Source organism: Heterodontus francisci, chromosome 10, assembly GCF_036365525.1.
Source record: "Heterodontus francisci isolate sHetFra1 chromosome 10, sHetFra1.hap1, whole genome shotgun sequence".
Taxonomy (NCBI): Eukaryota; Metazoa; Chordata; class Chondrichthyes; order Heterodontiformes; family Heterodontidae; genus Heterodontus; species Heterodontus francisci.
This window is the reverse complement of record NC_090380.1, coordinates 120853167-120925255: the sequence shown is the minus strand read 5'-3', so window position 1 is coordinate 120925255 and position 72089 is coordinate 120853167.

Here is a 72089-nt window from a genome sequence, read left to right as displayed (position 1 = left end):
GAGTCCACACATCAACCAACCACTGCGGCTGAATTCATTTTACACTTGTGGGATGTGGGCATTGCTGGCAAGGCTGGTATTGCCCATCCCTAGTTGTCCTGAGAAGCTACTGATGGGCCTTGTCCTTGAACCGGTGAAGTTTGTGTGGTGAAGGTACTCCCACATGGTGTTGAGTCGGGCCTTCCAGGATACTGATCCAGCAACAATGAAGAAATGGTGATAAATGTGGAAGTCAGGATGTCATAAGACTTGGAAATGATGGTGTTCCCAAGATATTGTTGCTGTGATAGAACTGGGAGGTGATGTGGAAGTAGTCTTAGTGAAGTGTTGGGGGGTTTGGATATTAAGTTCTGTGATGGGAGCACTGATGAAGCAAACAGTTTTATCCTGTTAAGCAAAGTAACTGATGGGGAAATGATATACACAAGCTAATCAGTGAAGCAAAGCACACTGACATACCAATATGGCAAGTCACAAAAAACCTTGTGCACAATGGAACTACACTGCAAGTAAGAGTTTCATGGGTTTTATAACATGATGTGACCTTGAACATTTCTTGCAATAACTGTGTAAAGCCAGGAACAGCCAATCTATCAATAATGAGGAGAGAATTTGTTTGGGTGCTTTGTACTGTGGCTGCACTATTTGCTCACTAAGTGCAACTAATAGATGTGATTCAAATTTAATGAGAGAGACCAATAAATGAGATTTATGCCGATGATTGGAATCAGTTCTTGGACCTGTAAGTAATCATCTCATAAATCCCCACATTCCAGCTGTGGGAGAAAAAAATTCAGCTGGCATGGCAAAATGTCATCGCTTGCTGCAGCGTGAGGGTGTCTTTCCTTCTCACCACCCTTCCTGGAACAGAGATATAACCCAACTTACACACCTGCCCTCCTCCCTACATCTCCTACACTAACTAATTCTCTCTCAGGACCTGTTCACCTCCTTCAGTCTCCCCCACCCTGCTGCAGTCAGGCTGTTAACACCAAAACTCTTTATTACCTATTCACTTGATTTGTCCTATTTTCAGCCTGGATTCTCATTGAAGAGAAAGTCAGTATGTTGAAGTGACCTGATTAGTGTCAATAACCTGGAGAGTTACGCAATGCAGTTATTTGACAACTTACACTGCGGTGAAGTCACAAGCAGCAGTTTGCACGTGCATACCAGCATTTAATGCAGTTGCACCATTAACGAATTAAAAGTCCCACCATTAATTTGTCTATCTCACTGAAAAAGGCATTAGTGGCAGAAATGGAACAATGTCCTACTGGTGTATTTGACAGCACTAATCAAAGCAGGAAAAGAACCCAAGTTGGGTTTTAAGAAAAATGTATAAAAATGGAAAGGATTTGGTGCAAACTGGATGGGCTGAATGGCTTCTTGTGCTGAACTATTCTATGACTTGAATTTACTCAGTAGCTGATCATATTTCAACAACACTTCACATATAATGAGCTACTCTGAAGTGCAACAACTGTTCTTACATCACCAAATGCTGCAGACATTTTAAACAGAGAAAGATCCCACAAACAGCAATGAGATAATTAATTTCTTTGGTGGAAGGAAAGAACGTTGGTCAGGACACCAGGAGAGGTCCTAGCTCATCTTCAAACAGTACCAGCACCGCACCCAAGTGAAAGCCTGTTTCATGCACTCAAGTTCAGCAGTAGGTCCTGAACCCCAACTTTCAGAGTAAGAGTGCTTTGAATTGAAGTAAGATAACACTGAGCCCAATAAGCTGAAGGCTGAGAGAGGTATGGAGCTCCATGATTTCAAGGTTCTTTGGAAGAATAAGACTCCACAGACAAAAGGTCCAATATATTTGAAGCTGAATTGTCGAGGGTTTCTGATTGTAAAGCCCCCCTAATTTGTAATGGGGAGGGAGGGTTTAGATCATGGTTGACAGCTCCTAGTCGCTTCACTGCTGTTGAAACATCTTTAAAAAAACCTCAGTAACTAATACATTTTAGGAACTTCTAGGAAACCCACTGAAAAACAATGCTGTCCAGTTCAAAGACAGGTGGCAGATCTAAAAGCATGAGATTTTTAGTAAGAATGTCAAGTATGGGAGTTTATAAAGTCTAACAGAAGCTACCATTTCCTTATTTAAATCCTGCATATCTGGCACTGTGAATAGATTCTGCCCACCTCACAGCCAGAACCAAGCACAGATGCAGATGTTCACAGTGCTGTGTTATGCTGTTCTCTCAAACAGAGCCCAGCTAGGTGACTGAATTTCGACACCAGTAATGGAGATGGGATGTGACTTCCTTGAGGCCACAAATCCTCAGGTCTCAGACAATAAAAAGGAAGGTAGCAATTTTTTTTTTAGGAGATTAGCAATACTGACAAGGCCATGTTTAGTGACCATCCCCAGTTGCCCTAAGATGTTGGTGGATCTTCTTGAACCGCTGCACTCCATGTGATGACGATGCTTCCCCAATAGTGTAAGGTAGGGAATTGCAGGATTTGGACCCAGCAACCATGAGGCAATGGTAATATATGTCCGACAAACTGATCTGGAACTTGTAAGTGACAACTTAACTGCTCTTGTGCGGCACAGTGGCGCAGTGGTTAGCACCGCAGCCTCACAGCTCCAGGGACCCAGGTTCAATTCCGGGTACTGCCTGTGTGGAGTTTGCAAGTTCTCCCTGTGTCTGCGAGGGTTTTCTCCGGGTGCTCCGGTTTCCTCCCACAAGCCAAAAGACTTGCAGGTTGATAGGTAAATTGGCCATTATAAATTGTCACTAGTATAGGTAGGTGGTAGGGAAATATAGGGACAGGTGGGGATGTTTGGTAGGAATATGGGATTAGTGTAGGATTAGTATAAATGGGTGGTTGATGTTCGGCACAGACTCGGTGGGCCGAAGGGCCTGTTTCAGTGCTGTATCTCTAATCTAATCTAATCTAAGCGGTGGAGATCGCAGGTTTGAGAGGTGCTGTTGAATTAGCCTTGGCAAGTTGCTGCCATGCATACTGTAGGTAGTACACACTGCAGCCACAGTGTGCTGGTGATGGAGGGAGTGAATGTGGTGTCCAGCGACAGTGCACCAATCAGAATTGCTTTGTCCTGGATGGTATTGAGCTTCTTGAGTGTTGTTCTGTTTGCGCCGATCCAGGTGAGTGGAGTCACATTTCTGACTTGAACCTTGTAGGTGGTGGAGAGGCTTTGAGGGGTCAAAAGGTGAGCCACTCATACCCAGTTTCTGCCCCACTCTTTACAAGGTTTGATTCTGTCCACTCCGAGACTGACAGTATGTGATAGTGATATCAGGAATCAACATCCTAGTAACAGTACCGAGTAAACAGGAAGGGCCACAAAGAGAATTTTAGGGCTGGACACCAAGAATGTCACACAGTGTGGCCCCAGTGAATACTTGGCCTCTTATTTTGCACAGCACACTTATGATTGACACCTTTTTAATTTTTATTATAGATACAGCACTGAAACAGGCCCTTCGGCCCACCGAGTCTGTGCCGACCATCAACCACCCATTAATACTAATCCTACATTAATTCCATATTCCTACCACATCCCCAACTTCCCTACCACCTACCTATACTAGGGGAAATTTATAATGGCCAATTTACCTATCGACCTGCAAGTCTTTGGCTGTGGGAGGAAACCGGAGCACCCGGAGAAAACCCACGCGGTCACAGGGAGAACTTGCAAACTCCGCACAGGCAGTACCCAGAATTGAACCCGGGTCGCTGGAGCTGTGAGACTGCGGTGCTAACCACTGCGCCACTGTGCTACCTCTACCAGGCTGCCCTCTGCAATTCCACACCTCGATCACAAACACCTGTGGATGTCCCACTGTGGCAATTCTTCTTGTGTCAAATGTTGGTTGTTGCTTTTGCTTATTTCTGTAAACCAGCACTGTATTTAAAAGCATTGCGTGTCATATATCAGGATTGCTACTAACTGTGGAAGGCCCTGAAGTAAAATTACCATTTGAGTACAATATGTAATGGGTGGCAGAGTAATGCCCAGCAGGATGAAGCAAGCAAATAATAGCACAACTCTCACCAATTTATTGACTTTGCAGCAAGAACTTTTTTTCTGTTCAACGTGTTTCCTGTTTTCTCCCTTTCCTCTCTCTTTTGTTGCCAAGCACTAAATCATGGAAGAGAGACCAGGCACATAACCTATTCCCTGACCATGACAACCATGCCATCACTGCAGTGAGTCTGCTGCCTGGGCTGACTCTCTCACTCACTACTGAATGTAAAAATAAACAATAACTCAACTCATTGCATTTCACAATCTCCAAACAGGTTGCCTTCACTGCTTGAAGTGTCAATTTTTGCCATTTAGGAAAGAAAATAAGTTGATTATTTGTAATGTTCACAGCAGGACAGTTGAGTGCAGCTGCACTTCATATGATATGAATGCTGATCCAGGGATGAGCTGAAACTGAAAGAAAATCACACACATAATCAAATATGTCAAACCAATGGGAGCTGCACATAACCTTTGAACCGTATTGAACAGAGAGTAAAGCCAGATAAAGCTAAATTGGAATGTCTTTCATGTAAACAAGAGCTTCCTGAGTCATGAGACAATGTGTTTAGTTTAATAAGTTAAGTTTAATAAATTTCAACTTTTCTTCTTTAAATCTAAGAAAGCCTGTTTGTGCTGAGTTCTTTGCCTTATAATTGGAAAGCGGTGAACAAGGATTCACCAAGGGGGAGCTAAAAACAGTGTGTTTAAAAATAAACCCTGTTACAGTAAGATCAGGTGAAGGCTGAAAGGAAACAATAGACCCCTTTCTCACTGGGTCATAACAGCAGCAAGAGGGTATCAATGGCAGTGGATACCCAGCAGGGTGAGGGTATCAATGGCACTGGATACCCAACAGGGTGAGGGTATTTATTGCAGAGGATACCCAGCAGGGTGAGGGCATCTATGGCAGTGAATACCCAGCAGGGTGAGGGCATCAATGGCAGTGGATACCCAGCAGGGTGAGGGTATCAATGGCACTGGATACCCAACAGGGTGAGGGTATTTATTGCAGAGGATACCCAGCAGGGTGAGGGCATCTATGGCAGTGAATACCCAGCAGGGTGAGGGCATCAATGGCAGTGGATACCCAGCAGGGTGAGGGTATCAATGGCACTGGATACCCAACAGGGTGAGGGTATTTATTGCAGAGGATACCCAGCAGGGTGAGGGCATCTATGGCAGTGCCTACCCAGCAGGGTGAGGGTATCAATGGCAGTGGATACCCAACAGGGTGAGGGTATTTATTGCAGAGGATACCCAACAGGGTGAGGGCATCTATGGCAGTGAATACCCAGCAGGGTGAGGGCATCAATGGCAGTGGATACCCAGCAGGGTGAGGGTATTTATAGCAGTGGATACCCAGCAGGGTGAGGGTATCAATGGCAGTGGATACCCAACAGGGTGAGGGCATCTATGGCAGTGGATACCCAGTAGGGTGAGGGTATTTATAGCAGTGGATACCCAGCAGGGTGAGGGTATCTGTGGCAGTGGATGCCCAGCAGGGTGAGGGTATCAATGGCACTGGATACCCAGCAGGGTGAGGGCATCTATGGCAGTGGATACCCGGCAGGGTGAGGGTATTTAGAGCAGTGGATACCCAGCAGGGTGAGGGTATCAATGGCAGTGGATACCCAGCAGGGTGAGGGTATCAATGGCAGTGGATACCCAGCAGGGTGTGGGTATCAATGGCAGTAGATACCCAACAGGGTGAGGGCATCTATGGCAGTGGATACCCAGTAGGGTGAGGGTATTTATAGCAGTGGATACCCAGCAGGGTGAGGGTATCTGTGGCAGTGGATACCCAGCAGGGTGAGGGTATCAATGGCACTGGATACCCAGCAGGGTGAGGGCATCTATGGCAGTGGATACCCAGCAGGGTGAGGGTACTTAGAGCAGTGGGTACCCAGCAGGGTGAGGGTATCAATGGCAGTGGATACCCAGCAGGGTGAGGGTATCAATGGCAGTGGATACCCAGCAGGGTGAGGGTATTTATAGCAGTGGATACCCAGCAGGGTGAAGGTATCAATGGCAGTGGATACCCAGCAGGGTGAGGGTATTTAAAGCAGTGGATACCCAGCAGGGTGAGGGTATCAATGGCAGTGGATACCCAGCAGGGTGAGGGTATCAAAGGCAGTGGATGCCCAGCAGGGTGAGGGTATCAATGGCAGTGGATACCCAGCAGGGTGAGGGTATTTATAGCAGTGGATACCCAGCAGGGTGAGGGTATCTGTGGCAGTGGATGTCCAGCAGGGTGAGGGTATCAATGGCACTGAATACCCAGTAGGGTGAGGGTATTTATAGCAGTGAATACCCAGCAGGGTGAGGGTATTTATAGCAGTAGATACCCAGCAGGATGAGGGTATCTATGGCAGTGGATACCCAGTAGGGTGAGGGCATTTATAGCAGTGGATACCCAACAGGGTGAGGGCATCGATGGCAGTGGATACCCAGTAGGGTGAGGGTATTTATAGCAGTGGAAACCCAGCAGGGTGAGGGTATCTATGGCAGTGGGTACCCAGCAGGTTGAGTGTATTTATAGCAGTGGCTACCCAGCAGGGTGAGGGTATCTGTGGCAGTGGATACCCAGCAGGGTGAGGGTATTTATAGCAGTGGATACCCAGCAGGGTGAGGGCATCTATGGCAGTGGATACCCAGCAGTGTGCGGGTATTTAGAGCAGTGGATACCCAGCAGGGTGAGGGCATCTATGGCAGTGGATACCCAGCAGGGTGAGTGCATCGATGGCAGTGGGCACAGCAGGGTGAGGATATTAATGGCAGTGGGCACAGCAGGGTGATGGTATCAATGGCAGTGGGCACAGCAGGGTGAGGATATCAATGGCAGTGGGCACAGCAGGGTGATGGTATCAATGGCAGTGGGCACAGCAGGGTGAGGATATCAATGGCAGTGGGCACAGCAGGGTGATGGTATCACTGGCAGTGGGCACAGCAGGGTGATGGTATCACTGGCAGTGGGCACAGCAGGGTGATGGTATCAATGGCAGTGGGCACAGCAGGGCGATGGTATCACTGGCAGTGGGCACAGCAGGGTGATGGTATCAATGGCAGTGGGCACTGCAGGGTGAGGATATCAATGGCAGTGGGCACAGCAGGGTGATGGTATCAATGGCAGTGGGCACTGCATGGTGAGGATATCAATGGCAGTGGGCACAGCAGGGTGATGGTATCAATGGCAGTGGGCACAGCAGGGTGATGGTATCAATGGCAGTGGGCACAGCAGGGTGATGGTATCAATGGCAGTGGGCACAGCAGGGTGAGGATATCAATGGCAGTGGGCACAGCAGGGTGATGGTATCAATGGCAGTGGGCACAGCAGGGTGAGGATATCAATGGCAGTGGGCACAGCAGGGTGATGGTATCAATGGCAGTGGGCACAGCAGGGTGAGGATATCAATGGCAGTGGGCACAGCAGGGTGATGGTATCAATGGCAGTGGGCACAGCAGGGTGAGGATATCAAAGGCAGTGGGCACAGCAGGGTGAGGATATCAATGGCAGTGGGCACAGCAGGGTGAGGATATCAATGGCAGTGGGCACAGCAGGGTGATGGTATCAATGGCAGTGGGCACAGCAGGGTGATGGTATCACTGGCAGTGGGAGTGTGTACGAGTTTGGTTTCTGAAGCAGTAAGTAGAACAAAGAACAAAGAACAAAGAAAATTACAGCACAGGAACAGGCCCTTCGGCCCTCCAAGCCTGCGCCGATCCAGATCCTCTATCTAAACCTGTCGCCTATTTTCTAAGGGTCTGTATCTCTTTGCTTCCTGCTCATTCATGTATCTGTCTAGATCCATCTTAAAAGACGCCATCGTGCCCGCGTCTACCACCTCCGCTGGCAACGCGTTCCAGTCACCCACCACCCTCTGCGTAAAGAACTTTCCACGCATATCCCCCATAAACTTTTCCCCTTTCACTTTGAACTCGTGTCCCCTAGTAATTGAATCCCCCACTCTGGGAAAAAGCTTCTTGCTATCCACCCTGTCCATACCTCTCATGATTTTGTACACCTCAATCAGGTCCCCCCTCAACCTCTGCCTTTCTAATGAAAATAATCCTAATCTACTCAACCTCTCTTCATAGCTAGCGCCCTCTATACCAGGCAACATCCTGGTGAACCTCCTCTGCACCCTCTCCAAAGCATCCACATCCTTTTGGTAATGTGGCGACCAGAACTGCACGCAGTATTCCAAATATGGCCGAACCAAAGTCCTATACAACTGTAACATAACCTGCCAACTCTTGTACTCAATACCCCGTCCGATGAAGGAAAGCTTGCCGTATGCCTTCTTGACCACTCTATTGACCTGCGTTTCCACCTTCAGGGAACAATGGACCTGAACACCCAAATCTCTCTGTACATCAATTTTCCCCAGGACTTTTCCATTTACTGTATAGTTCACTCTTGAATTGGATCTTCCAAAATGCATCACCTCGCATTTGCCCTGATTGAACTCCATCTGCCATTTCTCTGCCCAACTCTCCAATCTATCTATATTCTGCTGTATTCTCTGACAGTCCCCTTCACTATCTGCTACTCCACCAACCTTAGTGTCGTCTGCAAACTTGCTAATCAGACCACCTATACTTTCCTCCAAATCATTTATGTATATCACAAACAACAGTGGTCCCAGCATGGATCCCTGTGGAACACCACTGGTTACACGTCTCCATTTTGAGAAACTCCCTTCCACTGCTACTCTCTGTCTCCTGTTGCCGAGCCAGTTCTTTATCCATCTAGCTAGTACACCTTGGACCCCATGCACCTTCACTTTCTCCATCAGCCTACCATGGGGAACCTTATCAAACGCCTTACTGAAGTCCATGTATATGACATCTACAGCCCTTCCCTCATCAATCAACTTTGTCACTTCCTCAAAGAATTCTATTAAGTTGGTAAGACATGACCTTCCCTGCACAAAACCATGTTGCCTATCACTGATAAGCCCATTTTCTTCCAAATGGGAATAGATCCTATCCCTCAGTATCTTCTCCAGCAGCTTCCCTACCACTGACGTCAGGCTCACCGGTCTATAATTACCTGGATTATCCCTGCTACCCTTCTTAAACAAGGGGACAACATTAGCAATTCTCCAGTCCTACGGGACATCACCCGTGTTTAAGGATGTTGCAAAGATATCTGTTAAGGCCCCAGCTATTTCCTCTCTCGCTTCCCTCCGTAACCTGGGATAGATCCCATCCGGACCTGGGGACTTGTCCACCTTAATGCCTTTTAGAATACCCAACACTTCCTCCCTCCTTATGCCAACTTGACCGAGAGTAATCAAACATCTGTCCCTAACCTCAACATCCGTCATGTCCCTCTCCTCGGTGAATACCGATGCAAAGTATTCGTTTAGAATCTCACCCATTTTCTCTGACTCCACGCATAACTTTCCTCCTTTGTCCTTGAGTGGGCCAATCCTTTCTCTAGTTACCCTCTTGCTCCTTAGATATGAATAAAAGGCTTTGGGATTTTCCTGAACCCTGTTTGCTAAAGATATTTCATGACCCCTTTTAGCCCTCTTAATTCCTCGTTTCAGATTGCGCCTACAATCCCGATATTCTTTCAAAGCTTCGTCTTTCTTCAGCCACCTCGACCTTATGTATGCTTCCTTTTTCCTCTTAGCTAGTCTCACAATTTCACCTGTCATCCATGGTTCCCTAATCTTGCCATTTCTATCCTTCATTTTCACAGGAACATGTCTCTCCTGCACGCTAATCAACCTCTCTTTAAAAGCCTCCCACATATCACATGTGGATTTACCTTCAAACAGCTGCTCCCAATCTACATTCCCCAGCTCCTGCTGAATTTTGGTATAGTTGGCCTTCCCCCAATTTAGCACTCTTCCTTTAGGACCACTCTCGTCTTTGTCCATGAGTATTCTAAAACTTACGGAATTGTGATCACTATTCCCAAAGTAGTCCCCTACTAAAACTTCAACCACCTGGCCGGGCTCATTCCCCAACACCAGGTCCAGTATGGCCCCTTCCCGAGTTGGACTATTTACATACTGCTGTGGAAAATCCTCCTGGATGCTCCTGCCAAATTCTGCTCCATCTAGACCTCTAACACTAAGTGAATCCAGTCAATGTTGGGAAAATTAAAATCTCCTATCACCACCACCCTGTTGCTCCTACATCTTTCCATAATCTGTTTACATATTTGTACCTCTATCTCACGCTCGCTGTTGGGAGGCCTGTAGTACAGTCCCAACATTGTTACCGCACCCTTCCTATTTCTGAGTTCTGCCCATATTGCCTCACAGCTCGAGTCCTCCATAGTGCCTTCCTTCAGCACAGCTGTGATATCCTCTTTGACCAGTAATGCAACTCCTCCACCCCTTTTACCTCCCTCTCTATCCCGCCTGAAGCACCGGTATCCTGGGATATTTAGTTGCCAATCATGCCCTTCCCTCAACCAAGTCTCAGTAATAGCAATAACATCATACTCCCAGGTACTAATCCAAGCCCTAAGTTCATCTGCCTTACCTACTACACTTCTTGCATTAAAACAAATGCACCTCAGACCACCAGTCCCTTTGCTTTCATCATCTGCTCCCTGCCTACTCTTTCCCTTAGTCACGCTGACTTCATTATCTGGTTCCTTACAGGCTTTAGTTACTACCTCCTTACTGTCCACTGACCTTATTTGGTTCCCATCCCCCTGCCACATTAGTTTAAACCCTCCCCAACAGCGTTAGCAAAAGCACCCCCAAGGACATTGGTTCCAGTCCGGCCCAGGTGTAGACCATCCAATTTGTAATAGTCCCACCTCCCCCAGAACCGGTCCCAATGTCCCAAAAATCTGAACCCCTCCCTCCTGCACCATCTCTCAAGCCACGCATTCATCCTGACTATTCTTTCATTTATACTCTGACTATCACGTGGCACTGGTAGCAATCCTGAGATTACTACCTCCGAGGTCCTACTTTTTAACTTGGCTCCTAACTCCCTCAATTCTGCTTGTAGGACCTCATCCCGTTTTTTACCTATATCATTGGTGCCTATGTGCACAACGACAACTGGCTGTTCACCCTCCCCCTTCAGAATGTTCTGAAGCCGATCTGAGACATCCTTGACCCGTGCACCTGGGAGGCAACATACCATTCGGGAGTCTCGTTTTCGACCACAGAACCGCCTATCTACTCCCCTTACAATCGAATCCCCTATGACTATAGCCCTTCCACTCTTTTTCCAGCCCTTCTGAACAGCAGAGCCAGCCACGGTGCCATGAACCTGGCTACTGCTGCCTTCCCCTGGTGAGCCATCTCCCCCAACAGTATCCAAAACGGTATACCTGTTGTGGAGGGAGATGACCGCAGGGGACACCTGCGCTGCCTTCCTGCTCTTTCTCTGCCTTTTGGTCACCCATTCCCTTTCTCCCTCTGCAATCCTAATCTGCGGTGTGACCAATTCGCTAAACGTGCTATCCACGACCTCCTCAGCATCGCGGATGCTCCAAAGTGAGTCCATCCGCAACTCCAGAACCGTCATGCGGTCTAACAAGAGCAAGTAGTTGAAGAACCAATTACCAATCGAGCTATTTTAGACTGAGAAAGGGCTAATTAATAACCTTGCAGTAAAGGAGCCTTTGGGAAATAACGACCATGATAGAAATTCACATTCCGTTTGAATGTGATAAAGTTCATTCTGAAATTAGGGTCTTAATCTGAACAAGGGAAACTATGAAGGTCCAAGACTATGTGCTGAGGGACGCACTTTAGCTTGTGGCACCTGCCGCAAAGGCTTAATGGGGAAAAGGCACTGCGTATAGTCCTCCCACCGAGGGGCCAGTGCAATGCAAAATCTCAAAGGCTGTATGCATCAAAATGTTTTTTTACTATGTAATGCAAATGTACATTGCATTTAAAATGGAATGGCAAGAATTGTGAGGCACTTGATGTTTTTCTGTTTTGAAGAAATCTGATCTCTATTTTACTTTCCGAAATGTGAAATTTGAACTGTTCGAACTGTTTTGTAATATATTTTTGCAAATTTTTATGAATAATGTATATTTTTGGGGAAAAAAAGAAGCTATGAGGGGCAAGTTGGCTATGGTGGATTGGGAAAATACACTAAAAGATTTGACAGTAGACAGGCAATGCCTAGTATTTAAAAAGTACTGCATGGGCTACAACAGATACATATTCCTCTAAGGTACAAGCACTCATGGGAAAGGTGAATCAACCGTGGCTAGCAAAAGAAGTTAAAGATTGCATTCGATCAAAGGAAGTGGCTTGTAAGGTTGCCAGAAAAAGGGGTAAACCCGAGGATTGGAAGCAATTTAGAATACAGCAAAGGATGACTAAGAAACTGCTAAAGAAAGGGAAAAGAGAATATGAATGCAAGATAGCGAGAAACATAAAGGCAGACTGTAACAGCTTCTTTAGGTATGTGAAAAGGATAAGACTAGCAAGGACAAATGTGGATCCAATACAGGTGGAGACAGCAGAATTTATAATGGAAAATAGGGAAATGGCGGAGAAACTAAATTACTTTGTGACTGTCTCCATGGAGGAAGATACAGAAAATCTCCCAGAAATACTAGGGAATCAAGGGACTTGTGACAGTGAGGAACTGAAAGAAATTAGCATTAAGAAAGAAGTAGCACTTGGAAAGTTAACTGGATTGAAGGTTAATAAATCCCCTGGACCAGATGAGCTGCATCCCAGACTATTGAAGGAGGTGACTATAGTGGTAGTGGATGCATTGGTGATTATCTTTCAAAATTCTACAGATTCTGGAAAGGTTCCTGCAGACTGGAAAGTAGCAAATGTAACACAACTATTTAAGAAGGGAGGGAGAGAGAAAACGGCAAACTACAGACCTGTTAGTTTGATGTCAGTAATCGGGAAAATGTTAGAATCTATTATAAAGGATGTGATAATTGGACACTTAGGGCTGAATTTAATAAGACCCCGACATCGGGAGTCGTGGCAGTGTGGAGGGGGGGGCCGGAATATCCTTCCGGGAGAGGAACTCCACGGGCCGCAACGCCGGGAAGGCCCCACCATATTTTACCGGTGGCGGCGAGGCCTCAGTGCAGCCCCCTTCATTCCAATATGCTAATTAAATTTAAATGAATGAATAATCGCTTACCTTGACCCGACGGCCATCCCACACCGATATTCCGGCCAGTGGCCAGAACTCCCGAGCCTTCGGATCTCCATTGGGAGATCCGAGGCGTGACACTGGTGGGGAGGGGGGAAGGAATGAAACTTTCAAGGTTGGAGGGGGAAGTGGGGTAAGACTTTCTGATTGGTTATGGGGATGGTGGGAAGGGGTTGAGGGTCATAGGTGCTGAGGTTGAGGGGGGTGAAAGTTCAGAATAGCAAAAAGTGTTCTTTTGGGGGTTAGGTCATTTTATGTATTGAGTACTCAGTGGGGGGCGGGAGAGGGGCTTCAAAGTTACATTAAAATTTTATTTCCATTGTTATTGCAGAGGGACCTTTAAAATTTAAATTTCACTGAAGGGCTTGAAGCCCTTTAAAAATGGCGCAGGCGCCTGCATGGTGGCGCCAGACACCATTGCTGGGGATGCAGCACTCGCCCCCTCTATGTCATCGGGGGTGGGTCTTCCGCCCCCACCACGCTAGTGAGCCACCACGCAAAATATACGTCCTGCACTCTTTATAGCTGAGAACAATGGCGAGCTATTAAAATTTAGCCCTGAGAAAATAATGGTAACATTGGGCAGAGTCAATATGGATTTATGAAAGGGAAATCATGTTTGACAAACCTGTTGGAGTTTTTTGAGGATGTTACTTGTAGCACAGATAAAGGAGAACCAGTAGATGTGGTGTATTTGGATTTTCAGAAGGCTTTTGATAAGGTCCCACACAGGAGGTTAGTAAGTAAAATTAGAGCACATGGAATTGGCAGTAATGTACTGATATGGATTGAGAATTGATTAACAGACAGAAAGCAGAGAGTAGGAATAAACACATCATTCTCAGGGTGGCAGGCTGTTACTAGTGGGTAACGCAAGGATCAGTGCTGGGTCACAGCTGTTCACAATCTATAGAAATGATTTGTAATATTTCCAAATTTGCTGATGACACAAAACTAGGTGGGAATGTAATTTGTGAGGAGGATGCAAGGAGACTTCAAGGGGACTTGGACAGGCTAAGTGAATGGGCAAGAACACGACAGATGGAATATAATGTAAATAAGTGTGAAGTGATCCACTTTGATAGAAAAAACAGAAAGATAGACTATTTCTTAAAGGGTGAGAGGTCAGGAAGTGTTGGTGTTCAAAAGGACCTGAGTGTCCTTGTTCATGAGTCACGAAAAGCTAGTATGCAGGTGCAGCAAGCAATTCGGAAGGCAAATGGTATGTTGGCCTTCATTGCAAGGGATTTGTGTATGGGAGGATAGATGCATTGCTGCAATTGTATAGAGACTTGGTGAGACCGCACCTGGAGTATTGTGTACAGTTTTGGTATTGCCATAGATGGAGTGCAACTGAGGTTCGCCAGACTAACCCCTGGGATGGCGGGATTGTCTTCTGAGGAGAGATTGCGGAAACTGGGTCTGTATTCTCTGGAGTTTCGAAGAATGAGAGGTGATCTCATTGAAACTTACAAACTTCTTACAGGGTGTGACAGGGTGGATGTGGATAGGATGTTTCCCCTGGCTGGTGAGTCTAGAACCAGGGGACACAGTCTCAGAATAAGGAGTAGGCCATTTAAGACTGAGGTGAGGAGGAATTTCTTCACTCAGAAGGTGGTGAATCTGTGGAATTCTCTACCCCAGAGGGTGTGGAAGCTCAATAATTGAGCATTTTCAAGACAGAAATCGATAGGTTTATGGAGACAAATGACAACAAGGGATATGGAGATAGATTGGGAAAGTGGTGTTAAGGTAGATGATCGGCCATGATGTTATTTATTGGTGGAGAAGGCTCGGTGCGCTGAATGGTCTACTCCTGCTCCTATGTTCCTATGTTCTACAGCAGGGAGGGGGTATCAATGGGAGTGGGTACACAGCAGGAAGAGGGTATCAAAGGCAGTGAGTACCCAACAGGGAGGGGGTAACTTTGGGAGTGGGTACAAAGCAGGGAGGGGGTATCTATGGGAGTAGGTACACAGCAGGGAGGGGGTATCTATGGGAGTGGGTACACAGCAGGGAGGGGATATCTATGGGAGTGGGTACACAGCAGGGAGAGAGTATCTATGGAAATGGGTACACAGCAGGGAGAGAGTATCTATGGAAATGGGTACACAGCAGGAAGAGTGTATCTATGGAAATGGGTACACAGCAGGAAGAGGGTATCTATGGGAGTGGGAACACAACAGGAAGAGGGTATCTATGGAAGTGGGTGCACAGCAGGGAGAGGGTATCTATGGGAGTGGGTACACCGCAGGGAGAGGGTATCTATGGAAATGGGTACACAGCAGGAAGAGGGTATCAATGGGAGTGGGTACACAGCAGGGAGAGGGTATCTATGGGAGTGGGAACACAACACGAAGAGGGTATCTATGGGAGTGGGTACACCGCAGGGAGAGGGTGTCTATGGGAGTGAGTACACAGCAGGGAGAGGGTATCTATGGGAATGAGTACACAGCAGGGAGAGGGTATCTATGGGAATGAGTACAGAGCAGGGAGGGGGTATCAATGGGAGTGGAAACACAACAGGAAGAGGGTATCTATGGGAGTGAGTATACAGCAGGGAGAGCGTATCTATGGGAGTGGGTACACAGCAGGGAGCGGGTATCTATGCGAGTGGGTACACAGCAGGGAGCGGGTATCTATGGGAGTGAGTACACAGCAGGGAGAGCGTATCTATGGGAGTGGGTACAAAGCAGGGTGGGGGTATCTATGGGAGTGGGTACGCAGCAGGAAGAGTGCATCTATGGGAGTGGGTACACGGCAGGGAGGGGGTATCTATGGGAGTGGGTACACAGCAGGGAGAGGGTATCTATGGGAGTGGGTACACCGCAGGGAGAGGGTGTCTATGCGAGTGGGTACACAGCAGGGAGCGGGTATCTATGCGAGTGGGTACACAGCAGGGAGCGGGTATCTATGGGAGTGGGTACACAACAGGAAGAGGGTATCTGTGGGAGTGGGTACACAGCAGAGAGTGGGTATCTATGGGAGTGGGTACACAGCAGGGAGGGGGTATCTATGGGAGTGGGTACACAGCAGGGAGGGGGTATCTATGGGAGTGGGTACACAGCAGGGAGAGGGTACTATGGGAGTGAGTACACAGCAGGGAGGGGTATCTATGGGAGTGAGTACACAGCAGGAAGAGTGTATCTATGGGTGTGGGTACACAGCAGGGAGGGGCTATCTATGGGAGTGGGTACACAGCAGGGAGAGCGTATCTATGGGAGTGGGTACACAGCAGGGAGAGCGTATCTATGGGAGTGGGTACACAGCAGGGAGAGGGTACTATGGGAGTGAGTACACAGCAGGGAGGGGTATCTATGGGAGTGGGTACACAGCAGGAAGAGTGTATCTATGGGTGTGGGTACACAGCAGGGAGGGGCTATCTATGGGAGTGGGTACACAGCAGGGAGGGGCTATCTATGGGAGTGGGTACACAGCAGGGAGGGGCTATCTATGGGAGTGGGTACGCAGCAGGAAGAGTGCATCTATGGGAGTGGGTACACGGCAGGGAGGGGGTATCTATGGGAGTGGGTACACAGCAGGAAGAGTGTATCTATGGGTGTGGGTACACAGCAGGGAGAGCGTATCTATGGGAGTGGGTACGCAGCAGGAAGAGTGCATCTATGGGAGTGGGTACACGGCAGGGAGGGGGTATCTATGGGAGTGGGTACACAGCAGGGAGGGGGTATCTATGGGAGTGAGTAAACAGCAGGGAGGGGGTATCTATGGGAGTGGGTACACAGCAGGGAGGGGGTATCTATGGGAGTGGGTACACAGCAGGGAGGGGGTATCTATGGGAGTGAGTAAACAGCAGGGAGGGGGTATCTATGGGAGTGAGTAAACAGCAGGAAGAGTGTATCTATGGGTGTGGGTACACGGCAGGGAGGGGGTATCTATGGGAGTGGGTACACAGCAGGGAGAGGGTATCTATGGGAGTGGGTACACAGCAGGGAGGGGGTATCTAAGGGAGTGAGTAAACAGCAGGAAGAGTGTATCTATGGGAGAGGGTACACAGCAGGGAGGGGGTATGGGAGTGGGTACACAGCAGGGAGAGAGTACCTATGGGAGTGGGTACACAGCAGGGACGGGGTATCTAAGGGAGTGGGCACACAGCAGGGAGAGGGTATCTATGGGAGAGGGTACACAGCAGGGAGAGGGTACCTATGGGAGTGGGTACACAGCAGGGAGGGGGTATCTATGGGAGTGGGTACACAGCAGGGAGAGGGTATCTATGGGAGTGGGTACACAGCAGGGAGGGGGTATCTATGGGTGTGAGTACACAGCAGGGAGAGGGTATCTATGGGTGTGGGTACACAGCAGGGAGAGGGTATCTATGGGAGTGGGTACACAGCAGGGAGAGGGTATCTATGGGAGTGGGTACACAGCAGGGAGAGGGTATCTATGGGAGTGGGTACACAGCAGGGAGAGGGTATCTATGGGAGTGGGTACACAGCAGGGAGAGGGTATCTATGGGAGTGGGTACACAGCAGGGAGGGTGTATCTATGGGAGAGGGTACACAGCAGTGAGAGGGTATCTATGGGAGTGGGTACACAGCAGGGAGGGGGTATCTATGGGAGAGGGTACACAGCAGGGAGAGGGTATCTATGGGAGTGGGTACACAGCAGAGAGGGGGTATCTATGGGAGTGTGTACACAGCAGGAACAGGGTTTCTATGGGAGTGGGTACACAACAGGAAGCGGTATCTATGGGAGTGGGTACACAGCAGGGAGGGGGTATCTATGGGAGTGGGTACACAACAGGAAGAGGGTATCTATGGGAGTGGGTACACAGCAGGGAGGGGGTATCTATGGGAGTGGGTACACAACAGGAAGAGGGTATCTATGGGTGTGGGTACACAGCAGGGAGGGGGTATCTGTGGGGGTGGGTACACAACAGGGAAGGGGTATCTATGGGAGTGTGTACACAGCAGGGATGGTGTATCTATGGGAGTGGGCACACAGCAGGGAGAGGGTATCTCTGGGAGTGGGTACACAGCAGGGAGAGGGTATCTATGGGAGTGGGCACACAGCAGGGAGAGGGTATTCCATGGGAGAGGGTACCCCACAGGACAGAATACCCTATGGAGAAGCAAGTGGATTGTCTAAGCCAGAAACTGTATCCGTGGGAAGCAGGAATGCCCACTGAAAGAGGACGTCTAACAGAGTGCCTCCGTGTGAGTCATTTTGTTTTAAAATTAAATAATGCTTTCATTTATCTCGAGCCACATCCCATTAAAAAAATCTCAAATTGCTTCACGTCCAGTGAATTATTTTTGAAGTGTGTTAAGAGAAATACATGCATGCTTCAGTATTTACTATTTATGAGCTCTTAGCTTCCTGGAATTGATCTGACAAACTCTTCCCTACTTTTCATTATTATTAACTCATCGTCATTACTCCTCAACACCACCCCAACCCTCGTTCCCTGCCGTTTCTCTCACGGCTCTTTGAATCCTCCTACTGCTTGCCACAAATCAGCTCAGTTCATTTCTCATTGCCACGTCTTTCTAGATGAGATTAAAAGACCATTCCCCATTATCCCCCTCAGTCCTGCCCTCTCTCCGAGTATAGGTGGTTTCTTGGTTAATTATAGTGGTATCAGTGCCCCAACTTCAGCAAGGTTTATTTTTAGTTGCTTGGCGACAATTTAATTGTGCATTCGCATGTGGACACATTCCTTTTAAAATTGCAGAAAGGAAGGAGACGGAGCCTCTTGATTTGTGAATCCAGCAGTTTTAGATTCACTCATTAGAAAGGAAAGCACAATTGGGGATTAGCTGACACCAGTCACTGAGGAAGGTTTCGGTACATCAGCCTGCAAAAGCAAGTCCCACAGTATCCTGTTTTGGATCTTCTGCTGCTCTTTTTAGTACAAACAGTGTCCTCACTTAAGCCTCATAGCTACTTTTTGCTCTAAGGAATGGACATGGGGAATTATATTTCTCAAGTTAGACAAGACAATATCATATCCACTGGTCTCCCATTATCTGGAGTGAACCAATGGGCAGGCTAAGGTGAGGCAGTCACATCTGCAGAATTAGCTGCCATTTTAAGAAAACAGCATAGAATCTTAGGATCTTGCAGCACAGAAGGAAACTTTCCACTGGACAGTCATATGCAGCAACAGTATAACTGCAGTCTTTAAACAACAATCAAGAGCACCACTGTTCATCGGGGCACTGGAGTGGAACAAACACTAGTGACATGCTCTTTAAGCAAAACATTTCCTATAATGACAAAGCAAGGTGTCAAAGTCCTGCCTTTGATAGAGCAAAGAGTGAACACTTGCCAGATTTTGCAGAATTGTACGGAATCCAGTAGGCATGGTACTTTATTGAAAACTGCTAGTAAAAGGCTTGTTGTTGCAAAATCATTCACAAAATGGCGAATCAGCTCCCCCTTTATATGATATTTTCTCCTTGCCCTTGCTCAGGCACACTGTGGCTTCAAAACCACAGATTTATGCACATTTAATTTTCAATGAAGTTAAATTACAAATGTTTGACAGGATTCAATATTTTAGTGGCTTATATGCTCAATAAAAGGGATTGCATCAAATACATCCACAAGTACAAAGAAGAGTGTGCTGAGCCTGTCAAATCTGCATCTCTCATCAGCTGAAGATCAACAGACTTCAGACAGCATGAGAGAAAAAAAACCGATTCGAAGTCCTAATGCTAATAGGTTAATATTACATTGCTAACTACGATTTGATTCTATTGTGATTCTCATTGAGTTGAAAAGGGAGACATTATATTCTATCTAAACTGATGCTGGAGGGATGGAATAATCGAACTTGGCAGAGACCCACAGACAGCAACTTGCTCCGGTTTTACCTTGTAGTGTGTCTCCGAGCCTAACACAAAACTGTTGGAGGCCCAGATGGGATGAGGGGATTCAGACAATGGGAATTCAAATCAACAGCGCTGTCGGAGGCACTGGAGCTATATCCTGAGGCTACTGTCATGTTGTGGTAAGACCTGTACCAATGGTAGTGATTCTCTACCCTGGGTGTCATGTATCAGGATGTAACCCAGGATTGGCGAAGACCAACTGATCTTCCCAGATACCATTCTTGGTGACTCCTGTCAAATTTGCTCTCTGGGTGCAGCTAGCTGCATAAAACCTGGCAGAGTCAGCTCGAGCTTCAGCTCAATGGAAAATCAGCTTTCGATGCTATCACCGTTGCGAGTATAGCTGCCATGGCTGGTAAACTGCTGATATAAAGCCCTTCAGATGTAGTGAGCTGTGTACTTAGTGCAAGATAGTGCGTAGAAAAAGAAAAAAACTTACAACAACTAAAAAGTTGATATAAATAAATAATCTAGACTAAGATATGACAGAGCAGGTTGTGTGTATGGACTGCAGTCTGTAGGAGTTTGTGGACAGTAAGACTGTCCTGAACAAACACTCTACAGTAGATGTTTCTGTCTCGAATCTCTCCAGCTCAGAGTCATTGAGCTGGAGTGTGAGTTGGAGACACTCCGACACATTAGGGAGGGAGAGAATTATCTGGACAGTTTGCTCCAAACCCCGATCACACCTCGCAGAGAGCTGCAGGATCAAAATGGGGTTGGTGTGACTGATAATGTGCAATGTAAGGAGAAACCAGGTAGAGAATGAGGATCTGCAGAAACTGATCCTGTTCAACAGGTACAATGTACTACTATCTGTGAAGATAAGGATAAAGACTCTCGGAAGGTCATCCAAAATGTGGAGCATGGCACCTTCGAGGAGGCTATCCAAGGGGGGAAGGTGGAAAGGGAAGAGTAATAGGAACATAGGAGCAGGAGTAGGCCATACAGCCCATTGGGCCTGCTCCTCCATTCAATTAGATCTTTTCTACCTCAACACTACTTTACCGCACTATCCCCATATCCCTTGATGTCATTAGTATCCAGATATCTATCGATTTCTGTCTTGAACATGCTCAATGATTGAGCTTCCACAGCTCTCTGGGGTAGAGAATTCCAAAGATTCAACACCCTATGAGTAAAGAAATTACTCCTCATCTAAGTCTTAAATGGCCTACCCCTTATTCTGAGACTGTGTCCCCTGGTTCTAGACTCACCAGCCAGGGGAAACATCCTATCCACATCCACCCTGTCACACCCTGTAAAAATTTTGCAAGTTTCAATGAGATCACCTCTCATTCTTCGTGATGTGGTAGTTGTAAATGATTCAATAATTAAAGGGACAGATAGAATCTTTTGTAAGCAGAATTGAAAGTCCCACATGGATTATTGTCTTCCTGGTGCCTTGGTGAGGGATATCTCAAACTGGCTTGAATGAATATTGGAGAGGGATGGGGGAGGATCCAGTCATTGTGATCCACGTTGGGACTGATAACATAGGGAAGAGTAGAAAAGGGGTCCTGTTTGAAGAGTACCAGGAACTAGGAGATAAATAAAAGGACAGGACCTCAAGGGTTATAATGTCGGGATTATTACCTGAGCCATGTGAAAAGTTGTATAGGGATAAGCAGATTAGGAAGGTGAACATGTGGCTGAAGGAATGTTGTGAAAAAGAGGGGTTCCATTTCATGGGACACTGTACTGGGACAGGAAAGAGAACAAAGAACAAAGAACAAAGAAAATTACAGCACAGGAACAGGCCCTTCGGCCCTCCCAGCCTGCGCCGTACTGTTGGGACAGGCTCCAGACCAGGGTCCTAGCAAAAAGGATAAATTGGGCAGTCACAAGAACATTAAATGAGTAAGTTTGGGGGGTGGGGGGGGGGAGATGGAGGGGGGATGGAGGGCTCAGGTGGAAAAGGTAACAAATAATAGTCCAAAAACAATTGAAAGGGATGAGAGTAGAGTAGCAGTCAGAAATTGTGCTTTAGGCAGTACATGTAAACTAAAAGGAAAAAAATGTAAAGTGATTAAACCAGGAGAGAGAAAAACATTGTGAGTAAAACATTAAAGCAGAAGGATGTTTTGTTTTTACTCTTTCATGGGATGTGGGCTTCGCTGGCAAGGTTAGTTTGTTGTGCACCCCTAACTGCCCTTGAGAAGGTGGTGGTCAGCTGTCTTATTGAACCATTGCAGCAGTCCTTGGGGTGCAGGTACACCCACAGTGCTGTTAAGGAGGGAATTCCAGGTTTTTGACCTAGCAACAGCAATATAGTTCCAAGTCAGGATGGTTTGTGGCTTGGAGTGGAACTTATAGGTGGTGGTGTTCCCATGCATTTGCTGCCCTTGCCCTTCTGGGTGAAGTCATAGGTTTGGAAGGGTGCTGTCTAAGGAGCCTTGGTGAAGGAAGTAAATGTTGAATGTGGTGTTAATCAAGCACACTGCTTTGCCCTGGATGGTGTCGAGCTTCTTGAGCATTGTTGGAGCTGCACCCTTCCAGGCAAGTGGAGAGTATTCCATCACACTCCTGACTTGTAGATGGTGGACAGCCCTTCGGGAGGGGGGAGGTGAGTTACTGGCTGCAGAATTCCCAGCTTCTGACCTGCTCTTATTTCCACAGTAACTATGTGATGGGTGCCATGCTGTGTTGTGGTGGTGATCTGTCTAAGACCAGTTAGCCTAACATTTGCTGTCTATAATTAAGGATAGGGTGACTGAACACCTTGAACATTTTCAGCTGATCAGAGAGAGCCAGCATGGATTTGTAAAGGGTAGGTCAAGGGTAGGTCAAGTCTGACGAATCTGGTAGAATTTTTTGAAGAGATGACTGAAGTAGTGGACAGGGGAATGCTATTTATATGGAACATAGGAACATAGAAGCAGGAGTAGGCCATTCAGCCCATCGAGCCTGCCCTGCCATTCAATATGATCATGGCTGATCTTCCACTTCAATGCCTTTTTCCCACACTATCCTGATATACCCTTATGACATTTGTGGACTTCCAGATAGCATGTGATAAAGTCACTCATAAGAGACTGTTAGCTCAAGTTGAAGCTCATGGAATTGCAGGCAAACTATTGACCTGGTGAGGAAAGTAGCTGAGCGGCATGAGACAGACAGCAGGGATAATGGGCAGGCTTATTGGATGGATGAGGTGAGTGTTGTCCTGCAAGGATCTGTGTTGGGGCTTCAACTATTTACGGTATTTATTAGCCAACAGTGTAACAGCCCCGACAACCAACTTTATCTGCAGCACCTGTGGAAGAGTCTGTCACTCTAGAATTGGCCTTTATAGCCACTCCAGGTGCTGCTTCACAAACCACTGACCACCTCCAGGTGCTTACCCATTGTCTCTCGAGACAAGGAGGCCAAAGAAGAAGAAGATGATGATGATGGGATAGAAAGTCATATATCTAAATTTGCAGATAGCATAAAGATAGGCAGAATTGTAAGCAGTGCAGATGGAAGCAGAAAATTAGATTGATATTGATATATTTAAGTGAATGGGCAAAACTGTGGCAAATGGATTTCAGTGAAAGCAAATGTGAGGTCATCCACTTTGGACCTAAAAAGGATAGAACAGGGTACTTTCTAAATGGTGAAAAGCTAGAAACAGTAGCAGTCCAAAGAGACTGAGGGGTTCCAGGTACATAGATCATTAAAATGTCATGAACAAGTACAGAGAATAATCAAGAAGGCTAATGGAATCCTGGTCTTTATATCTCGAGGATTGGAATAGAAGGAGGTAGAAGTCATGCTACAGATATACAAAGCTCTGGTTAGATCACACCTGGAGTTACTGTGAGCAGTTCTGGGCACTACATCTTGGGAAGGATATACCAGCCTTGGAGGAAGTGCAGCATAGATTTACCAGAATGATACCTGGACTCTAATGGTTAAATTATGAGGAGAGATTACCCAAATCTGGCTGCATTGCCTGGACTTTAGAAGATTAAGGGATGATCTGATCAAAGTTTTCAAGATATTAAGGGAAACTGAGAGGGTAGATACAGAGAAACTATTTCTGCTGTTTGGGAAGCATAGGACTGGGGGATATAGTCTAAAAACTAGAGCCAGACCTTTCAGGAGTGAAATTAAGAAACACTTCGACACACAAAGGATGGTACAAGTTTGGAACTCTCTTCCGCAAACAGCAAATCAATTGCTAAATCAATTGTTAAATGTAAATCTGACATTGATAGATTTTTGTTAACCAAAGTTAAGAGATATGGGGTGATGGCTGGTATATGGAGTTAGGTAGCAGATCAACCATGATCTCACTGAATGGTGAAACAAGGTTCAGGGGCTAAATGGTCTCCTCCTGTTCCTTTGTTCCAATGTTCCAGGCAAGGCTGCGGTTAACTCCTTCTTCCTGCAGTGCACACTGAATCACAACTAAACAGGTCTCAGTGCAACAGTCAGAGAAAAGATGAGGTAACGATCCTATCCACAGGTCATAAGATTATATTTTCCAGCCATGGATTTTTTTGTAACGTGCCGCAGATAGATCCTTCTTCCCCCGGAACACTGAGCTGTGTAAGGAATGGTATGGTTATCCAAGTGGGGAAGTTTCTGCCTCCAATGGAAAACACTCACACGTTTAAAAATGTTTTGTCTGTCATAAACCTTGTGGAATTACTTGAATGTGTAGGTGGTCTGTCAGATCGACTACTGGCCGTTTACTGTGAAGTACTATGAGGGGCAACAATAGACAATAAAATATTTTCAGAAATGCCCACATAATTTTGACTGTGCAATAGTGTAAAACGGGTGATAACAAATCGGAGCACAGTTTATACTCCTTCCTATTTCTGATCAATGAAAATAAAAATGGAGAGAGATGTAATACAGGCTTCTGACTCAATATCATCTGTTTAATGTCATTCCACAAAGTCAAGATTTACCCCTGTACGTGATGGTCTAAAATCTCCAAAACGTTGATATGTTTCAAACAGGCTGATGTAGTGAGACATCAGCATCTCTGTCACTCAGAACATTACAAGCACCAAACCTGTGGACAGATATCTCCAGCTGAAGCTTCTTATACTATCTATGAAAAAGGCTATTACTGCACTTAAATATTGTGCAACCACTCCTTACAATACTGCCTGCATCTGTCTCTGTGTGGAAACCACCCTCTCTATAGTGTAGGCTGGTTCAGATCACATCTGATGTGTAAACCTATTTCACTGGGACTCATGCCAGTATCAGTCCTTCTTTCTGTTATGCTGGAGAGATAATCTGACTCATTACTCGAGTGTTCCTAGGGCAAAAAGATATATATATTCTTTTGGAAGCAGTCATTCTGAGGAAATCTTGGCTAGGTAATCAAATGTTATGATCTGTCATTAGTATCTCTTTTCTCTTTGACTGTTGAACTGAGAGATCTGTTCAGTTGAGTCATAGTCAGCAAGTACTGCAGGAAGGAGGAGTGAATTTCAGTGCTAACATGTGGATTCTTCCACAGAAAAGAACAGTTCACAAAAACCCCAATGCTGCCTGTCTGAATAAATCACAGAAAACTCTGGAAATTTATATCGTATAAAATTAACATCTATAAAAAAACAGATTAGGATGCTTGACAGGTGACTGGGGAGCGGACTGTTTGATGATGCACTATAAATAGTAAGGTAACATTTCCTTTTAAAACTTACACTTCTGCAATAACCTCACCACTATATAGGATAACTGTTACTGAATGCTGCAAATCTTTGTTGGATATTGAGCGTGACTGATGACACCATTAATTGAGCACAGTCTATTTTTAGTCTCTGGTATCCTGGCCAACATTCCTTCCTCAACCAATATCATCAGAAACAGGTCATTCATCTGATTGATGTTCCTGAGACAGATTCAATGGCAACTTTCAATAGGGAATTGGATATATATTTGAAATGAAAAAATGTGCAGGACTATGGGGAAGGAACAAGGGAATGGAAGTCTGGATAGCCCTTTTGCAGACTGGCACTGAGGCTGAATGGCCTCCTTCTGCACTGTATGATTCTATGATTCTAAGAGTCACTGCACTTCAAAGTAAATCATTGTTTATCAACCTCTTTGACACATTTCTGACAGACATTATGAGCAGTTATAGAAATGTCAGATTTTCTATTGTTATTTTCTACTCTGCATAAGTTAAAAAGCGAGTTGTCTAGTTTGCTAGTATTCATCTGGCAGGTTTTTGAGATGGGATGGAGGGCACTCAGCTTAGGGGAGTGTGTTAAAACTCACCTCAGGACAGGTCTAATACTTATGATAATTGATTCTTTTTCCTTCCAATTTTCTTTTCTCTAATGGGTCTGTTTACATATTGGTTCCAGTGGCACCAGCTGCCATCTATTACCTTGCCCAAGTAGCTATTGTGTCTAGACAGTGAGTCTAGACAGTAGGGCTAATTCTAACCCCCAGATGGGCAGGGGATAAAAATTTGAAAATGAGCAACCCATCGCCAACCCGCCCAATTCCAATTTAAATGGAGGCATCGAGGTGGACAGCCAATCCACTTTCAGGAGACTGTTCAATCACTAAAATATTTTAAGGAGGTTGTGTGCTTCTACTGGGCGGCACAGTGGTTGGGTGGCACAGTGGCGCAGTGGTTAGCACTGCAGCCTCACAGCTCCAGGGACCCGGGTTCAATTCTGGGTACTGCCTGTGTGGAGTTTGCAAGTTCTCCCTGTGACCGTGTGGGTTTCTGCCTGGTGCTCTGGTTTCCTCCCACAGCCAAAGACTTGCAGGTTGATAGGTAAATTGGCCATTGTAAATTGCCCCTAGTGTAGGTAGGTGGTAGGGAATATGGGATTAATGTAGGATTAGTATAAATGGGTGGTTGTTGGTCAGCACAGACTCGGTGGGCTGAAGGGCCTGTCTCAGTGCTGTATGACTATTTTAACTGAACATTTAAGTTTTAATACCTGCCCTGAAAGCCCAGCACCTGAAGGGAAGTATGAAGGACTGGATCCATAACATAAGTGCCTTCCCAGCACTGCCTGTGGGCCATAAGGAGCAGGAGTGCTTCCCCCAAACCCCCAAGCTTACTTACATGAGATCAGACCCCCACGATTAGCCGTCCCCCACCCCGCAACAACTTCTTGCGATGTCTGACCTCACCTGGGGCCAGTGAGTCTACACTTTGAGTTTTGGCAAGCAATTGGAGTATGAAGGATATTTTAGTCAGACCCAATCTTTTGAATGTTCCAGTTATGGGGGAGACCAAAACTAGGCCATCAATATAAGATAATTCCCCTCCAATGCACCAATACCCCTGTAGGGAACCAGCTGCCGCCCTTACTGATGTCAGTTCATTCAGCAGAGACCACAAACAGAATGTGTGTGGCTCAGTAACTCGAGGAGCAATGCATTTACCATATAGGTGAACAGGACAATTGTGTCTATCAAACATGATTAGAATTTTGATCAATTTCACAGTTAGTGAATGTCCAATTGGGTCTCTAAATATTAGACATCAAATATGAGGGGTCTCCACCTACAGAAATTTAGTTCATTGGGAAAGTTCCCTCTTGATGACGAATGCTGCTTGCTACAGTTCTTGAAGGGTTAAAAGCTCAGAACAAAGGAATGTAATGACTGTAACTTGAAGACAGCTATTGTAGGAGACAGTATTTTTCTTTAATAGAGGTCTTGGTGCTGCCTCATCCAATGACTTGTCAAAGCTCTCACATTTATTAAATAATACCTTCTGTTAAAAAGCCTATTCATTTCTGACACCATTGCCATTACCCACCATGATGCAAATTAAGCATTAATTACAACGTTCGTTAAGAACCCATCACAAGAATTTAAAGCACTTAATGTGCCTTTTGGGGTGGGGGTGGGGGAGGGGAGGGGTCAATAGAAAAAGAATCTCTGGATGGTGAATAAAGAAAATAAACTGTTCCATCCAACACCTGATCCCCAAATTATTAAAGAAAGACAAAGTAATCTAATTGCACAGGACTCACACTCCTCCCGAAACCAGGAGTTAAATTTCAACTGGTGGGAGAGGAGTATCAAGCTGAAAGGCAGGAGGCTGCTGCTATTTTTAATCCCTCACACACTCTGTTGTCATAAGGTGTGAAGGGGTAAAACCAGCCCTATAATCTTTGATAGTGATATTTTTGGGCGATGATGGTGGGGTGGCTATAGGTCAGTTCTATTTCGGAGCAGAATGACTGTCCTACTGATTTATCAGTTTCTCACTCTCACATTCTCAAACTCTGCTTCCATTTGGCTCTCACTCCTTCAGATTCTCCAGATTTCCTCCCGACCTTTCAAATCTTTCCTTGCTTTCTCCTCTGCCAGCCCTTCAGCCCTTTGAGTTATGAACTCTTTGTTTACCCTGACCTTAGAATTACGGTGCCAGAGGACAATGCACACCCATGGCACACACACACTAATTTGAGTCAACAGGTGTGTTCATACTGGAGACGCCAGAGACAAATACAATTTGTGTTCATTACCAGCACGTCATATTCTTTACAAATCTTCTGATGAGATTTTTTTTAAGCTGAACTGTTCCATTTGTTCTACTTGCAGTCCTCCTGGCTCTCAGTCACAGTTCTAAATACCATCTTTTGATTCCTGGATTTCAATTATTTTTGTAAATTTAAAAATATGACATATTCATCAATCTATATCTGGAAAAATGATAGAATCAACAATGAAGAACTTGTGTGTGGATAACCTGGACATGCAATTCGTGCATATCCCCATTTTTCATTGCCTTGCTTTCAGCTGCCAAGGCCCTAAGCTCTAGAATTCCCTCCATAAACCTCTCCACCTTTCGAACTCTCTTTTCTCCTTTAAGATGCTTTTTGAAACCTACCTCTTTGATCAAGTTTTTGGTCATCTTCCCTAATATAGACCTGATGTCAATTTTTTTCTGAAAGTGCTCCTGTGAAGCACCTTGGGATAGTTTCCTATTTTAAAGGCGCTATAGAAATACAAATTGCTGTTGGTGTAAGAACCAACATGGCTTTAAAACGGGAAGACCCTGCCTGACACTTTTGAGTAGCAGCTAGTCATGAACAGCAGCTGCTGTAACTGATTATATAATTAAATATTGGGTAGTACAGGTGCACTCCTGAACGCAGGACACTCAGACCACTTACAGCAGTAACCAGACTATCTAAGGCAGGTCTGAAACTCATAAGACAGGCATACTATGGGCAGTACAGAACTAGATATGCAGTTGGAAAGGATCTAGGGTTGTATTAGATTATGTATTTGTCAAATCACTGCAAAGATGCATAAACAAAGCAAACAGAATGTTTAATTACACTTCCAGGTCAGTGAATATAAGCTGGAAAATCTCATGGTACAATAGTGCAATGCTCTGATCAGATAGTGCTGTAAGTTACCAAGACAGAAGGGAGACATTCAAGCTATGGAGACAGTGCAGAGAGGAGCCACGAGGCCGATCTCTAACATCAAAGGATCTGTTATGAGCTAGAACTGGAGAAACTAGTGCTTTTAGCCTTGAAATGAGGCAATGGAGGTGATTACAAAAAACATGCAAAATACTTAATGGCATACATGAGGTTAATCTGGGTCACTGTGTCAAGGAATGCCAGACTAAATCAGGAAGCATCTCTTCATCCAAATACATGGAATGGTTTTCAAGGTAAGGTAGTGGAGGTGAAAACCTGAGAGTCATAGAGTCATTCATGGCACAGAAGGAGGCCATTTGGCCCAGCGAGTCCATGCCAGCTCTCCTCAGAGCTATCCAGTCAGTCCCACTCCCCTTCTCGATCTCTGTAGCCCTGCAAGTTTATTTCCTTCAATTGACCATCCAATTTCCTTTTGAAATCATTGATTATCTCCGCTTCCACCACCCTCATGGGCAGCGAGTTCCAGTTCATTACCACTCGCTGTGTAAAAAAGATCTTCCTCATATTCCCCCTGTATCTCTTGCCCAAAACCTTCAATCTGTTTCCCCTAGTCCTTGTACCATCAGTTAATGGGAAGTTTTTCCTTAACTAACTTATCTAAGTCCGTCATAATCTTGTACACCTCTATCAAATCTCCCCTCAATATCCTTTGTTCTAAGGAGAAAAAACCCAGCTTTTCCAACCTAACCTTGTAACTAAAATCCTCCATCCCTGGAACCATTCTGGTAAATCTCCTCTGCACCCTCTCAAGGACCCTCACATCCTTCCTGAAGTGTGGTGACCAGAACTGGATGCAATACTCCAGTTGGGGCCTAACCAGAACTTTATAAAGGTTCAGCATAACTTCCCTACTTTTTATGAAGCCCAAAATCCCATAATTTTTTTTATTCCTGGGATGTGGGCGTCGCTGGCCAGGCCAGCATTTATTGCCCATCCCTAATTGCCCTTGAGAAGGTGGTGCTGAGCTGCCTTCTTGAACCGCTGCAGTCCATGTGGGGTCGGTACACCTACAGTGCTGCTAGGAAGGGAGATCCAGGATTTTCACCCAGTGACAGTGAAGGAACGGCGATATAGTTCCAAGTCAGGATGGTATGTGGCTTGGAGGGGAACTTGCAGGTGGTGGTGTTCCCATGTATTTGCTGCCCTTGTCCTTCTAGTTGTTAGAGGTCACGGGTTTGGAAGGTGCTAAGGATCCTTGTTGCGTTGCTGCAGCGCAGCTTGTAGATGGTACACACTGCTGCCACTGTGCATCAGTGGTGGTGGGAGTGAATGTTTGTGGATGGGGTGCCAATCAAGTGGGCTGCTTTGTCCTGGATGATGCCTAGCTTCTTGAGTGTTGTTGGAGCTGCACCCATCCAGGCAAGTGGAGAGTATTCCATCACACTCCTGACGTGTGTTTGTAGATAGTAGACAGGCTTTGAGGAGTCAGGAAGTGAGTTACTTGCTGCAGGATTCCTAGCCTCTGACCTGCTCTTGTAGCCATGGTACTTATATGGCTACTCCAGTTCAGTTTCTGGTCAATGGTGACCCCCAGGATGTTGATAGTGGGCGATTCAGCGATGGTAATGCCATTGAACATCAAGGGGAGATGGTTAGATTCTCTCTTGTTGAAGATGGTCTTTGCCTGGCGCTTGGGTGGCGTGAATGTTACTTGCCACTTATCAACCCAAGCCTGGATATTGTCCAGGTCTTGCTGCATTTCTACACGGACTGCTTCAGTATCTGAGCAGTTGTGAATGGTGCTGAATATTGTGCAATCATCAGCGAACATCCCCACTTCTGACCTTATGATTGAAGGAAGGTCATTGATGAAGCAGCTGAAGATGGTTGGGCCTAGGACATTACGCTCAGGAAGTCCTGCAGTGATGTCCTGGAGCTGAGATGATTGATCTCCAACAACCACAACCATCTTCCTTTGCACTAGGTATGACTCCAACCAGCGAAGAGTTTTCCCCCGATTCGCATTGACTCCAGTTTTGCTTGGGCTCCTTGATGCCATACTCGGTCAAATGCTGCCTTGATGTCAAGGGCAGTCACTCTCATCTCACCTCTCGAGTTCAGCTCTTTTGTCCATGTTTGAACCAAGGCTGTAATGAGGTCAGGAGCTGAGTGGCCCTGGCAGAACCCAAACTGAGCGTCAGTGAGCAGGTTATTGCAAAGCAAATGCTGCTTGATAGCACTGTCGATGACACCTTCCATCACTTTACTGATGATTGAGAGTAGACTGATAGGGCGGTAATTGGTCAGGCTGGACTTGTCCTGCTTTTTTGGGCACAGGACATATCTGGTCAGTTTTCCACATTGCCGGGTAGATGCTAGTGTTTTGGCTGAACTGGAACAGCTTGGCTAGGGGCGCTTTACTAAGCACTCTCTCAATATGTCCTGCCACTTTCAAAGATCGATGCACATGCACCCCAGGTCCCTCTGTTCCTGCACACTCTTTAGAACTGTGCCATTAAGTATATATTGCCTCTCCCCGATCCTTCCGCCCAAATGCATCACCTCACACTAGTCAGTACTAAATTCCATCTGCCACCTGTCTGCGCATTCTGCTAGCCTATCTATGTCCTGTTGCAGGTGGTTCATATCATCCTCACTGTTTGCCACACCTCCAAGTTTGGTGTTATCGGCAGATTTTGAGATTCTACTCTGTATCCCAAGATCCAAGTCATTTATACTTAGCAAAAAAAAGCAGTGGTCCCAGCACTGACCCTTGGGGAACACCACTGTCTACCATCCTCCAGTCTGAAAAACAACCATTTACTTTGACCTTGCTGTTTTTTGTCCTTAAGCCAATTTTTTTATCCAATTAGACACTGACCCTCCTGTTCTATGAGCCTCAATTTTGTTAACCAGCCATTTATGTGGTACTTTATCAAATGCTTTCTTAAAATCCATATAAACAACATCCAACGCATTCCCTTCATCAGCCTTTTCTTTTGCGTCTTCAAAAAATTCCATTCACTGAAGATGCAGAAAGATGATGTGATTGGGGAGGAAAGTAAGTTTTTCTTTCATTGGGATCGATGAACTAAAATGGGCTCAATTGCCTTCCTCATCTGTATTTATCTTGTCTTGTGAATGTCAATCAATAGTCAGCTTCACGGTGCATAGATATCATGGAAGAAAGATTATCAGTTTCATTGCTGACATGTTAATAATAGTCTTCAAATCTGCATCTGTTTGAGATGACATAATGGAGTTTAAAAATAAAAATATTTTTAAATAGCTCTCAAAGAAAAATGAGTCTTGCTGAATACCTAATATTATTCCCTTCTACCCCTCACATTCTTAGCTCTATCTGACTGAGGAACTATCAAAGCAATCTCTACACTCTTTCTAATGAGCTACATCCATTTGGATTATATGGATGAGAGAAACTAATGCAGTGTTGTAAATGTGGTGTCAACTGAAGTGCTAGACTACGTTAATATTATGTCCAGAAATCCATATTCCTCACCTCTGGTAACACACTGGAACATCCTATTGGCCCTTATTAAACCACCACATTCTTTGGAGCTTTTGCTGGGCTAATTAACAAGTTCACACACTGGTTAGTATAGGGCAACTTTTCTAGTAATTGGCTATTTTACAGTACTTGCAGGGTTTAGCTCAGCTGAGATATAACAAAAAAAATCAAAGGACTGTCAGTGCAAACACAGGGATTCAGTGAGAGATTGTGTGTGTTGCAGTACATTTATAGTTACTTTCCATTGCACCAACTCAACCTGGAATAAAACATTTCCAATCATTTCTAACATGAACTTCAGGATATTGTTGAACATTAATAGTATTTATTGGTTCACACTCACTGAGAGAGAATACCCACCTCTCAGTGGGTTTGTAGTCAACCAGAAAGATTGCAATTCTTTCTGCTCTAAAGCTCCCTTCAAGCTGCTCAGTTTCCTCCATTGTGCCAAACACTTCTTTTCCCCTTAACAATTAAACTCTATACAACACCAGTTAAAACGTGAATACTGAGCCCAAATTTCTGCTGTCCTCTCACATTCTAAGATAAGATAGAAGAAAAGGCTTGAGGGCTGAAAGGTAATCCTGCTTTTACCTCTGGCCTCCAATCCTTCTCTCATCATGAACCTTCGAGTCTCCACGACTGTCAAAAACTATAATCTTTGCCCTCCTGGCACTTTGGGTGTCCTGAGGTCATGAAAGGCACGATATAAAGGCAAGTCTTTCTTGTTGTTTTGCTTCCTCTCTTGTGCCTTCTATGCTTCAAATACATTCCCCATCTCTCCACAGCCTCACTATTGTCAGATCAAGACTCAGTACACCATCACCTATTCCAGTTCATTCTTTTACTGGCAACTCAAAAAAAGTGCAAGAGGGTGGCACAGTGGCGCAGTGGTTAGCACCGCAGCCTCACAGCTCCAGCGACCCGGGTTCAATTCTGGGTACTGCCTGTGTGGAGTTTGCAAGTTCTCCCTGTGTCTGCGTGGGTTTTCTCCGGGTGCTCCGGTTTCCTCCCACATGCCAAAGACTTGCAGGTTGATAGGTAAATTGGCCATTATAAATTGTCACTAGTATAGGTAGGTGATAGGGGAATATAGGGACAGGTGAGGATGTGGCAGAAATTTGGGATTAGTGTAGGATTAGTATAAATGGGTGGTTAATGGTCGGCACAGACTCGGTGGGCCGAAGGGCCTGTTTCAGTGCTGTATCTCTAAATCTAAATCTAAATCTAAAATCTTACTTGTCTAAAGTCTTTCCTTCCTTGCACAATTGTCAATGTTTGAAAAACAACTGCACACAATCTAGTAAATACCTTTTTGGTAACATAGCATTAAAATGAGAGAAAAACAGGGCTTGGGTGGTGTTGTGAGCTGCAGTGTTATACTGTGAACCCATCCCATCAGTCTGGGCTGATTTCAAATGCAGAAAGCTGAAAGTCCTCGGCTGCTCTCTGTTGCAACCTACGTGAACTGGGTTTGGACAATTTTAATGCAGAGTCCCAGGAGCATTAAACTGTTGATAATCAAGACCACAATTTTATGGTGCTTGAATGAAAGAAAGTGCCTCATTCCATCCTCAGGATATCCCAAAGCACTTCACAGGCAATTAGTTACATTTGAAACATAGTCACTGTTGTTAGTAGGCGGACATGGCAAAGGCTTGAGCACAAAATCCAGGCTGACACTCCAACAATACTGAGGGAATGCTGCACTGTCGGAGACACATCTTTCGGATCAGAATTTAAACCGAGGCCCTGCCTGCCCTCTCACTTGGACATAGAAGATCCCATGTTGAAGAAGAGCAGGGGAGTTCTCCCTGGTGTCCTGGTCAACATTTGTCCCTCAACCAACATCACTAAAAGCAAATTATACAGTCATTATCTGAATGCTGTGAGTGGGAGCTTGCTGTGATCAAACTGGCTGTTGTGTTTCAAACTTTACAACAGTTACTACACTTCAAAAGTACTTAATTAGATGCCAAAGTGCCTGAGATCATGATGGGTGCTATACAAATGCAAGTATTTATTTTTTGTTACCTAGTCAGTATACTTGAATTGCCTACCGAACACATTGTGGGAACACCATTGGCACAAGAGTAGCAATGGTTCAAGAACAGCACTCACCACCACTTTCCCAGACCAAGTAGGGATGGGGAATAAATGAACACTGACCAATTCAGCCCACATTCCCAGAACAAAAACAAAACATATTCAGTAAGAAAGCAATTCAATGGGTTTACCAATAATGCAGCATAAGTAATTTAAGGTTGTTTAGAGATGTGATATTGATAGCTGGGCTGGGATTTTTATCTGGGTGACGGGGGTCTCAGCCATTTACAGACCATCACACCCCAGATTTAATTTGGGTGGAGGTGGAGGTGGAGGTGGAGGCGGGTCCCCCCCCCCCCCGCCGCCTGCCGCCACTATCCTGCCTGATTACATGCTCTCTCCACCTCCAAAATCACTGCTGGGGGAGAACTTAAAATTCCCCCCCTCCTGGTATGGGAATTAGAAATGCTGGACTGAGCCACATTGCTCATGGTTTTCAGTGCACCGAATGCATATTGTACTTGACTGGGAGTGTTTAATGGGAGGGTACATAGAGAGAGCTACAGCCTCCATGCAACTCATGCTGCAACTGAACCAGCAGTGATGGCAATCATGAAAATGTTTTGTGACACCTTGATAAATACCACACAATAGCTGAAGAAATAGAAAAATAAGTCAAGCCAAGTTAGACACATTTTCTATGACATTGTTTTCTGAATCTTCCTGGTCCCGTGGAGATGAAGTTGGAAGTGGGGTGGGGGGGTGGGGGCGGGTGGGGGCGGGGGTCCCAGGATTTATTGAGGATCCACATCGGGAATGCCTCCTGGGAACTTTCCCAGGGGCAGGCTGGGAAGAGGGCCGGTTGCACGCTCCACAGAGGCAGGCAGCCTGTCAATGCAATTAAGGCCCCACTTAGACAGCACTTTGTGCCGGTGCCAGTATTTTCCTGACGTCAGTGCAGCCTCCCCCCGCCTTGTGTGGAGGCTGCCAGCTTGGTTGAGACAGCCTCCCAGAGGCAGGCCAAGGGGGCCATCTGAGCTCAAGGCTCCATGCCCCAATGACAGGGGTGCCAGATGACAGGCTGCAGCAGTCCATTAATGACAAAAAAAAAACATGCTGGAACTATTCAGCAGTCTGGCAGCATCTGTGGAGAGAGAAACAAAGTTAACGTTTCAGGTCTGTGACTTTTCATCAGAACTGGTAAAGGTTAGAAAATAATTAGGTTTTAAGCAACTGAGGGAGAGGTTGGGTGGGGGAGAGAACAAAGGGGAAGGTGTTTGATAGGGCAGGCGAGATTAAATAACAAAGCTGTCCTGGGACAAAGGCAAAGCGTGTGTTAATGCTTGTGGTGAAAGACAAAGCATTAGTCCAGAGAGAGTGCTCATAGCAGAATAATGAGCAGCTCTGACTGCATGAAAAGCAGGCGCATGGTTAAAAAATAAAGTATTAAAAAAGGCCAATCATGCTCTGAAATTATTGAACTCAATGTTCAGTCTGCAAGGCTGTAGAGTGCCTAATCGAAAGATCAGGTGCTGCTCCTCGAGCTTGCTTTGATGTTCACTGGAACACTTCTTCTTTGGCCTCCTTATCTCGAGAGACAATGGATACGCGCCTGGAGGTGGTCAGTGGTTTGTGGAGCAGCGCCTGGAGTGGCTATAAAGGCCAATTCTAGAGTGACAGGCTCTTCCACAGGCGCTGCAGAAAAATTTGTTTGTCGGGGCTGTTACACAGTTGGCTCTCCCCTTGCGCCTCTGTCTTTTTTCCTGCCAACTACTAAGTCTCCGACTCGCCACACTTTAGCCCCGCCTTTATGGCTGCCCGCCAGCTCTGGCGAACGCTGGCAACTGACTCCCACGACTTAGGCGGCACAGTGGCGCAGTGGTTAGCACCGCAGCCTCACAGCTCCAGCGACCTGGGTTCAATTCTGGGTACTGCCTGTGTGGAGTTTGCAAGTTCTCCCTGTGTCTGCGTGGGTTTTCTCCGGGTGCTCCGGGTTCCTCCCACAAGCCAAAAGACTTGCAGGTTGGTAGGTAAATTGGCCATTATAAATTGCCCCTAGTATAGGTAGGTGGTAGGGAAATATAGGGACACGTGGGGATGTGGTAGGAATATGGGATTAGTGTAGGATTAGTATAAATGGGTGGTTAATGGTCGGCACAGACTCGGTGGGCCGAAGGGCCAGTTTCGGTGCTGTATCTCTAAACTAAACTAAACTAAACTAAACTTGTGATCAATGTCACAGGATTTCATGTCGCGTTTGCAGACGTCTTTAAAGCGGAGACATGGACGGCCGGTGGGTCTGATACCAGTGGCGAGCTCGCTGTACAATGTGTCCTTGGGGATCCTGCCATCTCCCATGCGGCTCACATGGCCAAGCCATCTCAAGCGCCGCTGACTCAGTAGTGTGTATAAGCTGGGGATGTTGGCCGCCTCAAGGACTTCTGTGATACGGTCCTGCCACCTGATGCCAAGTATTCTCCGGAGGCAGCGAAGATGGAATGAATTGAGATGTCGCTCTTGGATGACATAGGTTGTCCAGGCCTCGCTGCCATAGAGCAAGGTACTGAGGACACAGGCTTGATACACTCGGACTTTTGTGTTCCGTGTCAGTACGCCATTTTCCCACACTCTCTTGGCCAGTCTGGACATAGCAGTGGAAGCCTTTCCCATGCGCTTGTTGATTTCTGCATTTAGAGACAGGTTACTGGTGATAGTTGAGCCTCGGTAGGTGAACTCTTGAACCACTTCCAGAGTGTGGTTGCCGATATTGATGGATGGACCATTTCTGACGTCCTGTCCCATGATGTTCGTTTTCTTGAGGCTGATGGTTCGGCCAAATTCATTGCAGGCAGCCGCAAACCTGTCGATGAGACACTGCAGGCATTCACTGGAACACTGGAGCAGGCCAAAGACAGAAATGGTGGCATTGAGAGCAGGGTGGAGTGTTGAAATGGCAAGTAACCATGTCCGGCCCATTTCCCGCACTTCTGCCCTCACCCCTTCCCCTCCCTCCCAGAATCGCGATAGGGTTCCCCTTATCCTCACTTTCCACCCCACCAGCCTCCACATTCACAGGAACATCCTCCGCCATTTTCGCCACCTCCAGCGTGATGCCACCACCAAACGCATCTTCTCCTCCTCTCCCCTGTCAGCATTCCGAAGGGATCGTTCCCTCCGCGACACCCTGGTCCACTCCTCCATTACCCCCACCACCTCGTCCCCTTCCCACAGCACCTTCCCCTGCAATCGCAGGAGGTGTAATACCTGCCCATTTACCTCCTCTCTCCTCAGTATCCAAGGCCCCAAACACTCCTTTCAGGTGAAGCAGCTATTTACTTGTACTTCTTTCAATGTAGTCTACTGTATTCGCTGCTCACAATGTGGTCTCCTCTACATTGGGGAGACCAAACGCAGATTGGGTGACTGCTTTGCTGAACACGTCTGCTCAGTCCGAAAGCAGGACCCTGAGCTTCCTGTTACTTGCCATTTCAACACTCCCCCCTGCTCTCATGCCCACATTTCTGTCTTTGACTTGCTGCAGTGTTCAAATGAACATCAAATCAAGCTCGAGGAGCAGCACCTGATCTTTTGATTAGTCACCCTCCAGCCTTGTGGACTGAACATTGAGTTCAATAACTTCAGAGCATGACTGGCCTTTTTTTAATATTTTATTTTTTAACCATGTGCCTGCTTTTCACGTAGTCAGAGCTGCTCATTATTCTGCCATTAACACTCTTTCTGGGCTCATGCTTTGTCTTTCACCACAAGCATTAACACACGCTTTGCCTGTTCCCAGGACAGCTTTGTTACTTTATCCCCCTCTGCCCTATCAAACACCTTCCCTTTTGTTCTTTCCCCCACCCCCTCCCCTTGACTTGCTTAAAACTTAATTCTTTTCTAACCTTTTCCAGTTCTGATGAAAGGTCACAGACTTGAAATGTTAACTTTGCTTCTCTCTCCACAGATGCTGCCAGACTTGCTGAGTATTTCCATTACTTTTTTGTTTTTGTTTCCGATTTCCAGCATCTGCAGTATTTTGCTTTCACTCTACCTGTCCATTAATAGTCCTGCGGAGGGGTTTCCCCTTCAACCTGATGGCCCTACCAGCTTCGGGCCTCTTTAATTTATCACTTCGGTGCAGGTAGCCGAGGGTGTCTCCATGTTGAGGCATCCTCTGTAAGGATCCTGGGAAATCCCTGCATTGGATTTTCTTGCTAATTAATGAAAACTAACTTAAATACTATGACTGACTGGACACAAAGAACAAAGAACAAAAAAAATTACAGCACAGGAACAGGCCCTTCGGCCCTCCCAGCCTGCGCCGATCCAGATCCTCTATCTAAACATGTCGCCTATTTTCTAAGGGTCTGTATCTCTTTGCTTCCTGCCCATTCATGTATCTGTCTAGATACATGTTAAAAGACGCTATCGTGCCCGCGTCTGCCACCTCCGCTGGCAATGCATTCCAGGCATCCACCACCCTCTGCGTAAAGAACTTTCCACGCATTTCCCCCCTAAACTTTTCCCCTCTCACTTTGAACTCGTGACTCCTAGTAATTGAATCCCCCACTCTGGGAAAAAGCTTCTTGCGATCCACCCTGTCTATACCTCGATATTTCACTGTTACACTGAATCTTATACTGAACTATATTTTTAATCCTGATTGTGATACACACTAGGGAAAAGCGGCTCAGAGGTAACTCGATGGGGAACTGTGACTTCATTGACCAAATGTTCTTGACCCAAAGGGGTTGAAAGCGACCAAATGATAAAAAGGTAAATTTCAAAAGAAATCCAGTGTGAAAACAGGTGACCTGCTGTGTGAGAACTAAAAGATAAACAGTTTAGCAGAATCTCAGAGGCCCAGATGTGGGTAGAGCCGAGACAAAATCGCCACGTACCAAGGCCACTGGGTTTTCATAGCGAGGTAATGATTACGTTAAATCAGTCGTCATAGGCTTTTCTGTGTGAAGAAAGTAAAGGAGGCGATTCCCTGAGCACAGAGATTATAGAGGTATTTTATTTTAAGAGATACAGCACTGAAACAGGCCCTTCGGCCCACCGAGTCTGTGCCAATCAACAACCACTCATTTTTATTAATCCTACATTAATCCCATATTCCCTACCACATCCCCACTGTTCTCCTACCATCTACCTACACTAGAGGCAAATTACAATGGCCAATTTACCTATCAACCTGCAAGCCTTTGGCTGTGTGAGGAAACTGGAGCACCCGGCGGAAATCTACACGGTCACAGGGAGAACTTGCAAACTCCATACAAACAGCACCCAGAACTGAACCTGGGTCGCTGGAGTTGTGAGGCTGCAGTGCTAACCACTGCACCACTGTGCCACCCTAGTATTATGTGTTGCATTTACTGAGCAAATTAGCGAGCAAAGAGGCACCAATTAGGAGGCTGCCTCTGGGAAAGTTGCACCAGCGAGCACACTCGGGACCTGCATATAGGTCCAATATCGGGGTCACAACACCTGCCGGTAAATCTATCCTTGTCAGAGGATGGAGTTGTGCAGGGAGGGGAGATGCTGGGGAGAATAAAGGAGGGAGAACAGTGGTGAGGGTGGGGAAGTATGTGGGAGGGGGAGAGTTGGAGTGGGAGAGAGTGGGGTAGAGGGAGAGAGCAGGAGAGGGAGATTCAGGGAAGGGTGAGAGTTGGAGAAGGGTAAGAGTGGAGAGTGACAGTCGGGGAGTGGTGAGAGGGTAGGGAGAGTGGGTGAGTGGTGAGAGTGAGGGAAGAGCCAGAATGGGGATTGGGAAGAGTAGGTTAGGAGGAGGTACGGTGAGAGCAGGGTAGGATTGCAATGGGGGGAGGGTGAGCATGGGAGAGGAAGAGAGTGGGGTGAGGCGGAAAGTGGGGAAAGAGAGTGGGGGGAGGTGGAGAGTGGGAGAGAGAGTGGGGGGAGGTGGAGAGTGGGGGAGGGAGAGAGTGGAGCAAGGAGAGAGTGAGGGATGGGAGAGTGAGTGGAGCAAGGAGAGAGTGGGAGATGTGGGGAGTGAGTAGGAGATGGGAAGACAGTGGGGGATGGGGGACTGAGTGGGGGATGGGGGAGTGAGTGGGGGATAGGGGAGTGAGTGGGGGATGGGGACAGAGTGGGGGATAGTGAAGTGAGTGGGGATAGGGGAGTGAGTGGGGGATGGGGGAGTGAGTGGGGGATGGGGGAGTGAGTGGGGATGGGGGAGTGAGTGGGGGATGGGGTACTGAGTGGAGGATGGGGGAGTGAGTGGGGGATAGGGGAGTGAGTGGGGGATGGGGACAGAGTGGGGGATAGTGAAGTGAGTGGGGATAGGGGAGTGAGTGGGGGATGGGGGAGTGAGTGGGGGATGGGGGAGTGTGTGGGGGATGGGGGAGAGAGTGAGGAGGAATATCCAGCGGAAGAATCTGGAAAGAAGTTCAGAAGAAAGACTTGACTTTATACAGATCCTTTCCTGACCTCAGGATGTCCCAAAGCACTTTACAGCCAATGAAATACTTTTGACATGTGGTCACTGCTGCAGTGTAGGAAACGTGGTAGCCAATTTGTACACAGCAAGATCCCACAAGCAGCAATGACATAAATGACCAGATAATTTGTTGACTAGTGATGTTGGTTGAGATATAAACATTGGCTAGGACACTGGGGAGAACTCCCATGCTCTTCAACATCGTACCACAGGATCTGAGTGGGGAGATGGTGCCTCAGTTTAATGTCTCATCTGAAAGATGGCACGTCCACAGCACAGTCCTCCGTGTCAGCCTAGAGCTTTGTGCTCAAGTCTCTGGAGCGGGACTTGAACCCACAATCGCCTGACTCAGAGCTGCTACTCGGCCTGCTGTGCTTTCCAGCATAATCTGCTTTGATTTCAGATGTGCAATATCTGCAGTATTTTGTTGTTGTCCTGCATTACTTTTTAAAAAATCTTTTTCACAAAACAAAATCTCGTTTGAATTGCACAGAAGTTTCGAAACAGAATCAGGCCATTCTGCCCAATCTGGTCTGTGGTGGTGTTTATGCTCCTGCTTCTATTAACAGTTTCCATGGAGATCTTTATCTGAGGTAACTTTCTTTGCAGGGTGAGGGGCTTAGAAACAGCCAGTTCTGGCACACTCTGTGAATGACCACATTTACTATTAATCATTCAAGAGGCCTGGGTTTTGCAGACACACATGTCCGTCCATCCTTCCTTCCTCTTTCTCTCAACCAAACTTAAGAAAAAAAAATTCTCTAAGAATTTAAACCTAAAATCTTATCGAAAAATATATTTCAAAATTAAATCTCCAGTTTCTTCTCAAATCATGTGGAAAAAGCAAAGAAGCTGAAATCTTGTCATAACTTAAGGAAAGACACACAGAGCGAATCAAACATCCTGGAACATTCTCCACATTGTATAAAGTCAGTCTGCAGCATCCTGACAATCAATCTGTCATTACTAAAGAAAGAATGAATTAATTTAGATTGACAAAGCACCACCCATGACCCCAGGATCTCTTAAATTGTTTTACATTTAATGAAGTATACTGGAAGTGCAATCACTGTCATAATAAAGGAAATGTGACAAGCAAATTATGCACACCAAGCTCCCACAAACTGCAATGTGATAATGACCAGATCTTTTTTTTATTTGTTCATGGGATGTCGGCGTCGTTGGCTAAGCCAGCATTTATTGCCCAACCCTAATTGCCCTTGAGAAGGTGGTGGTGAGCTGCCTTCTTGAACTGCTGCAGTCCATGTGGGGTAGGTACACCTACAGTGCTGTTGGGAAGGGAGTTCCAGGAATTTGACCCAGCAACAGTGAAGGAACGGCGATATAGTTCCAAGTCAGGATGGTCTGTGGCCTGGAGGGAAACTTGCAGGTGGTGGTGTTCCCATGTGACTGCTGCCCTTGTCCTTCTAGGTGGTAGAGGTTGCATGTTTGGAAGATGCTGTCTAAGGAGCTCTGGTGAGTTGCTGCAGTGCATCTTGTAGATGGTACACACTGCTGCCACTGTGCATTGGTGGTGGAGGGAGTGAATGTTGAAGGAGGTGGATGGAGTGCCAATCAAGTGGGCTGCTTTGTCCTGGAGTGTTGTTGGAGCTGCACCCATCCAGGCAACTGGAGAGCATTCCATCACACTCCTGACTTGTGCCTTGTAGATGGTGGACAGACATTGAGGGGACAGGAGGTGAGTTACTCGCTGCAGATGTCCCAGCCTCTGACTTGCTCTTGTAGCCAAAGCATTTATGTGGCTGGTTTAGTTCAATGATGTTGATAGTGGGGACTCAGCGATGGTAATGCCATTGAACATCAAGGAGAGATGGTTAGATTCTCTCTTGCTGGAGATGGTCATTGCCTGGCACTTGTGTGGCGCAAATGTTACTTGCCACTTATTAGCTCAAGTCTGGATATTGTCCAGGTCTTGCTGCATTTCTACACGGATTGCTTCAGTATTTGAGGAGTAGCGAATGGTGCTGAACATTGTGCAATCATCAGCGAACATCCCCACTTCTGACCTTATGATGGTGGGAAGGTCATTAAGGAAGCAGCTGAAGATGGTTGGGCCTAGGACACTACCCTGAGGAACTCCTTCAGTGATGTCCTAGGACTGACATGAGTGACTTCCAACAACCACAACCATTTTCCGTTGTGATCGGCATGACTCCAACCAGTTTTCCCCTTGATTCACATTGACTCCAGTTTTGCTAAACTCCTTCATGCCATACTCAGTCAAATGCTGCCTTGATGTCAAGGGCAGTCACTCTCAACTCACCTCTGGAGTTCAGCTCTTTTGTCCATGATTGGGCCAAGGTTGTAATGAGGTCAGGAGTTGAGTGGCTCTGGCTGAACCCAAACTGAGCGTCATTGAGCAGGTTATTGCTGAGCAAGTGCCGCTTGATAGCACTGTCAACGACACCTTCCATCACTTTGCTGATGATCAAGAGTAGACTGGCCGGGTTGGGCAATTTTACACATTGCCGGGTAGATGCCCGTGTTGTAGCTATACTGGAGATGCTTGGCTAGGGGTGTGGCTAGTTCTGGAGCACAGGTCTTCAGTACTATTGCTGAAATTTTCTCAGGGCCCATAGACTTTGCCGTATCCAGTGCCTTCAGCCGTTTCCTAATATCACGTGGAGTGAATCCCATTGGCTGAAGACTGGCATCTGTGATGCTGGGGACCTCAGGAGGATAATCTGTTTTTGTTATGTTGATTGAGGGATAAATATTGTCCAGGACACCAGGGAGAAATCCTCTGTTGTTCTTCACCATGGGATGTTTCATGTCTACGAAGAGGGCAGACTGTACCTCGGTTCAATGTCTCATCCGAAAGATGGCACATTTGACAATGCAGCATTCCCTCATTTCTGCACTGGAGCATCAGCTTAGATTCTGTCCTCAAGTCGCTGAGTGTGTCATAGAATCGATGACGTTCTGACTCCGAGGTGAGAGTGCTGCCACTGAGCCAAGACTGACAGCTTTGTTCAGCTGACAGAGAGATAACTGGAGAAAATATTAACTACAAGCCCATGCTTTTGCGATATTTTGACAGTATGAACAAAATGATTCAACGTTGATATTAAAAGACATTTAAGACATAGGTATTATAAATAAGGTTAATTGTGTCATTGTGGAATTTGTAATTTAAAGGATATTTTATTAACTTAGGAACCTCATTTGGCGTTTGTGGGAAAAGAAAAATCCAGCAGAAATATTTTTCAAAATTCATTTGAAGGGGTTTGATTGGATCAGATTATCGCCAGGAATTTCCTCAGGGTTTCGTCTGCTGTAACTATGGCAGATGTTCAGCTGAAACTTCATTTCGGGCACCAACAGGAGAATTGGTGAACAAACGGAAACGTGATGGACTCAAAATGCATGTCGCATGGTCAATGTTTATCACTGTACAGATATTAGACTGATAGATTTTCCTTTGCTCAGTTACATAAAGAGGAAGGAAAGTCTATTTTTATTCAAAGTATTCTGCTAATTTCTTTGTAAAAATATATGCTTAAAGTAACCTCATTTGACATTTCCATAAAAGTAGCAACTTTATAACCTGAAAGGAGACCGTCAAGTGCTTTGGCCCTTTCTGTTAGACTGTGCCAGTACCCAACTATCAGAAAGCAACTCTGACAAACAACAACACTAGAAATCCTGTTGCGTGCTTGGCCACAATCTCATGTATCTGGAGGGCCAGAGCACAGCAGGCTGTGGATGAGGATTCTGCAAAACAGGAGTACAAGTGGAGCAATCGATTTACCCCATTTTAACTCATTCACCCAGAAGGAAAAATCTCAGTCATCCATAAGGGCATTCAATTAAGTATTGAAATACTCCAAGCTTTCATAAGAACATATAAGAACATAAGAAATTGGCTATACAGTCCCTAGAACATGCGTGGCTACAGCTGTCAGGCCATCATTGTGGACAGGAAACCCCTCTGCAGGACGGCTTGTGACCGTGGCTGTGCCTGCCGCATCCCAGCAGGGTCTGTACTGGGTTGAGCGAGAGGAGGCGTTGATGGTCCCCTGGTCTGCCACCAAGGTGCCACCTCCAGTTAAGTGCAGGGCTCCAGCCTCATCGGGGGACCCATTCAACATCAAGAAGATCCTGTCTGTGCCAACATCTTTCCCCCAATTGGCTCATTAATGACCCTAATAGGCTACCCACTGCTACTGGGTGGGTAGCCTCTGCAGAGTTGACTCCTCCTCCGGCAAGATCATTCAGATCATTCAGGCTGACCTGACGTGCTATTTTATAACTTTGCTCCCAGTTCTGCATACCAACCTGCCTCCATGGGACCTGGGAAAATTCATCTCCCTGAGGCAGTACATTTTGGTAGGAAGTCTAGGGAGGGTAGAGGAACAAAGGGATCTAGGAGGACAAATACACCAATCGCTAAAAACACAGGTTGGCAAGGCCATAAAAAAAAGCAAACCAAGCATAAGGCTTTATTTCTAGAGGGATAGAATTGAAAAGTAGAGAGGTTATGCTAAACCTATATAAACCTTGGTCAGACCACACTTCATGTATTGCGTGCTGTCCTGGCTATCACATTATAGAGAGGATATCGAGGCACCGGAATGGGTGCAGAGAAGATTTACAAGGATGACACTAGAATTGTGTGGGTATACATATCAGGAAAGGATTGACAGGCTGGGTCTCTTTTCTCTTGAAAAAAGAAGACTGAGGGGTGATCTAATTGAGGTCTGTAAAATTGTGAAAGGTTTTGATAGAGGAAATACTGAGAATGTTTCCTCTGTTGGGAAGAGCATAACTGGAGGCCATTGATATAAGACTAGCCACCAAGAAATCCAATAGGGAATTCAGAAGAAATTTCTTTATCCAGAGAGTGGTGAGAATGTGGAACTCGCTACCATAGGGAACGGTTGAAGTGAATAGTATAGATGCATTTAAGGGGAAGCGAGGCAAACATGTGAGGGAGCAGGAAATAGAGGGTTACAATGATAGATATGGAAAAGGAAAACTGGGAGGAGATTTGAATGGAGCATAAACACTGGCATGGACTACTTGGGCCAAATGGCCTGTTTCTGTGCTGTATATCCGATGTAATCCTATGTCTTCTTAACAGCTTACTTTCCCACCTAGTTTTGTATTGTCAGAAAACTTGGATACTTTACACCCAGTCCCTTCATCTAAGTCATTAATACAGATTGTAAATAGTTGAGGCTCCAACACTAATCTTTGCGGCACCTCACTAGTTACAGCCTGCCAACCTGAAAATGATTCCATGAGCACTTATCTTGCAAAACAATCTTTCGTGTTGCACCTTATCAAATGCTTTTTGAAAATGCAAATCTATTACATCCACTGGTTCCCGTTTATCGCCCTTACACCTTCAAAAAACTCGACTAGATTTGTCAAACACGATTTCTCTTTCAGAAAACCATGTTGACTATTTCTAAAGCCACCTCTTTCAGAACCCTTAGATGCAGACCGTCAGGTTCTGGAAATTCGTCAGCCTTTAGTCTCATTAATTTCTTCAGTACTTTTCCTCTACTAATGTTAATTACTTTAAGTTCCTCATTCTCATTGGACCCTTGGTTCCCCACTATCTCTGGTACGTCAGTTGGTGCTCCAACCTAACTTGAAACCTTTCTGCAAATCTCTCACCGGAATTACTGCAAGAGTGTGCTTGAAGAGCCAGTGATTTTCAGCAATATTACACTGTAACATTTACTGAAGAGCCTTTGGTATAAAATATATAAAAATGGTTTGAACAAATAGTATTTCCCCTCAGCTTTCCTTCCATTTAAGTATGATGTTTTGGGTTTGATTTCATGAAATTATGGCTGGAATTTTACATTGGGCGGAAGGCCCCACCCCCACCGGCCAAAACAAACAGAGCAAGCCCGCCTCTTCCAGGCCTGAGGAGCCGCGCCTGGATTTTCCGTCTCCCAGGCCCTTAATTGACCTTGGGTGGGACTTCCAACGCTCTGAGGCAAGAAATCCCGCTTCCAAGAGTTGCCGGTTAATCAGCGGGCAGGCAGCTCATCATCCCAGCAGTGCCACCGGGAGTGCTGGTCACTGCTGGGACTGCACCCAGCCAATGGCAGCAAGAGGGATGATGGCCCCAGAAAGAAGATAAGTCCATGGGGCCTCGCTAGGGACAATCAGCCGGGCCCTGGCAAGGCAGAGGGGTTGGCTGGGGCAAGGTGGGGTGGGGTGGGGGGGGTGCTGGGTGTTTTCAGTAAGGGCGGTTGGGCCCTCATTGGGTGCCCAATCAGGAGGGCCCCCCCAACCTGCAAGGAGGCTGCGGGTTTTACTTGGTTTTACTTTAAAATACCAGCGGCGGAGGCAGAAGGTCCTTCAGCGGCAGTTAATTGGCCACTTAAGGGCCTTGATTGACCTGGGGCAGGCAGGCCATTTCTCACTGCTGCTGCCCCTTGTAAAACTGCAGTAGGGGGCGGGAACATGTCAGGAATGGCAACCCCCCCCCCCCCCCCCCACATCCCACTCATTTTTACGACACCCCACCCCGCCCCCACCACCAGCCTGCTCCTGCGGGTTGGCGTTAAATTCCGGCCTATGTTCCTAGTACAAAGGCCGCGCAGATCAGTAAATTGTGGCCGGGCTCCACACAAATCTCCGATACGTGGCCCCAGTGTGTGAGATTTCCACTGGAAGTGCACATTCATAAGATTGTCACTTACTAAGATGGTCGGTAGTGTACGTGGGCAAAAGATCATTGCATTGTCTCTTCAAAGTGTGCAATTGTGGCACATGTACATCACCAATACCACAGGAATGTAAAAGCAAACTGGGGAAAATAACCAGCTCCAACACAAATAGGCAGAGATGAAAATCACTAATCACGGAACTGAGAAATGAGTTGAGGGCAACTGAGCAACATGGTCACTTCACTGAACAAACTGAACTCTGGGATGAAAGCAATTACTGCAGCTATTATAACGTAGTCACAAGTTGTTTATGTAGCATTTCATTCTCAGAATAATCCCACAGCATTTTTTACAGAGTAGCTGACTGAGATATAGGAAAGAGACCAGGATGGTAATCAAGACGAACATGTAATTTTCACACGTCGCTGGGTGTGAATTGAAATGTTTTACCAAGTACGAATGGGAGGGCATGGGTCAGACACTGACACAGCATACCATCACTGAATCCCCCACTATCAACATCCTGGGGGTTACCATTGACCTGAACTGGACCAGCCATATAAATACTGTGGCTAGAAGAGCAGGTCAGAAGCTGGGAATCCTGCAGCGAGTAACTCACCTCCTGCCTCCCCAAAGCCTGTCCACCATCTACAAGGCACAAGTCAGGAGTGTGATGGAATACTCTCCACTTGCCTGGATGGGTGCAGCTCCAGCAACACTCAAGAAGCTCGACACCATCCAGGACAAAGCAGCCCGCTTGATCAGTACCCCAATTACCACCTTCAACATTCACTCCCTCCACCACAGTGGCAGCAGTGTGTACCATCTACAAGATACACTGCAGCAACTCACCAAGGCTCCTTCGACTCTAACATGGTCAAAAGAACTGAATTCCCGAGGTGAGGTGAGAGTGAGTGTTCTTGACATCAAAGCAGCATTTGGCCGAGTGTAGCATCAAGCAGCCCTAGCAAAACTGAAGTCAATGGGAATCAGGGGAAAATTCTACACTGATGAAAGGTCACAATCTGAAATGTTAACTCTGTTTCTCTCTTCACAGATGCTGCCTGACCTGCTGAGTATTTCCAGCATTTTCTGGTTTAGTTTCAGATCTCCAGCATCCTTAGTATTTTGCTTTTCGTCTTTTGATCATACAGAACTTGAGTATTGCTGAAAATAGAGACGTGTTGTCGAAGCTTTTCATCTTACACTCATCAGGACAATCCACAAGAATAACCAATGTAAGGGAAAGCAACAACTTTATACTGTATGAGAAGAGAGTGCTGATTGGTTGGCAAATGAACTCTGATTGGTAGAGGCACCCCCATGGAGAATGCACCTGTCTATGGTGACTGAGTTAACTGTCAACCTTTGTTTGAAATTTAAACCAGGCAGCTTGACTGTGGTTCTCTGAGGAATGAACCAGTGAATAGCTGTCACTTATTTTGATTAACTGAAATAGGCACAATGTGTGTACATGTTCTTTCTGTCTGCAAAGAACAGGGCCCTGTGTATTAATATATGTAGCTTCCAGTACGTTTTTGTTTTCCCTTACATTGGTATTCTTGTGGATTGTCCTGATGAGTACAAGACGTAAAGCTTCAAAACATGTCTCTATTTTCAGCAATATTTTACTTTTATTAAACTCTCCATTGGTTGGAGTCAAACCTAGCATAAAAGAGGATGGTTGTTGTTGTTAGAGGCCCATAATCTCATCTCCAGGACATCACTGCAGGAGTTCATCAGGGTAGTGTCCTAGGCCCAACCACCTTCAGCTGCTTCATCAATGGGCTTCCCTCCAACATAAGGTCAGAAATGGGGATATTTTCTGATGATTGCACAATGTTGAGTACCATTTGCAACTTCTCAGATACTGAAGCAGTCTGTGCCCGCAGGTCATAGAGAGATACAGCACTGAAACAGGCCCTTCGGCCCACCAAGTCTGTGCCGAATATCAACCACCCATACTAATCCTACATTAATCCCATATTCCCTACCACATCCCCACCTTCCCTCAATTCTCCTACACTAGGGGCAATTTACAATGGCCAATTTACCTATCAACCTGCAGGTCTTTGGCTGTGGGAGGAAACCAGAGCACCCGGCGGAAACCCACACGGTCACAGGGAGAACTTGCAAACTCCGCACAGGCCGTACCCAGAATCGAACCCGGGTCACTGAAGCTGTGAGGCTGCGGTGCTAACCACTGCACCACTGTGCATGCAGCAAGACCTGGACAACATTCAGGCTTGGGCTGATAAGTGGCAAAAACATTCGCACCACACAATTGCTAGGCAATATCCATTTCCAACAAGAGAGAATCTAACCAGCTCCCCTTGACATTCAACAGTGTTATCATTGCTGAATTCCCCACCATCAACATCCTGGGGGTCACCATTGACCATAGACTTAACTGGATCAGCCATATAAATACCGTGGCTAGAAGAGCAGGTCAGAGGCTGGGAATTCTGTGCTGAGTAGCTCATCTCCTGACTCCCCAATGCTTGCCCAGCATCTACAAGGCACAAATCAGGAGGGTGATGGAATATTCTCCATTTGCCTGGATGAGTGCAGCTCCAACAACACTCAAGAAGCTCGACATCATCCAGGACAAAGGAGCCCGCTTGATTGGCACCCCATCCACCACCTTCAACATTCACTCCCTCCACCACCGACGCACAGTGGCAGCAGTGTGTACCATCTACTAGATGCACTGCAGCAACTCACCAAGGCTCCTTAGACAGCGCCTTCCAAATGCGCAACCTCTACTACCTAGAAGGACAAGGGCAGCAGATACATTGGAACACCACCACCTGTAAGTTCCCCTCCAAGCCACACACTATCCTGACTTGGAACTATATTGCTGTTCCTTCACTGTCACTGGGTCAAAATCCTGGAACTCCCTTCCTAACAGCACTGCGGGTGTACCTACCCCACATGGACTGCAGTGGTTCAAGAAGGAAGTTCACCAACACATTCTCAAGGGTAATTAGGGATGGACAATAAATGTTGGTCTGGCCAGCAATGCCCACATCCCATGAAAGAATAAAAAATAAATTTGTTCTCTCTCAGGAACCTGTTGAAGTCTCCTGAACCCCGTCCATCGCACGTGCTTGTCTGGTAAATTGAAAATCGGACACCTGCCTCTCTTTCTGACATTTAACCCTCTAGTTATAAATCCATCCGCCAAACATTTAAACTCTTCATACTCGCTAAAAATACAAAAAAAAACGCGGTGCCTTTCTTTCATATTTTGCTGGTTCCAAGTTCGAATGAATGAAGGACATTGGGACTTCTGATCCGGTCTGAGTTCCACCACTAAATGATTAGATAGGGAGAAAATGTACCCATTAGGGAGAACCAGAGGACACCCATTTAAGATTATAAGACGATATTAGGAAAAAAATTTTATGCAGCGAGTGGTGAGGATCTGGATTGCACTGCCTGAGAGTGTGGTGGAGGTAGATTCAATTGTTGCTTTCAAAAGGGAATTGGATAATTTTCTGAAGAGAAAATGTTTACAGGGATACTGGGACAAGGAGGTGGAGTGAGAGTAGCTGAGTTCTTTTACAGAGAGCTGGCACAACACAACAGGAGAATAGCCTCCTTCTGTACTTGTAACCATCCTATGATTTGATAAATATGCATTCTTTTAATGGGTACTGTTACAAGAGTTTCCATATATTTTTGTTAAGACTTGGAATCTATATTTTAAAACTGAAGAGGCTGAGCTTTGCGTGTTTTTTTAAAACAAAGTTCAACAAAAGGTACACTGTAAACACGTAATGGGAAAACATGTGATTTCAAGTAAATACCATCGGGGATTGACTTAAGAGCTATTTTGTGTTGTGACAAGAGAGAATTTATGATTCGTATGAGACATGCCTGGAAAAAAGTTTTAGTTTCACTTTGAACTGTTAAAAGGTGCTGGTTTTTGGATGAAAAGAGGCAATTGGAATTTGATATGGACATGCCAGCAGTTCAGAAGAAAACTGTTTCCTCTCTTTAAAGAATCCCTGCTCTTGAAAAGCAAAAGCTTGTATGAAGTTGTACTCTTGCTTCCTGTATTTTTGAAGATATCCTGAATGCTTGCAGAAACCTTGCATCTTTAAAAGGACTTTGCATTGAATGTGAGAACCGAAACTTTGTTGCTGCACAGCTGATGGAAGACCTATGTGAAGCCTTCTGCAGTTGAATTTCTTTGAACGCCTACCCAAGCAGACTGTTCATCAACCTCACCTGGAAAGACTCCCAGTGGCAGCCAACTATTTGATTTTGGGACAACTTGCCGAAACAAAGGACTTCCATATTCAGTTTTTTTTAAAATTCCTTCTATTTCTTTGTAACAGCTGTGAACAAAAGTCCCTTTTTTTTATGGTTAACCGGTTTTTGGATGTATGTGTGTGTGCGTGAGGGCTAGGATAATAATACCCGGGGCTTTAATATCTCAATACATGTATATATTTACTTCATTATTGGTTATGATTGGTTTTATAATAAATGGATAATTTTGTTGTTTATTAAAGAAACTTGGTTGGTGTGTTTTATTCTGAGGACAAATAGAGTATCTAATTGACTGTTTCGCTAAGTGAGAACATTTATTGATATGCTGTGACCTGTGGAGAAATGGGACTGAATTAACAGTGCACTCCTCCCGCCTCGGTCCTAACAGTACAAAGAGGTTTTACAGGCCACGCACAATGTAAATGTAACTCCAGCATGTGGAATTCATTCGTTTTCAGTGGGATAATGGGTATTAAAATGTACAAAGCTATTGAATCGATTGGCAGCCCAGTTACTGGTGCGTGAACTTCAGTGAGATGGTTTCACGGTGGATAATTTCAGTCGGCAGCTCAGCTGTGAATAATATGCGTGGCCTGGTAGAGCAGGTTGGCTTGTGTTGAACATTTTGTTTACAATTTTTCTTGCTTTTTAATCTCTCTGCTATCAGGGAACTTGCAGGAACCTACTGCCAACTCTCTGCTGCCCTGTCAACATGCTGCTGATGGATGTACGAGCACCAGGCTTTGCCTCATCTTTCTGATAGTTGGTGCTCCCTACTGTGAGCAGTTCCTTGCTGCTGCCTTGCACCAGTTGTTTGGGTATTCGGATAGTGAGAGACTGTCAGAGTGAAGACACTCTGTGTGAAGTACCTGTATCTGTCAGGACGTCTCAATGAGTGGGAAGGGTTAAAAAGTAGAACAAGCGGTGTGGCACTGAGGAGATGGGAAAACCAGCAGAAATCAAATAACCCGTCATTTACTCACTGTGCAGACACTTCAAGGTATTCTAAATAAATGTGATGAGAAATGATGGCACATTAATTGCTGCCTCTGGCTACCAACTGCAAAGATATAAATAAATAAATGATTCTTCACGATGTTTAAACTTTTAATGAAACAAAACAAACCAAGGAAGTAACTGAGTATTTCAGCGCAGTGTTAATAATGACTAGTAATATTGTCTAATTAACAATAGATATGCCTCAGTGGGCGCCATGCAAGTTTGCTTTCTGTACATTCCATCCTCTTCTATTTTCCTTACCAATAATTTGGAAAAATGTTAGCCAGTGGAGACTTAATCAGAAATAACTGATGAGCTTTTAATGTCCCGTAATGTTGCACAGACGCATAAATAAAGGCACTGTCTGCTCCCTGCACTCTGCCACTTCATCAAAACAGGTTTTGCTTGTTGAAGGGAAGCTGCTAGACAGTGGAATGCTGTGTAAAGCATAGGCTGGCATAGGAATAAATCACAAGGACCAGAGGGCACCAGCTTTGATCTCATCCAGTCTGATGCCAAGGCTGTGAGAATTGGGAATTTGCTGAACCCGTTACTGCACTTGGTGACTTCCAGAGACCTGGAAAGGCTGGAAAGTAAATGTGCAGAGGTCAGGTGAGGGCAGGATTGGGTTTACCTGTGATGTCCTCCATCATTAAGTAATGTGCTTTACAATATTAAGTGTCAGTATTACTCCAAGGGATCCTCGGGCCTCTGAGTCAGTAGGTCGTACTGGGGGAGTGCTGCACTGTTAGAGGTGCCGTCTATTGGATGAAACCTTAAACCGACGCCTCATCTGTCCTCTCAGACAGATGTAAAACATCCCACTGCCACTGTTCAAAGGACAGCAGGGGAGTTGGTCTAAGTGTCCTGGTCAATATTTATCCCTCAACCAATATCACAAAAACAGATGATCTGATGGTTATTACATTGTTGTTTGTGGGAGCTTGCTGTGCACAATTTTGGCTGCCCCATTTCCCACATTACAACAGAGACCACACTCATTGTCTGTAAAGCACTTTGGGATATTCTGAGGTCATAAAAGGTGCTATATTAAAGGCAAGTTTCTACTTCCTGACAATTTCTGACTGTTGAAATGGCCCTCTTCAAATTTACTGGGGTCCAGCAGGAAAGATTGAGAGGTGATTGTGTTCCATTAAATATGGACTTTTTCAGAGATCTGATTATTTAAATTGCTTCTGACTGTGCTCCAGGTAGACTCTGACCTTTTCTGGCACTTCTTTGCATCCTTTGAACTGTATATATCTCAGAAAATGTCATTCTGGTGTCTTGGCGCCAAATGACGTCTCAAGTGTTGAATAATTAAAGTTAAAAATATGCTGCTCAGTATTTGGGATATCTTTCAGAATCTAGGAGTATTGCAATACCAGCTGTCTGCAGTGGCCTCATTATGTGTGTCGTCAGACATTTCAAATGCCATGTGTTTGTCAGTGTTCATTACAGACAACCCTCCATCTTCCAGTCTGTTGTAGTCAGCTCAGCACTGGCCACAGGCAAATAGGCAAACATGCCAGTGAGCTAAATCCTGCATCATAGGCTTGCGAATCTTATAAAATCATAGTCACCAGTCATAGTTCCAGTCACCAACAGGCCATTTGGCCATCAAGTCAGGCCCAGTGTTTTTCTCTACCTGAAACAACTTATCTGATTCCACCATACTGTGTAGTAATTTTATGTTCTAATGATGATGCATAAAGAGGTGACAAAAATAGTAAAAAGCAGGTGGAATTCAAGATAGAATTCAACATCAATGGAAAACTAAATCAGCTCAACTAAAAATGAGCAGCCAATTCGCTGTCACTCATTTTACTCCCGAGGATAAAAGTTATGAGGAAAGATTGGATAGGCTAGGGTTGTTTTCCTTAGAACAGAGGAGGCTGAGGGGTGACTTAATTGAGGTGTACAAAATTATGAGGGGCCTAGATAGAGTAGACAGGAAGGACCTGTTTCCCCTAGCGGAGAGGTCAATTACCAGGGGGCACAGATTTAAGGTGATTGGTAGAAGGAGCAGAGAGGACATGAGGAAAAGCTTTCTCACCCAGAGGGTGGTGGGTGTCTGGAATTCACTGCCAGGAATGGTGGTGGAAGCAGAAACCCTCAACTCATTTAAAAGGTACCTGGACTTGACCTGAAGTGCTGCAACCTGCAAGGTTATAAACCAGGTGCTGGAAGGTGGGATTAGATTGGGCGGCTTGTTTTTTCAGCCGGCGCAGACACGATGGCTGAATGGCCTCTTTCTGTGCCGTAACTTTTCTATTGTTTCTAAAATTACTCCTAGCAAGAGGTGATACATTTTGGGGAACAAAGTATCAGCAGCTGTGGAAAAGCAGAGGGATGTGGGGGGACAGGATCATAGGACATTAAAGGCAACACCTCAAGTTGATGAGGCAATAAAAGAACAAAACTGATGGAATTCCAGGTTTTATCACAGGACATATGGAATATAACACCAGAGAGATAATGATAACACCTTCTTACTTAAGGAGATATCAAGAAGAGTGAACAAAATCTTGGTTGAAGAAATAGGCCGGAATTTTACGTCAGGCGGGAGGCCTTGCCCACTGGCCGAAAAGTCGGTGGCAAGCTCACGTCTGCCAGGCCTGATGAGCCACGTGGAAATTTTTCGCTCCCCGAGCCCTTAATTGCTTTTGGGCAGGACTTGCACCTCCTTGAGGCAGGAAGTCCCGCCAAATGGAGCTGCCGGTCAATCAGTGGGAGATGTGGCCACTGCTGGGACTACACCCAGCTTCAACAGGAAAAAGAAGGAAAGCCCCAGAAGTCAGGTAGGTTTTTGGGGTCTCACCAGTGACAATCGGCCACACCCCAGAGGGGCAAGGAGGGGCTGTTTGGGGGTGGGGGTGGGGGGGAGAGTGTTGTGCATTGGAGGCGATTGGGACTTTGGGGGCAGCCCTCCATGGGGCACAGGGTGCCCGATCAGGACGGCCCCCTCCAGCCCACAGGAATGCCGTCTGGTTTTACCTGGCAGAGTTCTTGGGGCCTTTGCCATCTGGCTGCTGCGGGTAAAATACCCGCAGCAGTGGGAGGAGGCCCTTAAATGGCAATTAATTAGCCAATTCAGGGCCTTAATTGGCCTGGGGTGGGTGGGCCGTTTCTCGCTGCCGTTGCCCTGCGTAAAATTGCAGCGGAGGCGAGAAGGCGTCAGGAACAGCCACCCCACTCCCCCCGCCTCCCCACAACCAACCTGCTCGTTGTGGGGCCGTAAAATTCTGGCCATGGAGAGCATGTTAATTAGAGAGGAAGGTGAAGAGGTAGAGGGGTTTAGGGAGAGAATTACAGATGGCTGCCACCGGTGGGGGAAAGGCAGACATGATACACAGAACGCCAGAGTGAGAGGAGCAGAGCACTCAGTGATGGGGGGTGCAGGGAGGGAGGGTTATAGGGCTGGAGGAGGTAATTGGGAGGGGAGAAGACGTGAAAGGATAAGATTTTTAAATTGGAGGCTTTGGGGGGGTGGGAACCATTGTGATGGGTGAACAGACTTGGTGTGGGATTTGCTGCAGGCTGCAGAGTCTCAGCTGAACGTAAGTTAATGACAGGTGGAGGATGGGAAACTGGTCAGGTGAGCATTGGAATAGTCAAGTCTGGAAATTAATGCACGAGTGAGGGTTTCCGCAGCAGGTCGGCTGCAGCAGAGGAAAAGACAGGCAATAATACAATGGTGAAAATAGGCAGTTTTTGCTGTTGATAAAGAGTTTTCAAGCTGAAACATTAACTCTGCTTCTCTCTCCACAGCTGCTGCCAGACCTGCTGAGTATTTCCAGTTTTTCTGTTTTTATTTCAGATTTCTATCATCCACAGTATTTTGCATTTGCAGATAGGTAATCTTTGTGAGGGAGGAGGTGTTGAGCTGGAAGTTCATCTCAGGGCTAAATACAGAGTATTGGTTGTGAACAGTATGGTTTGGCCTGAGACAATGCTGGGAGGGGAATGGAATTAGTGGCGAGGGTGTAGAGTTTGTGGCAGAGGCCACAACTGTTCCGAACTCTTCAAGTGGAGGAACTTGCAGTTCATGCAAGACTGGATGTTAGACAAGCAGTTTGACAACACAGAGGGCAGTGCAGGTTTCGAGAGAGGTATTCGAAAGGTAGAGCTAGGTGTCGTCTGCGTTCATGTCACAATGACTCCATATCTGCAGTTGCTGCTGCCGAGGGAGAGGGGAAGCTGGGCTGGTCATTGTGGTGGGCATTCCCGAACTGATTGCTATTGATGGGATGATCACTGTCTTTACAGTCCACCTGACTCTTTATTTCCTCCTTCCATCAGACCCTCCGCAAGTGTAACCTTCCCTGCCTGGCCAGATTTTCACATTTCCATCTCTCTGACTATTGGGAGATGATGGGGTAGTGGTAATGTCGTTGAACTAGTAATTCCGAGACCCATGTTAATGTCCTGGGGACATGGATTCAAAACCCACCACGGCAACTGGTGGAAATTAAATTCAATTAATTAATAAAAATCTGGAATTGAAAGCTAGTCTCAGTAATGGTGCTCTGAACTACTATTACAGTTCTTTGAAGAAGTAACATTGATGTGGATAAAGGGGAACCGGTGGATGGACGGTACTTAGATTTCCAGAAGGAATTTGATAAGGTGCCACTTCAAAGGTTATTAGAGTCATAGAGTTTTACAGCACAGAAACAGTCCCTTCGGCCCAACGTGCCTGCGCCGACCATCAAGCACCCGTCCAAACTAATCCCATTTCCTATTGTGAAAAATAAAAGCTCATGGTGTAGTGGGTAACATATTGGCATGGATGGAAGATTGGCTAGCTAACAGGAAACAGAGAGTAGGCATAAATGGGTTATTTTCTGGTTGGCAAGATGTAACGAGTGGTGTGCCACAGGGATCAGTGCTGGGGCCTCAACTTTTTCCAATTTATATAAATGACTTGGATGAAGGAACCAAAGGTGTGTTTGCTAAATTTGCTGATGACACAAAGATAGGTAAGAAAGTAACTTGTGAAGAAGACATAAGGAGGTTACAAAGGGATCTATAGACAGGTTAAGTGAGTGGGCAAAGATCTGGCAAATGGAATATAATGTGGGAAAATGAGAAATTGTCCATTTTGACAGGAAGAATAAAAATTAAGCACATCATCTAAATGGTGAGAAATTGCACAGCTCTGAGATGCAGAGGGATCTGGGTGTCCTAGTGCATGAATCACAAAAGGTTAGTATGCAGGTTCAGCAAGTAATTAGGAAACTGATAGAATGTTATTGTTTATCGCAAGGTGAATTGATTACAAAAGTAGGGAGGTTATGCTTCAGCTATACAGATCACTAGTGAGACCACATCTGGAGTGCTGTGTAAAGTATTGGTCTCCTTATTTAAATAAGGATGTAAATGTATTGGAAGCAGTTCAGAGAAGGTTTACTAGACTAATACCTGGAATGGGCAGGCTGTCTTATGAGGAAAGGTTAGACAGGCTAGGCTTGTATCCGCTGGAGTTTAGAAGAGTAAGAGGCGACTTGATTGAAACATATAAGATTCTGAGGGGTCTTGACAGGGTGGATGTGGAAAGGATGTTTCCCCTTGTGGGAGAATCTAGAACTAGGAGTCACTGTTTAAAAATAAGGGGTTGCCCATTTAAGACAGAGATGAGGAGAAATTCTTTCTCTCAGAGGGTCATGAGTCTTTGGAATTCTCTTCCTCAAAAGGTGGTGGAAGCAGAGTCTTTGGATATTTTTAAGGCAGAGGTAGATAGATTCTTGATAAGCAAGAGGGTGGAAAGTTATTGAGGGAAGGCAGGAATGTGAAGTAATCAATTCAGCCATGAACTTATTGAATGGCGGAGTAGGCTCGAGGGGCTGAGTGGCCTACTCCTGCTCCTAATTCGTATATTCGTATGTACTTATCCACCTTTAACTATTCACACTCCCTCTGTTATTAAATCATTAAATTTAAAATTCTTCTCCTTGTGTTTAAAACCCTTCACAGTTTCCCCCTCCCAATCTCTGTGTCTCGTGTGTGTTCTGTCTCTTTGATTTCTCTCACTTTGCCTTCTGCTAATATCACATTTATCATTCAATCACCTCCTGTCTTCCAAGCATTTTGCGGATCATTCTATTTCTTTTCCCCTTCCTGTTCTTAAATGCTGCTCATCTGTAACACTTCCTAATCCTGAGGAAGGATCGGTGGATTACAACACTGATTGCTGTTTTCACCATGCTGCCAGACCTGCTGAGGTGTTTACAGCATCTTCTGTTTGCATTTTTGAATTTCCAGCAACCGCAGGGTTTTATTTTTGGATTTTATGGAGATAGTGAATGGGTTTAGTGGCTTGCAGGCTAGAAATCTGTGTATCCCACAGCAAGCTGTACAGTTCACCAAGTGTGTAACACATCTGCATGCAAATACCAAAGACACATAAACAAACTGCAAGAATTAATCAATGAGCTTTTCTGGCATAAAAACTGCAAATTTGCAGCTCAGTTACCAATGCTGAGTGGCTTTACATGGGACATCGCCTGCATGTATAACTAAACATTGATTTCTGATGAAGGATCATTGACCTGAAACGTTGGGCTGGATTTTATGAGCTTGCCGCCAAGCTCCATAAATGGCGCGCCACCACAATCTCAAGCGCGGCGGCTGATTTAAATAGTTGGGGTGGGCCGTGCCTCCAATCACATGGAGGGAGCAGGTGGGCTGTCCATTTCCAACAATGGTGTCTGTGCACAGGTACTGACACGATTTTTAAAGGGCAGTCAGCCCTACCAGCTTATTTAAATATTTAAAGACAGATGGAATAAAATTAAACAAATCTTTTACCCCTCTCCCACCCATTCAATAACAATTAAATTAACTATTTGCCCTTTCCCCCCCAAAAACATCTGACATTCCCCCCCGCCCAACAAACTGAATAAAGTTCCCACCATCTCCTACACCCATGACATTTATTTGACCCTGTTCCCCACCATCCACCGCCCCCCCCCACCGCCCTGCACTGATAAACGTACCTCCTCCCCCCTCCCCACCAGTGTGGTGCCTCGTTTCCCCGGACGGGGATCGGACGGTGCGGGACTGTCGGCCGCTGGGCTGAAGGTCACGGAGGGCCATCAAGATAAAGGGTAAGTCCATGCAAATCTATTAATTTTATTGATTTGCATATGCTGATTGTGGTCCCATCGCCGAGCGGCAGTTGGGGGGGGCCACCAAGGTGCCTCGCCGCCACTGGCAGGATGGGGCCAGGCACAGAGGGCCTCATTCGGGGCCATCTTCAGGCCACCCCACGCCATGGATCCCGACGTCGAGGGCTCCTTAAAATCAAGCCCATTAATTCTGTTTCTCTCTCCACAGATGCTGAGTATTTCCAGCATTTTCTGTTTTCATTTTTATAAGCATCTAATTTAGCAGATAAACACTTCTCCTAATCATTGGAAATGTTTCACTTGCTGACTAAACAGTGAAACAATAATATCTGCATTCATAACAAAACTGTCTGTGTAAATGAGGTGGAAGTTTACAGAAGAAACCTTTCTAATTGATAAAACAACTAAACCAAGGGGCAATTCACCTCCCCTCAGCCTTGTCCAACTATGACAGGGCACAAGTTGGGGTTCAGCTCAAGTTGCACCTTGACAAGGCTGTGCTTCCAGAAGTGGAGGAGAGTAAAGAAGAATCCTCAAAGGCTTGGAGTCACAGTAATGGTTGTCCATTGTCCAAAAACTGCAATGAAAAGGCTTTCAAATGCGAAGTCCCCACCTGTTGATCATGTTAAAGAGGGGGAGGGGAATGGCTGGGAAGTTGGAAGGATTTCCCCTGCATGGGACCACTGGGAGGCAGAAGGGAAGGTGATGTTGGAAGGGCGAGCGGAAGTGGGACGTTGGGAGGGTGGTGGGGGAGTGGGACATTGGGAGGGCAAAGGGAAATGCGAGTGGTACGGGAGGGGGGAGCAGGACATTTGGAGGGGGAGTGGGACTTTGGGACGGTGAAGGGGAGTGGGGGGAGGGGGACATTGGGAGGGCGAAGTTGGGAGAGCGAGGGAGAAGGGGATGTTGGGAGGGAAGGGGAATGTTGGGAGGGCAAGGGGGAGGGGAAGGTGTGGGGCATTGGGAGGAAGAGTCGGACATTGGGAGGGTGAGGGGGCGAGTTGGACGTTGGGAGGGGGAGGGGGAATATGAGTGGGATGTAATGAGGGGGCAGGGGAGTAGGAATGGGGCATTGGGAGGAGGAGGGGGAGGGGAATGTTGGGAGGGCAAGGGGGAGTGGGACATTAGGGAGGAGGAAGTGGTATGTTGGTGGGGGAGCAGGATGTTGGGACGTTGGGAGGGGGAGTGGGATGTTGGGAGGGGAGGGGAAGGTTGGGAGAGAACAGGTGCTTGAAATCTCATGGCAAAGGAAGCCCAGCATTCCATGCAAGGCCAGGAGGATGACCGCCTCTCACCAGCTTTCACTGGTGGCTCCGGGAATGGGCACAACTTGTGTGATTCTCAACATCACATCGGGGTTCAAATGACTTGATCATACCCCAACATCTGAATATTGGTGAGGCACCTTCTATCCCCGACCAAAATTGGAAAAGTTAGAATGGTGGTGGGAACAGAATGCAAAGTTTAGCACCCAGCTGGCAGTTTAACCTCTCCACCGACACCTTGTAGACAGAGTTAAGATCGGTACTCCAGGGACATTTTTCCCTCTGCTCTACACCCAGGAAATGAGTGTATCCCAGGAGGCCATCTGGGAGAATTCACTGATAACCTGATAATCTTATCCAATATCAATTCCAATACTGAATGGTAGCCAGGGGTTTAAGGTGATTGAATGTCAAATTCAGTATTTATTTCTTGGACTTCTGGGATTTTAGCATCAATTCCGCCCATTTATCTGTGCCCACCATAAATGAGTGACCTTGATGAGAGTGCAGTAGGTGAACCACATGTAGTACTGGGAACAGTGTCAATACAGTGTATTCTTCCAGCTATCTTGCACATTTGCATCAATGAGAAATGGTTTTAGAGATGAATCAATAAGAAACTGGGAGAATAATGGGGTTCAGGTGACCCCACTGTGTATGGAAGGAAGGCGCTGGGATCACCTCCAGAATCCAAGCCCAGATGGGTAACAAATGCTGCCCTAGCCAATGACGCCCACATCCCAGGAATGAATAAAAAGAAAATCTGTAGAGCCTGATTTCCACGGGTAACTTGCTAACTTTAATGCTCCGGGTGGGTGTGTAAGCTTAGCCTATGGGGAGTTAAAAAACAACAACAAGTTGCATTTATATAGCATCTTTAACTAGTAAAACATCCCAAGGCATGATTAGACAAAAAGTGACACTGAACCAAAGAGGGAAATATTAGGATTGGTGAAAGAGGTAGTTTTTAAGGAGCGTCCTAACGGAGGAGTGAGAGGCGGACAGGTTTAGAGAGGGACTTCCAAAGTTTAGGGCTTTAGCAGCTAAAGGCACGGCCGCCAATGGTGGAGCAATTAAAATCGGAGATGCTCAAGAGGCCAGAATTGGAGGAGTTCAGATACCTCAAAGATACCTCAAAGGGCGGCACAATGGTGCAGTGGTTAGCACCGCAGCCTCACAGCTCCAGCGACCCGGGTTCAGTTCTGGGTACTGCCTGTGTGGAGTTTGCAAGTTCTCCCTGTGACCGTGTGGGTTTTCTCCGGGTGCTCCGGTTTCCTCTTACAGCCAAAGACTTGCAGGTTGATAGGTAAATTGGCCATTATAAATTGCCCCTAGTGTAGGTAGGTGGCAGGGGAATATAGGGACAGGTGAGGATGTGGTAGGAATATGGGATTAGTGTAGGATTAGTATAAATGGGTGGTTAATGGTCGGCACAGACTCGGTGGGCCGAAGGGCCTGTTTCAGTGCTGTATCTCTAAATCTAAATCTAAATCTAAACTCTTCAAACGCCTGAGCTTCTGATCTACAATCCCGATGGCTGCGATTCCTTACCAGCAGCGTATATTCAGATGAGGACGTGGCAGTTGGTAGGAACACCATTTGATACTAGCTGTGAATCACACTGTGCATGGATCAGTGTCAGACCGATACCTGAAGTAGAACAGGCCTCTTAGTGAGGCCTAAATTTGCCTCTGTGTGTCTGTAACAATCTTCGGTAAGAGTCCTGTTTCTCATCTGCATTTACATTCAGTCAAATCTTCAATTCGGTTGAGTTGAGGAGGGGAAAGGGTAGCATCGCAGTTGTGTTCCTAGACTGACAATGTAGAAGCCTGGTCCACTGATTCAGTGAGATGAGTTCATATCCCACAATCGCATGGAATATGTATTTAATTAATGAAAAGATAGTATCAGTAACAGTGAGTGTGAAACTACTGGATTATCATAAAATACCATCTGATTCACTAATGTCCTTTCGGGAAGGAAACCTGCCGTCCTTACCCAGTATAGACTACATATGACTCCAGACTCACAGCAATGCAGCTGACTCTTAACTGCCCTCTGAAATCACAGGATAGTTACAGCACAGAAGGAGGCCAATTGGCCTGTCAAGTCAGAGCTAGCTCTCTGTAACAGCAATTTAGCTAGTCCCACACCCCTGCCCTTTCCCTGTAACCCTGATTTTTTTTTTCTCTTCTGGTGATCCAATTCCCTTTTGAAAGCCACAATTGAATCTGCCTCCATCACACTCTCAGGCAGTGAATTCCAGATCCTCACCAGGATCCTTATGTCACCTTTGGTTCTTTTGTCAACCACCTTAAATCAGTGCCCTCTGGTTGTCGACCCTAACACCAATAGGAACAGTTTCTCCCTATCTACTCTGTCCTGTCCCCTCATAATTTTGAACACCTCGATCAAATCTCCTCTCACCTTCTCTTCTCTAAGGAGAACAACCACAGCTACTCCAATCTATCCTCATTACAGAAGCCCCTCATCCTTTAGGCCATTTTTATAAATCTTTTCTGCACCTTCCCTAAAACCTTGACATCATTCTTAAAGTGCGGTGCCCAGAATTGGATAGGCTTCTACATTGCTGACAAGCTTATTATGTGGCACTTTATCAAATGCCATGTACACCACATCAACTGCATTACCCTCATTAACCTTCTCTGTTACCATGTCAAAAAACTCAATCAAATTAGTTAAACACCATTTGCCTTTAACAAATCTTTGCTGGCTTTCCCTAATTAATCCACCCTTTTTCAAATGGCTATTAATTTTTACCCAGATTATCATTTCTAAATGTTTTCCCACCTTTGAGGTTAAACTGACTGGCCTGCATTGCTGGATTTATCCAACACAATTTCTTGAACAAGGATGTCACATTTGCAGTTCTCTGGTCCTCTGGCACCACCCCTGTATTTAATGAGGATTGGAAGATTATGGCCAGTGCCTCTGTAATTTCCACTCTTATATTCCTCAGTCTCCTTGGATGCATCCCATCCGGTGCTGGTGACTTATCAACTTTAAATACAGCCAGCCCATCTAATACTTCTTCTTTATCAATGTTTAGCCTGATCTCAACTACCTCTTCTTTCACCGTGACCTGGGCAGCATCTTCTTCCTTAGAAAAGAAAGGTGCAAAGTACTCAAGAAATGATTCAGCAAGCCACTCAGATTGTAATCAAGAAGGCAGCTTACCCTTCTCAAGGGGCAATTAGGATTGTGAAATAAATGTTGGCCTCGACAATGAAGCCCCCATCCCATGAATGAATTTTAAAAAAATAGTCTAGTCTGTATTTTACATCAATCTGCACTGGGAATAAGTCACCTACACATTTGTTTTCCTTCTCTTAAGATTTTCTAAAATATATTTGGAGATGGAACCAATAAGAGCACTGTGTGCTGAACAAGGAATAATGAGTTCCGAAGAAGGGTCACTGACCCGAAACGTTAACTCTGCTTCTCTTTCCACAGATGCTGCCAGACCTGCTGAGTGATTCCAGCATTTCTTGTTTTTGTTTCAAATTTCCAGCATCCGCAGTATTTTGCTTTTATTTTAAGGAATAATCAGTGCTGGAAGGCATTATCTGCTTAGCAACATGGAGCTTGATTGCTAGTTCTGGCAAAAGAATAAATGAATTCTCTTCGAAAGTTTCACTCGGAATAGAGCACAGAGAAAATTGTGGCCTGTGGTGATTTGATACAATATCACTGCTAATGATGTTAGCTGAACTGAGTGGAGAAGTACAGGCCTTGCTGTGGTCTGACTCTGGGCTTCTCCTCCTCTTCATTATTAACTTATTATTCTCTGACATTGTTGGGGTCCCCGAGCTCCCTTGAATCAGGAACAGCTTGAATCGATGTAATCTCTGATTCTCTCATTCTCTCATCCTTTGCTGAGGGAGTGGCGTTCCCCCTCAGGTGAACCTACTGAGCTTGGCATCTAGGTCATGGGGAAGAGCACGGCAGTGGAGAGGGACACAGGGACCGTATGTTGTCTGTGTGTGGCAGTGGGGCATCAGTGTTTAATGCACAGTGCCACCTGGGCAACTGAGCATTTGTGGCATAAATAAGAAATAAACATGCTTCAGCCTGTTGGGAAATTAATACAAGAAGGAAACATCACAATCTGCTGATAACATCAGTAAAATAGCCTCCAGTTATTCCCACACAGCCCACAGTAAATTAACAAATATATACTGACATCAGGAAGCCAGGTGGGATTTTATTCAGAAACAAAAGGAAGACAAGAAATGTTTTGGAGGATTCTTATCAGATTCTGTTTGACAAGATTGCAGTGTGAACCCTCTTTTCGTTAAATATTGTCCCATTCTCTGACAGGGAGAGAAGGCAGACAGCCAGCTCCCTGTCTCTGTCAATCGGCTAGACAGATAAGACAGATACAACAACAACTGCCTTTATGCAGGACCTTCAACTAAGTAAAATGTCCCAAGCTGCTTCATGGAAGTGCTACAAAGCAAAATCTGACACCGTGTTATGTCAGGAGATATTAGGGCAGATGACCAAAAGCTTGGTCAAACAGGTAGAATTGAAAGGAGTGTTTTAAAAGAGCAGAGAGATTGGTAGACAGGCAGAGAGGTGTAGGGAGGAGGAATTCCAGAGCTTGGGGCCTAGGCACCTGAAGGCACAGCCATCAATGGCAGAGCGATTAAAATTAGGGAAGTGCAAAATGCCAGAATTGGAGGTTTCAGAGATCTCGGAGGGTTGTAGGGCTGTTGCAGAATACAGAGATAGGGAGGGGCAAGGTCATGGAGAGATTGGAACACAAGGATAAAAATTTCAAATGTGAGGCATTGCCAGACTGGGGGCTGGATTTTACGCCGGACGGACAGGAGCTGTCCACCCTAACCCTAACTTAACCCTAGGCTCGGTGAGTCTCTTGGAGACAGCAATGCGGATGATTTCCTCCAATGGGGTTTCTGACTGTAGCCAGAGTATGCAAAGGTGGTCATTCAATAGTCAAGATTTGAAGCTTTCAGGCTGGATTGGAGAGAGAGAGAGAGACCCCCACTTGGGTCTGCACGTTTAGTTTAGTTTAGAGATACAGCACTGAAACAGGCCCATCGGCCCACCGAGTCTGTGCCGACCATCAACCACCCATTTATACTAATGCTACACTAATCCCATATTCCTACCACATCCCCACCTGTCCCTATATTTCCCTACCACCTACCTATACTAGGGGCAATTTATAACGGCCAATTTACCTACCAACCTGCAAGTCTTTGGCATGTGGGAGGAAACCGGAGCACCCGGAGGAAACCCACGCAAACACAGGGAGAACTTGCAAACTCCACACAGGCAGTATCCAGAATTGAACCCGGGTCACTGGAGCTGTGAGGCTGCGGTGCTAACCACTGCGCCACTGTGCCGCCCCTTGTCAGAGTCCAGCTGCAGAGAAACACAAGCTCAAAACCACAGATGAGGAGGGGTGTGTCACATGATTCACTCAGTGTTAGCAGTATTTCTCTCTTGCTAAAAAGTACAGGTAGTTCTCTTAAACTTCCTGGATCTTGGTACTTGCTCGGGAATGAGCAGACATTTCATTTCCCTCATCACGAGCCTTGCAATGTAGGTTACAGTGTTGCAAATTAGATGGCCAATCTAAGCCGCCAGCAAAGTCATCCTTTTTTATCTGTTCTTTTTTAAATTTCTTCAAAAAATATAAAATTATCACTCAACAAAGCAAGTTGGCATGACACTGGTGAAGCTACAACACATGACTGCATGTAAGTCAAACAACAGGCCCAGCAAGCAATAGACAGAGCTAAGCGATCCCATAACCAACTGATCAGATCAAATCTCTGCAGTTCTGCCATATCCTGTTGTGAATGGTGGTGGACAATTAAACAACTAACAGGAGGAGGTGGCTCCACAAATATCCCCAACCTCAATGATGGCGGAACCCAGCACATCAGTGCGAAAGAAAAGGGTGAAGCATTTACATCCATCTTCAGCCAGAAATGCCGAGTGGATGATCCATCTCAGCCTTCTCCTACGTTCCCCAGCTTCACAGATGCGAGTCTTCAGCCAATTTGATTCACTCCACATGATATCAAGAAATGGCTGAAGGCACTGGTTACTGCAAAGGCTATGGGTCCTGACAACATCCCAGCTGTAGTACTGAAGACTGCACCTCTTGCCAGCTGTTCCAGTACAGCTACAACACTAGCCAGGTATGCCCTGTCTCCAAAAAGCAGGACAAATCCAATCTGGCCAATTATCACCCCATTAGTTTACTATCGATCATCAGCAAAGTGACGGAAGGTGTCATCGACAATGCTATCAAACATCACTTACTCAGCAATAACCTGCTCACTGCTGGGTTCTGCCAGGGCCACTCAGCTCCTGACCTTGTTACAGCTTTGCTCCAAAAGTGGGCAAAAGAGCTGAATTCAGGAGGTGAGGTGAGAGTGACTGCTCTTGACATCAAGGTAGCATTTGACCGAGTATGGCATCAAGGAGCCCTAACAAACTGGAGTCAATGGGAATTGGGGGAAAACCCTTCACTGGTTGGAGTCAAAATTAGCACAAAGAAAGATGGTTGTGGTTGTTAGGAGCCAGTCATCTCCAACCTAGGCTGAAACATCTTCAGCTGCTCATCAATGACCTTCCTACCGTCAGAATTGGGGATGTTCACTGCTGATTGCACAATGTTCAGCACCATTCACGGCTCCTCAGATACTGAAGCAGTCTGTGTCCACGTGCAGCAAGAACTGGATAACATTCATGCTTGGGCTGATAAGTAGCAAGTAACATTCACGTCACACAAGTGCCAGGCAATGACCATTTCAAACAAGAGAGAATCTAACCATATCCCCTTGATATTCAATGGCATTATGATCACTGAATCCCCCACTATCAACATCCTGGGGGTCACCATTGACCAGACACTGAACTGGAGCAGTCATATAAATACTGTGGCTACAAGAGCAGGTCAAAAGCTGGGAATTCTGTGGCGAGTAATTCACCTCCTGACTTCCCAAAGCTGTCCACCATCTACAAGGCATAAGTCAGGAGTGTGATGGAATACTCTCTAATTGCCTGGATGGGTGCAGCTCCAACAACACTCAAGAAGCTCAACACCATCCAGGACAAAGCAGCCTGCTTGATTGGCACCCCATCTACAAACATTCACTCCCTTCACCACCGACGCACAGTGGCAGCAGTGTGTACCATCTACAAGATGCACTGCAGCAACTCGCCAAGCCTCCTTCGACAGCACGTTCCAAGCCCATGACCTTTAACAACTAGAAGGACAAGGGCAGCAGATGCATGGGAACACCACCACCTGCAAGTTCCCCTCCAAGCCACACACCATCCTGACTTGGAACTATATCACCTTTCCTTCACTGTTGCTGAGTCAAAATCCTGGAACACCCTCCTGAACAGCACTGTGGGTGTACCTACCCCACATGGACTGCAGCGATTCAAGAAGGCAGCTCACCACCACCTTCTCAAGGGCAATTAGGGATGAGCAACAAATGCTGGTCTGGCCAGTGATACCGACATGCAATTAAATGAATAACAAAAGGTTTTAAGCACGTGAAAGGTGGAAAGGTGTGAAGAAGAATTATATATTACCAGCAGAGAAGCACAAAACATTTGTGGTGAAATTAGTATCTTTATTGCAACAGTACTTCTTTAAATCCCCTCTAATGCCATTCCATCCTTTCCATGCCATCCCTCTCATGCCATACCCATCCCATTTCTTTCAACCCTCTCATATCATCCCCATCCCATCCCCAACACAACCCTTCTTCCTTTGCCATCTCCATCCCCAATTCCACACATCCCAGGACGTCCCTACCACCCCCACCCCCCGACCCATGCCGTCCCCCCTCCTCCCCTGCTGTCCATCCCTCCATCAGCCCCCATCCCTACTCACTACCATGCTGTCGTCCCTTGGAGCAGCAGTGGCTGGGGGCTGGTAAGAAAGGCCGGACTGCAGTGGAGGACCGAAGCCAGTAAGAAAGCCGGCAGCGGCAGGGTCCGGGCACCAGGAAACAAGGCCGGGGAGCAGTGGGAGTCGGGGCCAGTAAGCGCAGCACATGCACCAGGCTCCAGCCACCAAATCAAACCAAGAACGAATCAGAAAATGCAGACAGACAGAAATTATGTTGTATTATTATTATTATTATGGAGTGTACAGTATAACAGAGCTAGTCCTGGTCCACTCTCTGAATTCCTTCCTGATTCTCAATATCCACCCAACAAGAACAGCCCAACTCTGGTTGGATGTGTTCCTGGAAGTTTTATCACATGACCTTTTACCGCACCCCCCTCCCGTACCCACCTTCCTGCCATTGGTCACTTGACATACCATTCTTGCGGTGCCCAATTTCTCTTAGACAATCAGAAAGCAAACAGCCTCTTCATTATCTGATTAGGTGATTATTGGCTGTCAGTCAAACACCCTTTTTCCAATGTCCAGTATTTTTATATTAGTCAACCAATATGCTCAAAGGAAATTTTTCAAAGACACAACTTTTTTAACACCCCTATATTTCTCCCAGGTTTCCACCTGCCAGTGTTTTTTGTTATCTGTGGCCTATTTATTTAAGTGCATGGGCCCTTTAAGCTTATGTGCAGCCCCACACACAGAGAACCTTAAAGGGGCTAACTTGTGCTTAGCCTATCTGGGAACTTCTAGGTTGCTGCACAACCATGCAACGTAGAGGCAACATTACTCCACAGCAGTTCTGGAGCCTTGGAAAACTTGCAATCACCTACTATCTGCTCAATGGGGTGACGCTGTTGTCTGAAGTTGACCAGATCATAGGCTCGATATATTTTTCTCATCACTGGCTACTGTGCCTTCCTGCCACTAAAAACAGCTTCTCCTTATTCTATCAAAGCCCTTCGTAATTTTGAATACCTCTTGGGGGAGACAGTGATGTAGTGGACTAGTACTCCAGAAGCACAGGCTAATGCCCTGGGGACATGGGTTCAAATCTCACCATGGCAGCTGGTGAAATTTAAATTCAATTAAAAACAGAAATCTGGAATTAAAAGCCAGTCTCAGTAATTATGCCATGAAACTATCATTGATGGTCACAGAAACCCATCTGGTTAACTGGTTCCTTACCTGTTCTGGCCTACATGTGACTCCAGACCCATCACAATGTGGTTGACTCATAACCAGCCTCTGAAATGCCAGTTCAAAGGCAATTAGGTATGGGTGACAAATGCTGGCCTTGCCAGTGATGCCCACATCCCATGAAAGAATAAATAAAAAATCTCCCCTTCATCTTCTCTCCTCCAAGGAAAAGCTTCTCCAGTCTCTCCACATAAGTGGAGTCCTCCATCCCTGGAACCATTCTCATAAGTTTCCTCTACATCCTCCCCAAAGCCTTGATATCCTTCCTAAAGTGTTGTATCCAGAATTGCCAGTGATTCATAAATGTTTAGCAGAATGTCTTTACTTTTTTATTTTATCATTGTTACCTCTGAAAGCAATTGGGTAGAGATGTGTATGGGATGCGCTGCCTTGTGGCCATACAGCCCCTACCCAAAGGTTCACACAGTCTAGCAATATCAGATTCACACCGCTACCTGGCACAGGGACAAAACGACTCACAATGGTGCATGTTGCTGGCTGCAGCACATTTGTTCTTGTGATGGTGGCATTTTGCCTCTGGAGAAGGGCAGGGTGATCACCCCACAGAGGTGGGTCTCAGTGCTTGCAGAGGCAGGGCTATAATATAAATGGTCACGGGGGAGAGGTGGAAGGAAACAGATTAGTGAACATGACTGTGAGCATATCATACATGATCCACCTGACCAGACATGATGATGGGTATATCACACAGGATTACATGTCCATGTGCTGCTGGATAGGTGGAGTTCCAGCTGGGAAGATCAGGACAGCCTCAGCTTGAGAAGAATAACACAGCCAGTGTAGCAGAAGCTGCTATATAGAATCATACAATGATACAACACAGAAGGAGGCCGTGCTAGCTCTTTGGTAGAGCTATTACTCCCATACACATACAAGTAACTGGGGCCAAAGTGGTCTTGGGCAGGAGTGCAAAATGACCGATAGTGAATCGGCAGCTCGTTTCAAATTTCAGCCAGTTTTTCCCATTGAATTTGAGATGGTGAAGAGTGTTCATGTCAGCCTGTTAACCAGCCTGTGAGCCTTGCACTAATCTGCAAGGGAAGAGGGTGAAGATACAGAAGCAGAAAACCTTGATCCAGCTCATGCTATACATGACAGGGGGTTGCTGGGAGGTGGGGGGTGGGTGGTTGGGGGTGGGGTTAATATTGAACTATTCCACTCCCCACCACTAACATCCCTCACCTTGATGAGTACAGAATTCTTCTTCATCTACTGGTCCTCATAATCTGACCAGTTAATCCTAACTGTACAACCGTTGTGTGG